The following is a 60,948-nucleotide window of genomic DNA, read 5'->3' as shown; positions in this document are numbered from 1 at the left end:
AAACCCTCTTTGGGAGGTTGGACTGGTGGCTGGAGAGGTGCCAGTTCATCTCCTGGGCACTGCTGAGGTGCTGTTGAGCAAGGCACCGAACCCCCAACTGCTCGGGGCGCTGGTCACTGGCAGCCCCCTCGCTCTAACATCTCTCCATTAGTTGCATGTATATAGGTCCTGTTTGTGCATGTGTGTGTATTTCAGGCCTGTGTGTGTGTGTGTGTGTGTGTGTGTGTGTGTGTGTGTGTGTGTGTGTGTGTGTGTGTGTGTGTGTGTGTGTGTGTGTGTGTGTGTGTGTGTGTGTGTGTAACATGAATAATAACAGAGTGAAAAAATGTAATTTCCCCATTGCGGGATTAATAAAAGTAATTATTCTTCTCTTCTCTTCTTCTTCTTTATCTTCTTCTTCTCTTCTCCTTCTTCTCCTTCTTCTTCTTCTTCTCTTCTTCTTCTTCTTCTTTTATTGCTTTTGGTGAGGAAACTGAACATTACATCAAAACCATATTTGACTCAAAAAAGAAGAAAGCTGCTAAAACCATTCAGATAAACTCTGTTTGATCTATTTATGTGAAACTCTCCCTGGATCTGCTCTTCATTAGTCTAGATATAGACTTTGTATTAATGACTGTTTGTTATTGTTCTTTATCAGAAGAATTCAATAAAGTTAAAAAAAACACTCAACGCCCTCAATCGCCGCCATTTTGTCTACGTAGCAGAAGAGGTGGGACTTAATTCAATCTGGAAAATGGCGGAACAACAGCTCAATGGAGCGGAAACAACTAGATTCACTTTAAATTAAAGATTAAGATGAATAAGAATAAAGGATTAGACGATAACTTCTTCTTCTATGTTCATTGGCCGACCGCAAACCAACTTTAGGTGCATGTAGCGCCCCCTGCTGTGTCGGACGGAGCCTGCAGCATCAGTAATTATTTAGTTTCCATCGTAATTACATAAATACGGAGCCCCTGAAGCGAGAGAGACACAACTCTGGTGCCCACACTTTTAAAACGTCATGTCTGATGGTTGTTTTTTTTTGTTTTTGTAAAACTTGTATTGGGCAAATGTGTCCCAAACCGTGCACTTCCACCCTCGATAAAAGCCAGTTTGAAGGTGGAAGTGCACAAAGTGCGTTCACGCCGGAAGTGTACTGCATTTATCCGGCCGCGCACTCAAAAGCAGCCAAACCGTTGAAGGTGGACCGATGGACACTCAGCGCCCTCAATCGCCACCATTTTGTCTACGTAGCAGAAGAGGTGGGACTTAATTAAACATGGAAACTGGCGGAAACAACAGGTCAATGGAGCAGCAACAACTAAATTCACTTTGTAAATGCAAAAAGAGGATCACAAGGATAAAAGGATTAAAGGATTAAAGGATTGGAGAATAACTTCTTCTTCTATGTTCATTGGCCGACCACAAACCAACTTTAGGTGCATGTAGCGCCCCCTGCTGTGTCGGACGGAGCATGCAGCATCAGAAATAATTTAGTTTCCATCGTAATAACATAAATACCTGAAGCGAGAGAGACACAACTCTGGTGCCCACACTTTAAAAACATTGTGTCTGATGATTTTTCTATTGTTGTTTTTTTTAAACTTGTAATGGGTGAATGGGGGATGTTTTAAATCTATATATAAATCAACTTTGATCTGCCTATATAGGTGTTTTAACCAATAATAGTCTGCTGAAATCATTAAATTCAGAGTTTTTACAACTTCAACTTGTAGTAGCCTAAACAAAAAACTCAATATAGGCTAATAAATATATGAATAAAAGTATTTCAGTATAATAATTCTAGTTATATTCAAGATAACAGGAAAGTAAAGATTATATTGCTTTTTTCTTAGATGGTATTTTGGCATTCATTCATTCATCTTCAACCGCTTGTCCCTGTTGGGGTCGCGGGGGACTGGAGCCGATCCCAGCTGACATCGGGCGTGAGGCGGGGTCCACCCTGAACAGGACGCCAGTCTATCACAGGACACATAGAGACGAACAGAGACAGACAACCATTCACACCTACGGGTGATTTAGAGTCATCAATGAACCGAACACCTGCACGTCTTTGGACTGTGGGAGGAAACCGGAGAACCCGGAGAAAACCCACGCAGACACGGGGACAACATGCAAACTCCACACAGAAAGGCCAGGCCGGGATTCAAACCAGGAACCTTCTCGCTGTGAGGCGACAGTGCTGACCACCACTGAAATTAAAAAAAATCTCACTAAAGAACATAAACATTATTTTTGCTTGATTCCAACTGTTAATACAGTATAAACTTGTCATTTAAATGAACATATAACATATGCAGGCTACGTATGTGGACATCATTTAATCAGTTCACTAACTACTGAACCGTATGAGACAGACTCGTGCTCGGCGCTCGGGCATGGTCGGGAACACGAAGATGTCTACATCCTGTAAGTCCCCCCGCGTTCACGAGAACCAACGGCAGCGTCCTAAAGGCTAAAGGGAGCCTGCGCCACTGAGCAGCTGTTCATAAGAGTTAATATTATAAATCTTAGATGCATAAGAGGATGATGATTAGTTTTTCACACAAGTTTATTGTTGCTGCTCATGGAGGAATTGTTGGGTCTCTGTAAATCATAATTAAGTCATAGAGTGTGGTTATCTACTCTGTAAAGTGCCTTGAGATTTGGCACTGTAAATAAAATTGAATTGAATTGAATGGTTAGCACTGTCTCCTCACAGCGAGAAGGTTCCAGGTTTGAATCCCGGCTGGGGCCCTTCTGTGTGGAGCTTGCACGTTCTCCCCGTGTCTGCGTGGGTTTTCTCCGGGTTCTCCGGTTTCCTCCCACAGTCCAAAGACGTGCAGGTGTTCGGTTCATTGATGACTCTAAATCACCCGTAGGTGTGAATGGTTGTCTGTCTCTGTTCGTCTCTATGTGTCCTGTGATAGACTGGCGTCCTGTCCAGGGTGGACCCCGCCTCACACCCGATGTCAGCTGGGATCGCCTCCAGCCCCCCCGCGACCCTGACCTCGGGATAAGCGGCTGAAGATGAAAGAATTAATGAATTAAAAGACATTTCTATTACTTTCGGGACGTCAGGAGCTTCGTACGTAAAACAAACAGTAAAAAAAAGAGGATAAAAACAACAGAAATGGTTAAAATGTCCTTTAATAGAAACCCACAGACAAAAGAAGATACAAATGGAAACTGAATCATATCTAAATCCCCTCATTCATACACACGAGTAACAGGTGTTTAAAAAAAAAGATGATTTTTACTGCATAAAAGCAAAAGCGTGTGCTGTGAATATTGACGTAAGGCACTGCTGGCTGCTGTAGATGACTGTTTTCTGTCTGCACTCAGGCATTAAGTGATGAATCTGACACAATAGAAGATATTTACCCTTAAATAAATATACATATGACAGAATAAGTACAGGATGTTCATTTTAAGATGGTAGTTTTCGCTTCAACTGGTAAAAACATCAACTCTGCTTGAGCTGAAACAATTAACCAATTAATGGATTTGTTGGTTGATAAAAGATTTATAATCATAATTTTTAACAGACTGGTTGTTTAAGTCATAATGTTTCAATAATCACAGCAAATGTTTGCAGAGTCTGAGACTGAATATCTTTTAGTTTTGGACTGTTTTGTGCTCTGGGATGTGTTATAAACCAAATAATCAGTTGATTAATGTATAAATTGATCAACTCATCACTAATAAAAATGTTAGTTGCGTGCAGCAGTGGTATTGTGTTTCATATACAGTAAACAATAGTGCAGAATTCTGTGTCTCTCACCTTTGTTTTTGTTATTTTTAATAATAATAATAGTTTAAAATGTGGTTCTAATGGTGAAAACCAAATCAAAAATGTTAATATATTAGAAGAAAATGCAGATTTACTTTATTTTAAAACAATCTCAATGTTTGAGTTTGTTCAGGTACAAACTGCAGCAGACTTCTTTTGACGTAATCTCTCATAACTATTTATTATTTTCACTAACAGCAGACTGGAGGTGAAATACGGTTTAGTGTTCAATGAACTAAAACTGAACTTATTCGGCGTTTTACATGTTTGACCCACAAACTCTGGAAGCTTTAACATGCATGAAAGCTCCGCTAAACTTTAGTTACAAGACAAACATTAAAGCTGCAACGATTAATCGATCAACAAAAATCTATTTTAACTATTTTATAATCACTTACTCGTTAATCATCATGAGAAACGGCAGAAAAAGCCTTAAAAATATGGAGATTTCGAGCTTTGCTCCGTTTTATTTCATAATAATCTGAATATTTGAGGCATGAACGAAACAAAACATCACCTCGGACTTTGATATTTTATAGACCAAATGATTAATCTAGGAAATAATCTGATCTAAACATAGATTATTCAAATGTTTATTGCTTTTAAAGCCTGATAATTGAATTATTTGTCTTGCAAAAACATTGGTTTTTATCTATTTTATGAGCCGTTTGTCGGACTGAGGATCAAAGAGACGACACGTGGATTATTGGCTCGTCCTGTAATATGCAATAATGCTACTTTTACCTTATTTGCATTGGGATTTATACATCAAACCGGAATAATTTATGAATTACTGTCAAACTCACCCTCTTTGTGTTGGAAAAACGTAAATAAAAACGTACATCATGAAGTAGCAGAAGAAAAGTATTCTGAGAAAATGTATTTTATAGCTGAAATCAACATGATTTCAATTTGCATCATTATTCTCGTGTTTCTTAATCTTTTAAAACCAAAACACAGAAGACAATTTCCTGTTATTATCACACGTTACATTAGTGGTCGATTCATGTGGAAATAACATCCATTGGTGATTTTACACCAACGCAAATCAGGCTCCTCCACCGTTCATTCAGCGTTATATTATTTTTTTTACAACATTTTCAATGAGAGGAATTATAGAAAAAATACAATGTTTCTCTCTTTGTGAAGTATAAAACGTTTTCATCATCATCAAAGATTTACAAAGATATCAGGCGGTGCGGTTACATGACCATTAATCATATCGATAGAAAAATAAAGCACCGTAGATTCAAAAAAACCCAAAATATACAAACACATACACGGGGAATGATACAAACAATGAAGCAAGGATTTTAAAAAGGTTGTTTTGTGCGTGACAGCATAGTGTGTGTGTGTGTGTTAACTACGGAAACATGTCGATCATCCTCACCGTACATTTTTTAAATACAAACGTTTTTTTCACAAATGACCATAAACATATCCAACACATATTTGGCATTTCTGTGAATCAACTTCTCTCACATGTCGATTCATCTGTGACGAGCTAAAGTCAGATGATTATACCGGCTGGAGTTTGACCTTCAACATACTATGAAGGGTAACTGGTAAGTATCTGGTTTATGGCAATAAATATTGTACATCCATACTACTTTTAAAAGGAACACAATGTTTAAGGTTATGTCCTCAAAGCAATTTCAGTCAAAAACAACTGGACTTGGTTATTTGTCTAGGACCAGGACCAGGATCAGGACCAGGCTGGGACTGGTCCAACTAACGGGTGTGGAGATTCAGGTATTTAACCTCTCACAAGGCCGATGATGTCACTGGAGCCCAATGTCCAAATCTTGGACAGAGAGGACAGATGGTTTGAAAGGAGTAAAAGAAGCCGTCTATGTAAAAGTAGAGAAACCATCGCTAAACAGAGGAGGAGGTTTGAGACACCACTTATCTCCAATTTACAATGCTGCCCTTTCATCCCTTCATCCCTTCATCCAACCTCAAAGAACAACTGGTCACCAATGGCCTCCTGTGACTCCAACGACTGTCGTTTAGACTCAATAGAGCACTAACAAAGTCCAAACCAACTTCCCACCAACGACTGTCACTCTAACGACGGTCGTTGGCACTTGGAGCACAAAGGGTTCCAGTGACATCATCGGCCTTGTGAGAGGTTAAATAACTGGATCTCACACCAGCTAGTTCAGTCCCAGCCTGGTCCTGGTCCTGGTCCTGGTCCTGGTCAGTTGTGTACATGAACTGATGAAGCCTCTTGGATTAGAGGTGAAACGTCTTCCTAGACAAACAACCAAGTCCAGTTGCTTTTGACTGAACATGCTTTGAGGATAACGACGACCTGGACGAATGAGAACATTCCCAGGTTTAAGGTTACGTGTTTTAGTCAAAGAATAATAATCGACATTATCGAGTGGTATAAGCCTCTAAAATAAAGTATTTGTGTGAAACTTTCTAGAGCTGCAACAATAAGTCCAATGATCGAGGAGTGTTAGTAAGATATCAGATGCAACCGAACCAGTTCAAGCCGTCGTAGAATCAATGTGGCGTAGCTCTAGAAACATCACGACACATAAAGTGATGGTGGAGTTAACGGCCTTCCAGAACAACCTCCAGGTGGTAACCGCGCACATTTCAAGCGTTATATTTGACGAGGAGGACCCAAAGAAAAGGCGCCATCTCGTCCTTCAGTGTCACCTTCTAACTCTAACTGATCCGTGTTCCTGTCGCCATTTCGAACGCTGCTTTTCAGGACGTTCAGATCTACAGTAGATAAGATATCAGACGCAGTTCAAGCCCAGTCGTAGAGTCAACGTGGCGCCCATTTCACGCCGTAAAACAACTTAGCAGCGTGTTTCAGTCCAGAGACTGTAAAACACCGAGTCCCACGACCCGAATCCTCCAGCTGCTCCAGATTAGCATCTGGGGTCTGTGTCATAGATAGCAGGCTGTACTGCAAGGCCTGGTGCACGTGCAGCTATTTAATTAGCATAACAAAGCTAACGTTAATACAGTGTTTTCCTAAACCATCTTTTTGTACAGTCGACCTAAGAGCAAACCATGTTGTCACTAATGGAAACACCACCACATGAATAACCGCAGTCCAGGTCGAGATGACGGAGTTAGCATGCTAATGATGCTAATCCTGACAACTAGCCTCTGAGGAGAAGTGACGGTCAGAGGCTAACTGTCACTTGAGAGTCCACGCCCCTAATTATTCATGAACTTTAACCTCCAATAAAATAAAAACTAGCCTTTTACAAAAATATTCACCCTCTTAACGGTTGTCATGGAGATATGACTTAAACATACAGACGAGAGGTTTTTTTGTAAACAAGTCCTAATTAGGTTTAATTATGCTGTGAAAATCGGCCTGTTTAACATGGGGGTCAATGAGAAACTGCTCTATTGTGCAAACTACTCCTACTGGACACTCGGAGAACTGCAGTTTTTGGCACGTCCGTATTGGATCAACCAGGAAGTCGCTGTGGCGGGGGCGTGTATAAAACATACACAGCGGGAGAAAACTCGGGTGTGAGTCGATAAATAAAATGTAAACGTATCTGTTCCGTGAGATGAGCATGACGGCCATCAAAGCGCTTCTTATCTCGCTCTATGTGGAGCAGTGCCGTATGTTGACAGGTTCAAGAGCGGGGCACTTTTAGTTGGCGAGACCCCCTGCATTGGCCCAGGTTTGGGGAGGGGTTATACTTTACCTCCGTAAGTACTCTAGGCTACAGCGCGGCTAACACAAGTACTACGCAAAGACACCTGCAGCACCACCACAGCTCTCTGCTAAAATCTGACCCCCTGTAAAGAAAATACTGACAATTAAGTGTTAAAATCTTGCTGCGTCTTGTTCTCGTGGACTTAATATCGTGTATCGCCTCTTCACACTCCTTATTCTGAATGTATGGTATATTTCTTTAGTATTGTACTGTCATGACAGCGATGGTGCTGCCTGTTTAACCTTTTGATTCATCTTCAAAAGTGCACAATAAGAATGTGAGACTGAATTTGAAACAGCACATTGTAATTTCTGCATCTCAACTGATTTACGGTGTGTGCTCCTAAAATGTTCAGTTGGGGGTCAAAGTGCTCCTAGTGACAAAAGTGAGTCTGGAGCCCTGATTGTATTCTTCTATTCAGGAATGATTTTTTTTTAATGCTGCTGCTATTAATGTTTCCAATATCGCAGACGAGAGAAGGCCCGATTTATTTTCATGTTAAGTAGCCTGTGTAATATTTTAATATTTTCTATTCAGAATACGTTTGATGTGCTGCCAAAATGTTATTTCCTGCGCCCAAGTGAGTGATTAAGGAATATGATTCGCATTTTGTCTTTATATCATAAGGAAGATAGCATTATTTGTTTGTCTCTGTTCGTCCTGTGATAGACTGGCGTCCTGTCCAGGGTCGACCCCGCCTCACGCCTGATGTCAGCTGGGATCGGCTCCAGCCCCCCGCGACCCCAACAGGGACAAGCGTTTGAAGATGAATGAATGAATGAATGAATGAAAGACCTTTTCAAAGATGTAAACATAAACAGTCTTAATGTGTCCAAGTTTGATTCCTGTTGCAGTGTATGTGAACGACATCAGCTGACAGGAAGTTAACAAGGGCCAAGGCTGTTGCCTAGCAATGGGCTTCCATTAAAATGGTCTATACAGTTATATTTTACCTATTCAGAGGGAAATTCAGCTTCTCAGAAGAATTAACGCTTATCAATTAACCGATCACCAATTGATAAGATGAAACAACTATCGATTAATGAATTACTCGATGATTTGCGACCCTAGTCGATAATTAAAGTAATTGTTAGTTGCAGCTCTAGAAACATCACGACACATAAAGTGATGGTGGAGTTAACGGCCTTCCAGAACAACCTCCAGGTGGTAACCGCGCACATTTCAAGCTTTATATTTGACGGGGAGGATCCAAATAAAAGGCGCCCTCTCGTCCTTCAGTGTCACTTTCTAACTCTAACTGATCCGTGTTCCTGTCGCCATTTCTAACGCTGCTTTTCAGGACGTTCAGATCTACAGTAGATACGATATCAGACGCAGTTCAAGCCCAGTCGTAGAGTCAACGTGGCGCCCATTTCACGCCGTGAAACAACTTAGCAGCGTGTTTTAATTTCCCTACTTTGTGATTTCTGGAGAACTCGGGGCTTTTTGTTCGCAGCAGTTACTGTTTTGTTGCAACTTTCCGGTGTGCTACGAATCCAGATCACAAACCTCTGCGTCCGTCTGTGAGGTCACCTGTCTATCCACCCATCTGTCCATTAATCTGTCCGTGGTCAAATCCCCTTCGCCCTGCCTCTGAGTCTTGGCGAGGTCGCTAGCGATAGCCAGCGCTCCCCCTTTCAGGAACCTCACAAAGTTCTCGCCAACTAACGGCCCCATGGCGTACATGCCCGGCCCGTCTGCCGCGACCACCTTGTTCGTGAAAGGGTCAACTTCAACCGGGTTCCTCCGACACGTGATTTTCTCGTCTGGGTTGACGCCAAGTGGACGGCCGTTGTCGGCCAAAAAGGAGAGGTTGGGGTTGGCTCCGATCAGAACCAGCGCCTTGGAGATTTGCACCACCGTTCGCTGGCCGGAGTCTGACTCCAGAACGCACTTCCGGTCGGGCCGGAACGCCACCACCTTGTAGCGTGGGAAGCTCAGGTAACCCGGGTAGGAGGAGGGGGATGAGGAGGTGGTGGTAGAGGAGGAGGGAGGGAGGGAGGAAGGAGTGGAGTGGTTACGGAGGTTCTGGGCCTGGTCCTGTGGGGGAGGATTCGGCTGGTACTGCTGCTGAGTCATCATCTGGTGAACCTGGAGGTCAAAGATAGCATCAATGTAACTTAACGGTTGAACACTGACGGCATTAAAAAGTCATGTTGCTACAAATAAAGTATTATAAATAAGTCAAATAATTAATGGGTCAAACAGCAGGAAATTAATCTGCAATAATTTGTATAATAAACAAATCGTTTCAGTCATTTAATGAAGCATCACGCTCTTCTTTCCTTAAATACTTGTGAAAATATATTTATTTTTGTGAGGAAATGTCAACGTTTTAGATACTAACAGGTAAATGAGGTCAACAGATATCAACATTCAACTTCCCCAGTGGCTAAATGACGTTAAAACACATATTTTTGTATTACAGGTTTTCTAAAATTGTATGTTTAAATACGCAAATGAGGCATTAGCTTGTTAAATTTTCATACGTTTCCAGAACAGAAGTGTAAACACTGGGTAAAGTCAGGTTAAAAATTATTTTTTCAGTTTGTTGACATCAGAGTCAAAAGGTTTTTACAGAGGGAATAAAATGTTGTATGAATCAGGCTATGAATTATATTTGAACAAAACCTTCTGTGAGAACATTCAGAATATAGAAACTAATTAAACCGGAGAGTTTGGTGTCTGTAAGTTCTGCTGAAGTGGAGATTTGTGGCTCAGAGTGAGAAAAAAACTTAAATATAAAACCATTTCATACATTTTGACACTTTAGGTGAATGGAGTAATAAAACAAAACAACTAACAGATATCAACATGAAACGTCCCCAGTTGAGACGTGTTATTGAGTGAGTTAAGACAGTTATTTTTTGGTTAACAAGTTGTCTCAAATGTTATGTTTAAATATGCAAATTAGGCATTTTATAATGCTATTTTTGGTGAATTTAAGAGAAATCTCCAGACACAAACAGACAAAGTGTAAGAAATAAACACCTAAATGTGCATTTTGGTTGTTTTCTCTCCAATAGTCAGAAAAAAGACATGTTAAGGAAGGAAAATAGTGCAAAAATCTCAATTATCGTGGCGGCCGTCGGCTGAGTTGTTAGAGCGGTCGCCCCATGCAAAGAGGCTGAAGGTCCTAGAGAACGAGGCCGCGGGTTCAACTCCGACCTGCGGTCCTTTGCTGCATGTTTCCCCCTCACTTTCACCCCATTTCCTGTCTGTCCTACAATAAAGGCTTGAAAAACTGCCAAAAAAATAATCAAAGCGTCAAACATCTCTGGGATTCAAACTCTCGTCACCTTGTGGTACTCTGGGTAGAGCAGTTTGGGCAGCTGGTTGAAGATGAGGCCGGGGTCGTTGACCGAGCGCCTGAAGGCGTGGTAGACAGGCGTGTTGAGATGGTGGGCAGCCAGTACCGCATCGGCCGCCGTGAGCCCAGCCCCCACTACCAGCACCGGGTCCGATGATTGGTCGAGCTCGCCGCGAGAGATGGCCGCTTCCAGCTCCCAGAAGGAGTGGCAGACGTAGGGCAGTGACTCGCCCTCCACGCCGAGCCTCGCCGGGATGTCGTGGGTCCCCGTCGCCAATACCACGTTGTGGGCCAACATGGAGAAAGGCTCGTCTTCTGAAACGGCAGAACCATCTAGCAGCAGCAGGAGGAAGAGGAAAGAGGAGATGAAGGTTAAGAGAAGATTTCTTTCATTAGGTTTTAAACAACATTTACGGTTTGTGTTCACTGTACCTCCCAGCTCTTCCCCCTCTCTGCGCTGCATTCCCGTCACTCTCCAGCAGGGCGGCGACCCCTCCTGGTTGCCAGGCTGTCTGGTTACCGAGGAGACGGTGGTTCCACAGGCAAAGCTCTGCTCCAGGGACATCTGGGAAACGTAGTGTTGGTAGTAGGAGGCTATCTCTGCTGGTGTGGCACGGTCGTTTCGAACATTTCTGAAATAAACAAAAGGTTTCTCAGCTGTCTTTTGTAGTATTAGGTGTCCTTAATAACATACTAAAAGTTTACCAAAGTTTGACCACTGGAAAGGTGTAATTTTCAAGATGGCGTCTAAGACGGGTGGGAAGCCCTCAAAATATCCTAACATCTGATTATTTTAGGATCAGAATCAATATCAGAAATACTTTGATGATTAATATTTGACCCAGCAAAGTAATCTTGGTTGCAAACCCCATGTTTTCTAGGTCTAACCCCATGTTATCTAGGTCTAACCCCATGTTTTCTAGGTCAAACCCCATGTTTTCTAGGTCTAACCCCATGTTATCTAGGTCTAACCCCATGTTTTCTAGGTCTAACCCCATGTTATCTAGGTCTAACCCCATGTTTTCTAGGTCTAACCCCATGTTTTCTAGGTCTAACCCCATGTTTTCTAGGTCTAACCCCATGTTTTCTAGGTCTAACCCCATGTTATCTAGGTCTAACCCCATGTTTTCTAGGTCTAACACCACGTTATCTAGGTCTAACCCCATGTTTTCTAGGTCTAACCCCATGTTATCTAGGTCTAACCCCATGTTTTCTAGGTCTAACCCCATGTTTTCTAGGTCTAACCCCATGTTATCTAGGTCATACCCCATGTTTCTAGGTCTAACCCCACGTTATCTAGGTCTACCCCATGTTTTCTAGGTCTAACCCCATGTTTTCTAGGTCTACCCCATGTTTTCTAGGTCCAACCCCAAGTTTTCTAGGTCTAACCCCATGTTTTCTAGGTCTAACCCCACGTTTTCTAGGTTTAACCCCATGTTATCTAGGTCTAACACCACGTTTTCTAGGTTTAACCCCATGTTTTCTAGGTCTAACACCACGTTTTCTAGGTCTAACACCACGTTATCTAGGTCTAACCCCATGTTTTCTAGGTTTAACCCCATGTTATCTAGGTCTAACCCCATGTTTTCTAGGTTTAACCCCATGTCATGTTTTCTAGGTCTAATCCCATGTTTTCTAGGTCTAACCCCATGTTATCTAGGTCTAACCCCATGTTTTCTAGGTCTAACCCCATCGTTTCTAGGTCTAACCCCATGTTTTCTAGGTCTAACTCCATGTTTTCTAGGTCCAACCCCATGTTATCTAGGTCTAACCCCATGGTATCTAGGTCTAACCCCATGTTTTCTAGGTCTAACCCCATGTTATCTAGGTCTAACCCCATGTTATCTAGGTCTAACCCCATGTTTTCTAGGTCTAACCCCATGTTATCTAGGTCTAACCCCATCGTTTCTAGGTCTAACCCCATGTTTTCTAGGTCTAACCCCATGTTATCTAGGTCTAACCCCATGTTTTCTAGGTCTAACCCCATGTTTTCTAGGTCTAACCCCGTGTTTTCTAGGTCTAACCCCATGTTATCCAAGTCTAACCCCATGTTTTCTAGATCAAACCCCACGTTTTCTAGGTTTAACCCCATCTTTTCTAGGTCTAACCCCATGTTTTCTAGGTCATACCCCATGTTTTCTAGGTCTAACCCCATGTTATCCAAGTCTAACCCCATGTTTTCTAGATCAAACCCCACGTTTTCTAGGTTTAACCCCATCTTTTCTAGGTCTAACCCCATGTTTTCTAGGTCTAACCCCATGTTATCCAAGTCCAACCCCATGTTTTCTAGTTCTAACCCCATGTTTTCTAGGTCTAACCCCATGTTTTCTAGGTCTAACCCCATGTTTCTAGGTCTAACCCCATGTTATCCAAGTCCAACCCCATGTTTTCTAGATCAAACCCCACGTTTTCTAGGTTTAACCCCATCTTTTCTAGGTCTAACCCCATGTTTTCTAGGTCATACCCCATGTTTTCTAGGTCTAACCCCATGTTATCCAAGTCTAACCCCATGTTTTCTAGATCAAACCCCACGTTTTCTAGGTTTAACCCCATCTTTTCTAGGTCTAACCCCATGTTTTCTAGGTCTAACCCCATGTTATCCAAGTCCAACCCCATGTTTTCTAGGTCTAACCCCATGTTTTCTAGGTCTAACCCCATGTTTTCTAGGTCTAACCCCATGTTTCTAGGTCTAACCCCATGTTATCCAAGTCCAACCCCATGTTTTCTAGATCAAACCCCACGTTTTCTAGGTTTAACCCCATCTTTTCTAGGTCTAACCCCATGTTTTCTAGGTCATACCCCATGTTTTCTAGGTCTAACCCCATGTTATCCAAGTCCAACCCCATGTTTTCTAGATCAAACCCCACGTTTTCTAGGTTTAACCCCATCTTTTCTAGGTCTAACCCCATGTTTTCTAGGTCTTACCCCATGTTATCCAAGTCCAACCCCATGTTTTCTAGGTCTAACCCCATGTTTTCTAGGTCTAACCCCATGTTTTCTAGGTCTAACCCCATGTTATCCAAGTCCAACCCCATGTTTTCTAGGTCTAACCCCATGTTATCTAGGTCTACCCCGTGTTTTCTAGGTCTAACCCCATGTTATCTAGGTCTACCCCGTGTTTTCTAGGTCTAACCCCATGTTATCCAAGTCCAACCCCATGTTTTCTAGGTCTAACCCCATGTTATCTAGGTCTACCCCGTGTTTTCTAGGTCTAACCCCATGTTATCTAGGTCTACCCCGTGTTTTCTAGGTCTAACCCCATGTTATCTAGGTCTAACCCCAATTAAATTCACAATTTTCAGCAATTAAGAAGATGGCGGAAGAGAATCCTAACATTTGATATTGCTTTCCGTATTGAAATGTTGTTGGCAGTACAGCGTGTAGTCCTACCATTTTGCTTAAACAAATTTCATCCTTGACTACTTGAACCCGGACCCCACCCCTGCAATGGCAGTGTTGTTTGGCGGAAAGGGTAGCGATTCTGTCGCCTCTTTGTGCTACAAACGTCTCAGAAAGAAAATTGTTACGGACAAATATATATATATTTTTAAATACGAACAGATGTCTTTGAATACTCTACAACAAAGGACAGTTTTTTTAATATATCACCCATTTACAGAGGTTGCCAAATCCATTTACTGGAATTTGAGGAGTGGTTTCTTAATCAAAACCACATTTATACAACATTATTATTAGTAAAATAAGAAGTCCTTATCATATCATTTGTTATGCTAAACCACATTTCTATGTAAATCACATGGCGTTCAGCTGGGGCCATTTGACAAAACAAACTCAGGAGAGAGTAACGCGTGAACACACACTGTTTGCTCCGTGGCTCGAGTTTCTTTAGTATTTCACTATTATGTTTTGCGGTTTAAACAAAGACAGAAGTTTAGATAATGCCCTATTGTTTTCAGCCAACCTTAGCTCAGCTGTACATCACAAACTCAGTGGTAACACATCTGATATTATAACAAAGACACTGTTGGCTGGGAGTAGAATAATAAAACGGACACCAAGAAGTGTATTATGACTTAAAGTTCAACATGTGTTGTGTTTTATCACCCCCTGTTGTGTATTTATCACACAATAAGAGATGGTTATGTGAGTCACATGAACTGTTTACCTGCGTTTCTCTCTCATCCAGTCCTTCAGTTTGAGTCCAGGAAGCTCCATCCAGTTCGCCAGACTCAGAGTTAGCATGGAGCCCTCCATGGCCTGATGATAACACACACACGCACACGCGCGCACACACACACACACACACACACACACACACACACACACACACACACACACACACACACACACACACACACACACACACACACACACACACACACACACACACACACACACACACACACACACACACACACACACACACACACACACACACACACACACACACACACACACACACACACACACACACACACACACACACACACACACACACACACACACACACACACACACACACACACACACACAATTAAAATCACTCAGCTGTATTATTTTAATATTTTCTAGAAAAAAGTAAAGTCTCAGTTGACTGAATTACGCTCTCCTGCTCATTTAAATGATGATGTCATGTCCACACTGCGGCATCAGTGTGTGCAAATAAGCAGCTGACCGCGGAAACAATGTTTATTTGCACACATTAGCATAACGTCTGCTAAGGAAATAAGTCTCTAAACATCACGGACAAAGACAAACACCCTGTTGTGTCCTGAGTTTAAGCATCTTAGGAGGCCCAACATGTCAAGTGGACCATATTATTATATTATTACATGTTATGTGAGGTAAAGTACACCCTTTATGATTAATACCATCATTTTAAACAATCAAGCAAAAACGTAGAATGTAATTCCGGCGCAAAATCCTTCCATGGTCTTTTTCAGCACTAACATACGTCCGTTTTTTAGTGTAACAACTATTCACAGAGAAATCCAGAAGAGTCGCTAACAGTCCGGACGTGGCAAACACTGATTAGCTCGGGGCAGCACGGTGAAGGCATTAAAACGTCTTTTTTAACCACTAATTCTGCTCAAAATAACAGCAAACCTCTGCAGCAGCATGAGAAGAGTCCCTACACACAGAAAACAAAGCAGCAACAACGTAGTTAGTGAACCCAGAGTTTATAAAGAGTGTTTTAAAGACTTACCTACTGGCCCCTGTACCAGCTCCTCTCATAGTAAAGTCCATTCAAGTGGATTACCAAAGTCAATCCCAAAGGAAGGAGCCCATTGGTGCTTTGTTTTGTGTGTAGGGACTCTTCTCATGCTGCTGCAGAGGTTTACTGTTATTTTCAGCAGCATTAGTGGTTAAAAAAGACCTTTGAATGCCTTCACTGTACTGCTCCGAGCTAATCACTGTTAGCCACGTCCGGCTGTTAGCGACTCTCCTAGATTTCTCCATTAATAGTTTTTACACAAGAAAAACTGTCTTGATGGTTTATTTGAAGTATGTAAGTGCTGAAAAAGACCATGGGATGATTTTACGCCGGAATTACACAATTACATAATATAAATAACAATAACATAGTATTTCAGCTACGTACATGCCAGGCTCCTCCGGGCGGACCCTTCCCCAGCACCAGGTGAGAGATGGCGCGCTCCGGCTCGTATCGCCATTCCAACGGAGACGTGTGGTCCAATCCAAAGTCACTGTCGGGGAGCAGCAGCGAATCAAAGAGCACCGCCACAGGATTGGATGATCGCCCCTCCAAGCCCTCGCACAGGTACTCCAGATCCTGGACAGAGAAGGCAAGTGTGAGGAACATGCACGATCCTTATATTGAAGGTAACGCAGGTTTAATTTTAAATAACATTTTTAATTTTTAATAAAAACAACCTTATTCACACGTGCGTGTTTGTGTGTTACCTGCTCCAGCAGCGACAGGTGAGGCTGCTCTCCTAGCTTGCTGTGCAGCAGAGGGTTGGGGTGCGATGCCTCAGGTGACAGGTAGGGGGTGTAACCTGACAACAGGTAGGACAGACAGATCCCCGATGGGCCATTACCTGGAAAACAGAGGCAATGGGTTGAGTTTCAGCGGGATATTCAGGTTTCCAGTTGCACTTGTAACCAACACAATGCTCTGGTAGCTGTGTTATTGTGTGAGGCGCGTGTTTGTCTTCTACAGGTCATAACCGTGGAAACTGAGGAGTTTGTTTATTATCTGCAGGAGGACATTATTTATTTGTTTCTGCCTTAAAAATATACATTAATATGAATCCAACACATTAATAGCAAAGATAAAATGGTCTTTTTGGGACTCAAATCCATTTCATGTTGACAATATTGATGATTGAGGAAAGGCAGTTGTCCTCAGATACAGCTCCTCACACATGTTTAACATTAAAACCTGGTGTATAAATACATGAATATGTCATTATTATTATTATGTGAATAGCCTAGTATTGTCTGTAGGTGTATGTATGTCTTCATGTTAGTGTATAAACAGTTACATATGCAGCCATTTTAATATAAATAGCTGCACTTTAAATATATTTAGAAGTAGATTCCTGCTCTGTCTCTTTTTCAGGTGAGGGGTGGGGGGGGGGGTCATTGACCTGAAAAACGTTTAAGACCCTCGGTCTAAAGGAAACAAAGGGACTGTCTTTGATAAAGGAATTTATAGCTGACTAATGCTCATAATTTTAATTTACCGTATTTTCCGCACTATAAGTTGCACGTAAAACCTTCAGATGTCTCAAAAGCCGACAGTGCGCCTTATAATCCGGTGCTCCTTATATATGGACCAATATTGAGCCACAACAGGTCTCCAACTACGGTGAGCAGCCGCCGACTCTATTTTCCCCCGTAGAAGAAGTAACGCGCGGTGCACGTTGAGATATACGACTGCGTGAAGCGTGCCGTTTCATTTCCATGTGTGTGTTTGTGTAAAGAGCCCAAAATGGCTCCTGTTAAGAGACACGCTTACGACGCAGAGTTTCAACTCAAGGCCATTAGTCACGCAGTAGAACACGGGAATAGAGCAGCAGCCAGAGAGTTTAACATGAACCAATCAATGGTGCCGAAGTGGAGGAAGCAACAAGACGACCTCCCCTGACTGTTTTGTGGACGTTCCCTTTAGCGCAGCTCCATCTAATGGATGCAGAACGTAACCCCAGCCTCGACTGTAGCGTCTTTTCTATGCGCCTTATAATGTGGTGCTCCTTATATATGAAAAAAGTTTCAAAATAAGACGTTCAGTGAAGGTGCGCCTTATGATGTGGTGCACCTTATATATGAAAAAAGTTTCAAAATAAGACGTTCAGTGAAGGTGCGCCTTATAATGTGGTGCGCCTTATAGTGCGGAAAATACAGTAATCAACAGATCCGTAAAACTTAAATTTTCCACATAGGATAATCCAAAAACACCAATTTAAATCTTGTGTTTATCAGAGACGTGTTCAAAGGGTTCATGGAAATAAGTCACTCAGCATGAAAAAAGCAAACTGTGCAGTTTATTGCACACTGACTAATCATGGCATTGAACTCAGTGGGACTGCAGCATGACTCAGCAAGATTGAACACCACATATAAACCAGTTCAATGACACACACACACACACACAAACACACAGCAGTAAATCCGCCTGCTCATAATGACTAATGGAAATCACACTTTCACTTTTTAAGTAAGCACTTGAATGTTTCACAACAAAACAAATCCTGAGCTCAACTGCACTCAAAGAAGATGCAAATACATTTGAGGATTTTGTAATTTTGTAAGATATACAAAATAATAGAAACTTAAAGCACGATATTTATCCATCGGACTCTACGACGCTTCACAGCAACGCTCAGGAAACACACTCACATCATTCAAGGGACTTATTACTGAAATCCTACCACTGTAATTAAAAATGCACCTTTCTCTCTTCATCTCGCACCTTAAAATCCACTTAGTATATTTGTAATATAGTGTTTTAAATCTGCCATACTGTACTTTTATTGTAGTTTATGTTTAGTATTTCTGATTGTTTTGTACCGCTACGATGACCTAATTTCCCCTTGGGGATAAATAAAGTTATCTATCTATCTATCTATCTATCTATTTACCTACCTACCTACCTACCTACTTACCTACTTACTTACCTACCTACCTACCTATCTATCTGTCTATCTATCTATCTATCCATCTATGTATCTGTTATAGCAGGTTACTATAGTCACCCTAAGATGTGTCTTTAATGTAAAAAACAAAAACGAAACCACCAATCTTCCGGTGAGCTGCTTACTTCATGTGCAACACTTCCTCACCCACTTCCTGCTGCAGCTGATGACAACACTTTCTATCAGCGATTGCAGTGTGAACATGCGCCCCACGACCACTGTGGGGAAATAATGCTCCTTCTAGCTGGACAAAAACACTCCTTTGTCTTTTTACAACAATAATATGACATTTATCCGTAAGATAATAAACACATGTTTGTGCGTTTACTTACCGATGATGACCACGGGCAAAATCTCTCCAGAGATACTTTCTTTATCGTGAGGATCCATTTTTACTGTGGAGAGAAAACACAGAATTATTGTTATTATCATCATTATCCAAGAAGAATAAGGGTGTATTAGTCAAGTATTGCCAAGTCTAGTCACGATGGTTAGTCAGTACATTTCCACTGACCTCTCACACACACACACACACACACACGCACGCACGCACACACACACACTTCCCCTGTCTTACCTCATAGTTTAACATAGCAACATGACCTCCAGTAAACAAAGAAACTCAGATATGGCGGCTCACTTAAAAGTAGTGCGTGCGTGTGTGTGTGTGTGTGTGTGTGTGTGTGTGTGCGCGCGTGTGTGTGTGTGTCTTTGACCCAAGGGAGATGAAAGCGGGAGAAACAACAAGATGCACTGATAGTGACCCAGATATCTTTTTCTTGTTGTTTCTTATTGTTATTTATTTCCTTTCTGTTCCAGAGAAACAAATAAATCTTAATAGTAAAAAAATAAATATATATATTAAAGTCATTCAGCCCTTTGTTACACTATCTTTACAAGGAGCACAAACAAGATTTAACCTTGTTTCACATCTCAAAAAATGCTTTTTAACCTTTTAATGTTATTTAGCGGTCGTACAGTTGATGCAGCACAGCAGATAAACATCGACCACGGCAGTCGGTGAATCTAATTAGCTGATAACCTGATGGCGGTCAGTAACGCAAATATTCAACATTTGAAGAAGAACGCACTGGACGCCGGTGCCTCTTTAACATCCAAGGTTGCCGCCGTTCTGTTTGAAGGCCCATCTGACTCGTACATGTAAAAACGAGGGGACCGTTTGGACAAAAAATATCTAATCCCAATTATGTGCCCTGCGATGCCTCACAGCAAGAGGGTTCCTGGTTCGAATCCCCTTCTGTGTGGAGTTTACATGTTTACATGTTCGCCCTGTGGGTTTTCTCCGGGTTCTCTGTCAAAAGTCCAAAGACATGCAGGTGTTCGGTTCATTGATGACTCTAAATCACCCGTAGGTGTGAATGGTTGTCTGTCTCTGTTTGTCTCTACGTGTCCTGTGATAGACTGGCGTCCTGTCCAGGGTGGACCCCGCCTCACGCCCAATGTCAGCTGGGATCGGCTCCAGCCCCCCCCCCCCCGCGACCCCGACAGGGACAAGTGGTTGAAGATGAAAGAATGAATGAATGAATAATCGCGATTATTTTGACTGATATTGAAATCGTGACACGATTCATAACGTTGGAGGGAATGGCGACATTTATTAAAATGGTTATGCTGCGATATCTTCACAGACTTTTTCTTTAAGGGCCTTTAGACATGGATCGTTTTTTGTGTTCGATAATCTGCATGTCAATATTTTTGTGTGATTGTTTCTCGCCAATAAAGAAACATGTTCGCTTTAACGTATGGGGTTGATTTTTCTGAGATTTCGCATCATAAAATAAACGCACAAGGACTTTAGCACAAACGCAGAAGCTCTGTGCTCCGATTCAAGACTTTCCTCCTTTCAACCGTAGACTAAGTAAATGAAAATTCATTTTACAGTTTATGCTTTCAACCTCAACAAATGCAGCATATACCAGATACACTTCGTCTGTTCTTACTTTTCACAATAAAAGCCCTGGACTGCGTAACTGTCGAGCCAATCTAGCAAGCCGAGCACATCACCGGTATGACTATTCACACGCGAACAAAGTATAGTAAAGCACCACTATACGCTTTGTCTTTGTGGTAGAAGGAGGGGTTACAACATTGACAAGTTTAAAGAGTGGAACATAATTTACAGTCGACCATGAAGTCAAGTGTGATCTCATCCGTGTACACACAGGCGGAGGAAGGGCGGGGTGACGAGCAGCGCTGCGTGGCTGCAGCTTTTAACAATCTACAAAGTCATGCTCACCAACAAAGTAAAACATAAAGTGACATAAAGTGAAATTAATGAAGAAAAATAAGAAGAGGGAGAAAAAAAGAGCCAAAAAACTCAGAGGAAACTAATGAACTGGAACGCGTGAGAGGGAAGTTGGGAGAAAGATAAAGAGGGTTACATAAGCAGCGCAAAGCTTGGCAGCGAGCCCAGACCAGAGTGTGTTTCATAGCCAAAGGCTTTACTGGACACACACACACACACACACACGCACGCACACACACACACACACACACACACAGACACTGTACATGACTACGTGCAGCCCACTAGCCCAGTTTCCTTGTGGAACAGATCTGACAGGATCAAGTCCTTCATTTTTTGGCAAAAAAAGTACGCCTGCTAAGAAAAGGCGTTTTTAAGCTTGTCCCAACACCAGAACACTTGTATTTTTAAAAAACGATTCTCGATACCATGTTCAATCAACCTGACTATCACCAGATGACTTTCGTTCCACCTTGACTTCGCCCTAGCTCCACTCAACCATCTGGGATCGCTCCACTGCAGAGGGATTTCAGGGTCCGCACAAAATGGTCGAGCCAATCAGGACCTCCGGGCGGGGGTTTATAGATGTGAAGTAGCAGAGAAGCGACTGTTGTGATTCAGACAACAATGGCGGCTCACATGCCAGCCTCCTGAGATCACTTTGCTACGGAGCGATCCCAGAAGGACGAGGGAAGCAAGGGGGAACCAACTTCATTTGGCGAGTGTCAGGTTATTGTTTAACACCTGGACAAAAAGAAAAAAGTCCGTCGCACACAAGAGAATAATCAACTTCAGAAAAAGTCACTGAACACAAACCAACAACCCGGTTGATTCTCTTCCCTGTTGTCTCATCTGTGCAGCTTTGGGTTGAAAATCTGATTTTAGATCTGCTTTTTTTACGACATCTCTACTTTCTATAGCATCAAATGTGTATCTTGTGTTGTTTCAAAGCACGGTGCTATTGAAAAGTACTGAAGTATCGATACTTTTGCAAACATTATCATAAAGTTGGGCTGCACAATTATGGCTAAAAAGATAATTATGATTATTTTGATCAATACTGAGGTCAGGACTATTTATTCATTTTAGGGTCTAAAATCTAGGACTTAGAATTTTTCTCATTGGAGGTCGACGTCCGCGCCGGCACGTCCTAGGGATGATTTTTCACTGTTTAAATCAATATCTTTGTGATTACACAGCGTACAAACGTGATCTATATGTTGCTGCAGTTGGCAGATTCGCCTCTTCCGCATTATTTTACTGCAAGCTCATAGGTCACTGACACGGCCAATTAGAAGACAGGAAAGAGCACTCGTGACTGACAGTGTGTGGCTGGTGGACCGTGGTGTCCGTCATCATTTTCTGTAACTAACCAATAGACACTCAGATAATCCCTAAAGACCCACCCACTACCAACAGCAGTGAGTCTGATCCTTTCACTGCATCCTGACACCGGCAGCAGATCACAACAGTGGAAAACACAAGTGCTGTTCTGAAACTGATTTGGCCACGACGAGGATTACGGTGCTTCTGTGCCACAGGGTTGATTCCTGCGACAGAGACGAACAACAGAGATCCATCTGAAGATGAGGAAGTGTTTTTACTTCACAAAAACGATGCGTAATTGTGACCAGATTGGCCAGTGTGCTTCTGTGCGCAATGCCTAAATTGGTCTGTGTATCAAAATTGACTGTCCATTAGTAAAGTATTACTCTGTCATAGTTTTTTAGTTTTGTATTATTGATTAGTGAGCTTCAGTGTCAAACGGATCCAGTAAAGGGCCGCTGTGGCTGCAGGTTTTTTATTCCAACGAAGCAAGAACTTGAAAATGTCCGCGCATGGTCCCTCCTTCTTTTTTCTATGTCCGAACAGGCGCACATAAAATGACCTCAGAACCGCCGTAGGCCTCATGCTCGTACACGTGCACACGCTCGTGCTCGTACATGTGCAAACGTGCTTTACAAAAGCCCACCTCTCCCAAACGGGCCGCAGCTAGGAGCGGTACGGTTGCACTCACACTGGTCAAACAAACTAAGCTTTACCCGTGAAACCTGTTTGGGCACGGTACGGATGGACAGTGTGAGTGCGCCCTAAAAACGACCGTACCCCACGTCCCCACATTGTCTTTTCATCACATTTTACAAAATAAACACGCAACAAATATTCATCCAAACTATTTTTAAATGTAAAAACGTGAATACAAAATCTCTTATAGACTATAAGTTATGTAAACTTGTTTTTTGAGATACTCTAATTTGGAAGTGTGTAAAGATTGTTTGTACAGATCATGTAAACAATGGCCGCCCGCGGGACGTCTGTTTTTAAAGTGTTAACGCACCTGTTTCATTTTTCCAGTTAATTTATAAGGCGAGCTTTTCTGTTGGGGTTCGGTTTCATCGCAAAGTGTTTGTCAGTTGATATTCAAAAGTGTTTTGACCATAACCAGAGAAGCAAAACAGGTTTTTTTTTAATCTTCCCAGATAATTATCGAATCAACGGCCTGCTGGCAGCGATGATGCGTATTTACAGTCACTGAAAGTTTATCCATCAACAGGTGCACACATCACATTACTTATTAACAACACACCTGTGTCACACTGTGACACAGCAGTTTTTCCTGCACGCATACCTGTGAGCAGGTATGCGTTCAAATCAATCAGTCGGCACTTGGTGATGCAATCAAACCGTTACTTGCATAACTTCCTCTAGTGGTGATTTAAATCAGATGCTCATTGATATAATCACACACTCAGCACTTCAAGTTCACAACACCTCAAAAGAAGTATGTAAAGTATGTAAATAAAGACTTTAGCATTTTAAAAAATGCACCCAATGACCTTAAACTGCACCATACTTTCAAATTTTTATCTTCTCTTTTACTGAAAAGCTCAAACTTTGAAGAATGAGCACCAGTTTGGACGACATGGACAGATTTTGCTGAAAAAAGCTGTTATATTCTTATATATAAGTAAGGTTTACACGCATGTATCTGCACTATTACTGCATGAAACAATGCCCGCGTCATCTTGTATTTTATGTTTCTTTGTCAGATGATTGCACACAAGAGATTAAGTAACTAGCACCCCAGAATTTGTTGCTCTTATTGTTTTTTTTACCCAGAATAAAAGTGAACGTCTGTAAAACCCTGCATATAAAGATGGAGCCCTCGTCATCACTGCGGCTCTCACAGGAGTCATATTCCTCTGCAGCAAATATAGCAAAGCCCTGATGTCTGATCCAGCTGCTGCTGTTATTTCAATAAGCAGACATCTCTTTAATCCAAGTTAGCTCTTATTGTACGTCTCGCTCGGAAGCGCTCCATACGGCGCATGCACCGGCCGCCCCATCTGCCATCTGCACCGACCAGACGGCTAATGAGATTTTAATTATCTTCCCGCTGAACGAGAATCTGTGGAGGCAGTCCAGTAATAAAGCTAATAAACTTGTGGGTAGTGAGTCAGACGTTAAATGCGCTTTACAGTCCGTAGGCAGCGGTGGAATGTAACTAAGTACATTTACTCACAAATTAAGTTACCTCCCATTTCATGCTGCTTTATCCTTGTAATCCACTACTTTCAGAGGTTACATTGCATTTACATTCACATTTCAATGTTATTTATAGTGCCAAATCATAACAAAGGTTGTCTCAGGACACTTTACAGAGAAGGTAAAGACCACACTCTATGACTTATTTATGATTTACAGAGACCCAACAATTAATATACACATACATTTAAAGTGATGACTCTAAAATCACCCGTAGGTGTGAATGGTTGTCTGTCTCTGTTTGTCTCTATGTGTCCTGTGATAGACTGGCGTCCTGTCCAGGGTGGACCCCGCCTCACGCCCGATGTCAGCTGGGATCGGCTCCAGCACCCCATGACCCTGACCCCGACATAAGCGGTTGAAGATGAATGAATGAATGATACATTTAAAGTATTTCTGATTCTGAGCACAAGTTCAATGAGCCACTATTTCTCTAGAACACAACATGCTGCATACATGTGCTCTACTGTGGGAATATAGACACTCTGTATAATTATTATAATTATTATTAAACACCTTCCTCACTTTGGAGCGACAACCTATGATATTTCAGATCCTAACAAACCCTGAATCATTCTTTTGTTGGCTGGTTTCCTGTTTGATCACCATCTTTATGTCTGCACACGTGTGACAGATTAGTACAGTACAGTATAAATGAAGCCAACGTCCCCAAATATCCCCGTTAACTCCACAACTGTGAATGTTCCCGCAGCCTTCTGGTGTCATTAGTACAGTGTCATTAGTGACAGCTTTAGTTACTTTGCAGAGTCAGATTATTAATATAAATACACAATCCAAAGACGTGCAGGTGTTCGGTTCATTGATGACTCTAAATCGCCCGTAGGTGTGAATGGTTGTCTGTCTCTGTTCGTCTCTATGTGCCCTGTGATAGACTGGCGTCCTGTCCAGGGTGGACCCCGCCTCACGCCCCATGTCAGCTGGGATCGGCTCCAGCACCCCCACGACCCCGACCCCGGGATAAGCGGTTGAAGATGAATGAATGAATAACTGTGATATATTATTATTATTATTAAAGGTTAAACCTCCCAGTAGTATACAAAGTAATCCAGGTGCAACATTGAAGTGATGAACACATTAAAAATTACAATCTAATAATCTAAAATATATTCTACTAAAATTAGATATTCTGCAAAAATTGTTTGGCACGCAAAGTTTATTTTTATGCTAATATTTTGGTGCTTTTATGCAAGTAAGATTTTGGATGCAGGAGAATATTTGCAAACAAGTTTTTCTACTTTTACCAAAGTAAAAGATCTGAGTACTTCCTCCACAGTGTACAAATAATCCAACTTTATTCATGTTATAAAGTCCTGCATTCATACTTAAGTTAAAGTGTAAAAGTACTTCAATCAAAACACTTAAAGTGCCAAAGTAAAGGTACTTATCTTATAGAATAATATACGATATTACTGGAATATGATGTCTGATGCATTGATGTAAGTAAAGTCTGAGTTGCTTCATACGCTGGTTTTATCTTAATCTACGATAACACATCATAATTAAGTAACTAATGATGTTTAATGTAAAATGTGCAAAAGAAATGTGCATGGAAAATGTTCGTTTGCATCCAAAAAGTAGTAGAGTTGAAGTATAAAGTAGCAGAAAATGCAAATACTCAAGTAAAGTTCCTAGAAACTGAAGTAATGATGCGTTATATTCCACCTTTGTGCAGAGATGGAAGAAGTATTCAGGAGTAATAACACACTTTAGAGACACTCAGTTACATGCAAGTGCATTCAAAAGTCTCCTCAAGTGCAGAACATCAGCAAAGTAATGGACGTCTTTGTGTTTTATTTTATATTTTAGCTAATTTAAACAAATTAAGATAAATATTAGCACCCTAAAACAACTTTATACACAAATTCTCACACACAAGGACAAACAAGACTAACATAATGATTAAATAAATACAAATAAATATTAATAAATAGTTTTTACTTATCTGACCCTGCCCCCTTTTTTAATATTATACAAATATAATTGCATAAAAATATAAATTATATAGGATTTTGAATGCAGCCTGAGCCACCACTGTCTTATCATTGAGACTGATGTAACCAGTGTGTGTGTGTGTGTGTGTGTGTGTGTGTGTGTGTGTGTGTGTGTGTGTGTGTGTGTGTGTGTGTGTGTGTGTGCAGACAGAGACCACCCGCCCACCCCCGGGTGAACTTCATGACTCACATCGTCACGTCAGTGTGATCTAAGGACACGGACCCACGGACGTTGACTCACATTTACGCATAAAGACCTTATTTATGTAACAATAGCACGAGACCGGCTCATGCGTAATACACCTCCACGCACGCACGGACGCACACACGCGCCGCTTTATGTAAACCGACGTGAGATGAAGGTTACTCACATATTTCCTAGGGCTGCTCTCGGCTCTGTGTCCCCCTGAAGAGGAAGAAGGAGATGAAGAAGGAGGAGAAGAGTGTGTCGGTTCTTCTTCTGCTCACTGGCGCATTATCTCGCAGCCCGATCCGGATCTTTATGCGCGTTTCTTCCGCACATGTGCGACGCAAAGCTGCAGCTGCCGCCCGCTGCTGCACATTCACAGATTATATACCGCTACAGACGGCCCGGCCCGCCGGCCAATCAGCAGCCAAACACCCCCCACCCCACCCGGGCACTTTCTCCCTCCCCTCCCCTACGCCGCCGTGACGGCAGCGCGCACAGATCGTCTAATGTGAACAAGATGGAGGCGCGGCGGCGGAGGGATCTGCTGTGTTTAACACTCTAAACACATGGTTGACATCATTTATTTTATTCTTTATATTCATGACTTTTCCTAATTTTATGGGGACAACTGGGAAAAACTAACATGTTGCATTGTTCTGTATATGTATATATATATATATATATATATATATATATATATATATATATATACATATACATATATACTTGTTGTTGGTGTTCCTTGGGGTCAATTTGATGATTTGGATGATTTAATCATTATTATTTTCATCTATTTTAGAATAAAAATATTTAGAAATGTTTCAAATTGTTGTGTTGACCACTCTAAATACATGGTTGACACACACACACACACATACACACACACACACACATACACACACACACACACACGCACACAAATATATATATTTATATAAATATTTTTTTTCGTTTTGCTTAATATTTATGACTTTTCCTAAGTTTATGGGAGCAACTGGAAAAACGTGAACTTTGCGTGTATATATATATATAAATACATTATATATAATATATTTAAAAATTAAATAATTTATTTATTTATATATATATGTATATAAATAAAATATTATATACATATATACGCAAAGTTCACGTTTTTCCAATTTATAAAATAAATTATATATTTATATATATATATATATATATATATAAATAAATTATATCTATATATATAATTTATTTTTATTTATTCTGGGAAAAATTGGCATTTTCCTGTAAACATATTGACAAACATACATTTCTGTCAATTTGATCGTTTTTAATGATTTAAGCGTTGTTATTATTATAATAATTATAATTATTAAAATTATTATTATTATTATTTTGATTTTGTTTCTTTATTATTATTATGTATTTTACAATTAAAATATTAAGAAATGTTTGAAATTGTTTGTTTTTCCTGAGGTCAAATTGACACTTTATGTAACACATGCCACTGTCCTTGATAATGGATAATACTTGAATTGCAAATATCATAAATAACACAAAACAGTACTAATAAATAACATACTTTAAAACACAAACAAATATCCCTCAATCCACTTTAAGGTCAACTGTTAAAATGTTTTGTTTTTTCCGTATATTTCCAAAGTCACGTTATTATTCTGGAAGAAGTTGTTTTGAGTTCTGTGTTTAATCTAAAAGCAGAAATACTTTAATATCAAAGGGGGAAATTATTTTTATACCGATATACAAACAACAAATATTATACAGACTAAACATATTTTAGAAAAAAACAAAAATTTAAATGTACAGAAATTAATATTTACATTAAAATGCCACAAATACACATAGAGTACCTGACATTAGAACTTGAGTAACAACTTTAATTATAATAAAGGTTGAACAGTGGTTCGAGCAGTCGCCCCGTGTAAAGAGGCTGAAGGTCCTTGAGGCAGCAGCCGCAGGTTCGACCCCGACCTGCGGCCCTTTGCTGCATGTTTCCCCATTTCCTGCCCCGTTGCCAGGGTCAAAGTGACCCCAAGAATAAACGGTGTTAGTAAAATCTGAGGGGAACAGAAGAGTTAAAGAGTTAATATCTCCCTTCAGAAAGTCCTGCATTTAAAATCTTGAATATGTAGAATCTTAATTAAAAGCTAAATTAACAATAATAATAATAATAATACACCCACATGGCGTTTTGGGGGGTACAGAATGAAAGTATGGCTATATTTAGTCTGAATTAAAGGTCGAATATGAAGAATGAGCAAAACACCGCCATCTACTGTCTCAAGATCGTAGTAGCAACAACAAAAAATAACTCCAGCACTCAGGTTGCCAGGTTGGTCAGACCTGACCCAGCAGCTACAGGACACCAGAGTCTGTTTGAGTCTGTTTGAACCCGTCCCCTCCGACAAATCACACCATAAAAACAAGTATTAGAGGAGTTTGACTGACAGTTAGCGTTAGCCGCTACAGCTAAGTAAACATGAAAGTTAGCTTACCGATCAAGGAGAAACGTAAACATTTGTGCGTGTGTTTTAATAAACTCTGGGTTCACTAACTACGTTGTTGGTGCTTTGTTTTGTGTGTAGGGACTCTTCTCATGCTGCTGCAGAGGTTTGCTGTTATTTTCAGCAGCATTAGTGGTTAAAAAAGACGTTTTAATGCCTTCACTGTACTGCCCCAAGCTAATCAGTGTTAGCCACGTCCGACTGTTAGCCACTCTCCTGGATTTCTCCGTTAATCGTTCATACACTAAAAAAACTGTCTCTTTGGATTATTTGATTTATGTAATTGCTGAAAAACACCATGGGATGATTTTACACCAGAATTACACTTTAAGCACAAAACGTAAAAGTCATTATGCAGAATATTTTATTATCAGGTTTTGATTATTATATAGATTAATGTAAATATAACTTCACTGTTGCAGCTGATAAAGGCGGGTTAATTGTATTTATTTTATATAAAGAATGTGTAGGCTTATCTATAACAGTATATGTTATTTCATTTGTTGATAATACTGTGTATTAATAAGATGAATCTATAAAGTAACTAGTAAATAAATGTAGTGGATTAAAAAGTACAATGTCTGAAATGTCTGGACTGAAAAGGACTGCATATTTTCACCTGCGTAATATTATATATATATTATTATTATATATATATAATATATACAAAAATAAGGAACATTGTGTCTCAGAAAGATGCATAAAAACTAGTCCATGCATCCACCCTTTGCAATTTCCCAGCTTGGGATCAATAAAGCATTTCTATTCTATTCTAATCTGTGGCGGACGGCGTTCCTCCCCTTCCCGTCCTCGCTCTCTACCCCCCCCCCCCCCCCCCCCAACCCCCGAGCCACGGATGTGTATTTTAGACCAGAACCTGGACTTAAAATGGCGCCCTATTCATTACAATCAGATTCCAAAGATTTTTTCTGGGTTTCCAGGTTTACTAGTGTAATATGCACAGTTGTGTTTCTCCTGTTGGCTTCACATAGGAATTTAAATTGCTTTGCTGTGGTTTGAGAAAAGTTTTACAAATAGAAAAAGTCCGTGGATTAAACATTTACAATATAAAAGAGTCATAATCACCTCTGTTTGCAGTTTGAGGAGCCCTTTACGTGTAGAAACATTCAATTTAACATATAATGTAAGCTACTATAACATTTAACTTTACTTTTGGGGCACACGGTGGAGTGGTGGTTAGCACTGTCGCCTCATAGCGAGAGGGTTCCTGGTTTGAACCCCGGCTGGGGCCCTTCTGTGTGGAGTTGACGTCTTCGTGTTCCCGACCATGCCCGAGCGCCGAGCACGAGTCTGTCTCATACGGCTCAGTAGTTAGTGAACTGATTAAATGCTGTCCACATACGTAGCTTGCATATGTTATATATTCATTTAAATGACAAGTATATACTGTATTAACAGTTGGAATCAAGCAAAAATAATGTTTATGTTCTTTAGTGAGATTTTTTTAAATTTCAGTGGTGGTTAGCATTGTCGCCTCACAGCGAGAAGGTTCCTGGTTTGAATCCCGGCTGGGGCCCTTCTGTGTGGAGTTTGCATGTTGTCCCCGTGTCTGCGTGGGTTTTCTCCGGGTTCTCCGGTTTCCTCCCACAGTCCAAAGACGTGCAGGTGTTCGGTTCATTGATGACTCTAAATCACCCGTAGGTGTGAATGGTTGTCTGTCTCTGTTCGTCTCTATGTGTCCTGTGATAGACTGGCGTCCTGTCCAGGGTGGACCCCGCTTCACGCCCGATGTCAGCTGGGATCGGCTGGGATGAAGATGAATGAATGAAATTAAATCAGTTTGAGGTGCAGCTGTGGATAAGAAACACAGGTCTGCTCCCTCGTGTCGCCCTTTTGTTTTAATTCTTTGTCTTTTCTTTGTTTCCCACCTAAATCCTTTTTTGCTGATTCATGTGATTTGACTGCTGCAACATTTGCCATTTCCCTCTGGGGGTGAATCCATTATGATCACTAAGGAAATGTTTTTTTCTCGCTCAAAGGCAAAGCGACTAATGTCGTTAACCTAGAGAGCTGATGGTCAAAGGTCACAACGAGAGTTACATCACTACTGTGACGGACTGATTAGTGTGCTGATGAGGCAACAGCTCCCTGCAGCTCGTGGGTTTATTGTGATATAACAACAACATGACACAGCGTGAGGGCAGCTGTTGCTTTCATAAAACAGTCTTCAAGTATGTTAATATGAAAGTTATGGACACATTTAAATTTAAATACATTTGTATTTATGACTCCACCTCAATCGTCATTAATTCATCTGAACGCAGCCGGACGTCAGATACATTTTTTTTGGCATTGTACGTTTCTGTGGTTTGCAGAGGAAACATTTTTGGCGGGCTTTTACGTCAACATGCGCTTTTAACTGACTTATAGATGTTTACATGAAGCGTTCAAGTGCTCCGGATGTGAAGTGACATAATATAACAACCCTCGAACGCAGCTTAGGGAGGAGGCCGGTGTGCATGGTTGGGTCAAACACACACACGCGGACTTCCACCGAAGAGACTGCGACTAGTGTCTCATTAAACTTAATTACAAAACGATTATTTTATCTCATCCTTAGTTTTTATGGCTAATGTTAAAAGTTTTAATTTGCCCAGAAGTCTGTCGGCCCTGAAACTGGACGGAGCAGAATCCAAAGTATTGCGGTACCTGTTATCTTTTGTTTCTGTAAAAAGGATCATTCTGATGAACTGGAAAATAAGAAAACCAAACTGTTTTTGTTTAGATCACTGGCTAAAGGGTTTTAAAGATTCAAGATTCAAGGTTCAAGAAGTTTTATTTATCCCGAGGGAAATTATCGTGCAACAGTTTCAACACAAAGGTGGGAAAAGATCAGAGTAACAATAAGCATAAAAACATAAATCAAATCAAAGTAAAGCTAACATCAAATAAATAAAACAATAACTAATGTGACTAATGTGAGTGCAACAGACATTGTGGTTAAACGTAGAGAGAGAGCTCACTTATGTAACATGGCTATCTTAAATGTAAACGGGCAGGTGGTACCAACATGGCCGTAAGTACGCTGCGGCTTGAGTTTTAACAAAAACCAAAACATGTGAGCACATTACACCAGTTCTTAAATCATTACACTGGCTTCCTGTACGTCAGAGAATTGATTTCAAAATCCTCCTGCTCACATATAAATCACTACATGGTCCAGGGCCGAGGTATATCACTGATATGCTCCCACTACATAAGCCTTCTAGATCACTGAGATCCTCTGAGGCCAATCTGTTAAACTCAGATCAAGGGAACGCATCTTTCAGTCATTATGCAACAAACAGCTGGAATAAACTTCCTGAAGATGTGAGACTTTCACCCACTCTGACCACTTTTACAACTAGATTGAACACTTTTATGTTCACCAAATCTTTGCTCTTTTAACGTCCGCACTGTTTTTATTATTGTCTGTGTTTTTATTCTCTTTGTCTTCCTGTAACGCATTTGAATTCATGACATGTTGCTGTGAAGCACTTTGAGTCTGCCGTGTGTATGAAAAGTGCGTTACAAATAAAGTTGCCTTGCCTTGGTTGAGAAACAGTGAGGTGCAACGTAGCTGTGGTTTGCAGGATGTACATTGTGGTGAGTCGACTGGGGTTGTGCATGAACGAGGGGGGAAGGAAACGCACACAGAGTGGGAGCTCTTGGTGTTTTCTCCCCTCTCAGATGGTCAGACTGTCCCTGAGGCAGAGCACTGTAGAGTAGCAGTTGAGTCAATAATGCCTCTTTGGTCCAGACTGAAGTATCTCAACAACCGTTTGATTCAATTCAGTTCAATTAAATTTAATTATAATGCCAAATATTAACAAAAGTTATGTTGAGACACTTTACATATAGCAATATAATAGAATAGAATGACTTTAATGATCCCAGACTGGGAAATTATTATGTAACAGCAGCAGTGGGTCAGCAAATAAACACTTTTTACATAACATACATATAATAAAATATATACATAGTGTATATATACAGTGCACAGTGTGCTATAAACAATAAACAATAATAATATATACAATAAAATATGCAAAATTAAAAATGTATGCAACAAAACAGTAGAGAGAGCAGAGTTCTCTGTCACGCAGAGGTGAGAGAGTTATTATAATATATTATAAACAGTGATTCATGATTTACAGAGACCCAACAATTCCCCCATGAGCAGCAACATGTCACACTATCTTTAATGAAAGCAGTAATAATTATTATAGTTGTTATTAACAGTATTAATCCATCATTCTTGTGCAAACAGTGGCGTTGAAAACCTTCCCTATAACAGACAGGAACGTCAGACAGACCCAGCTCTGTGGAGGACGGACATCTGTCTGCACCGGAGAGAGGAAGAGAAGGAGAGAGAGAGACACACTTCCAGAGATGCAATCAACCACAAAAGTAACAGTATCTATAATAATATCTATAGAAATGTGAATAAAACTTATATTTTATGGCATTTAATGCAGTAGAAAGGTAGAAACAAGCACAGCTAAGGTGATAGAATATTCATTCATCTTCAACCGCTTGTCCCTGTTGGGGTCGCAGGGGGCTGGAACCCATCTCAGCTGACATCGGGAGTGAGGCGGGGTACACCCTGGACAGGACGCCATACTTACGGGCAAGTTTTAGAGTCATCAATTAACACCTGCACGTCTTTGGATTGTGGGAGGAAACCGGAGAACCCGGAGAAAACCCACGCAGACACAGGGACAACATGCAAACTCCACACAGAAGGGCCCAGTCGGGATTCAAACCAGGAACCTTCTCGCTGTGAGGCAACAGTGCTAACCACTACACCATATGACAATGATTAATATGGTGGTAATAACAGCTGTGATACAATAAGATATATTATGATGTTTTTATGGCTACAAAGTTTATAATTTATTGGACTAATGAAAGTAAATAAGACTAATAGTGATAATAGCAGCAGGAAGCGTCATACAGGACCACGGCAGCAGGCACCACCACAATCAACAGAGACCTGAGAGACAATTTTGTGATGGACTGCCATGATTTTTTATCCAGACTTTAATTGTCCCCAGAGGATGAACGTCACTGAATTTGGTGTTTCAATGATTTTTGATCTTGCTCCACCAGCTCGTCAAAGTGCTCAACTATGCAGTGAAATGGGGCGGCAGTAGCTCCGTCCATAGGTGACTTGGCTGGGAACCGGAGGGTTGCTGGTTTGAGTCCCTGTGTGGACCATGAATGGAGCGTGGACTTGTGGCTGGAGAGGTGCCAGTTCATCTCCTGGGCTGTTGAGCAAGGCACCGAACCCCCAATGGCCGGGGCGCCGGTCACTGGCAGCCCCCTCGCTCTGACATCTCTCCTTAATTGCATGTATATAGTGCATGTGTGTGTGTTTCAGGCCTGTGTGTGTAACATGAATAACAACAAATGGTAAATGGACTTGTACTTATATAGCGCCTTTCTAATCTTCTGACTACTCAAGGTGCTTTCACAGTGTTTGTCACATTCACTCATTCACACAAACATTCACACTGATGGCAGTGGACATCTACAGACCATCTAATGTAACCATTCACACACATTTACACACCCATGTGCAGCACAGGGAGCAATTCAGGGTTCAGTGTCTTGCCCAAGGACACTTCGACGTGTGGACCGGGGGCGGTGAGGATCGAACCGCCAAACTCTCAAATGGAGAAAAACCCACTCTACCTCTGAGCCACAGTCGCCCATACATTAGATTGGAAAAAATTAATTTCCCCAATTGGGGGACGAATAAAGGAATTCTTCTTCTTCTTCTTCTTCTTCTTCTTCTTCTTCTTCTTCTTCTTCTTCTTCTTCTTCTTCTTCTTCTTCTTCTTCTAAATCTCTCATCATGATGATCCACTGACTTTGAAGACACCAGCAAGTTGACGTTTGACGGACGATGTTTGGTTATTATTATATTATTGCTGTGAAAGTCGGAGCAGATATTCATGTTCCCCTCAGGATGAACTGTAAAAACTCTGGTGATTAATCAACATTTCATCATCAGCTTTAAAAAAAAAAAAAAAGTCCAACACTTTAACTCATGACCTGCAAAACAAACGCACTTCCCTCGTGTTGTATTTTGTCCTTTTTCTTCCTGATGTGACATTTATTCATTGATTAAGTCTCATGTTCAAACACTGACTGCAGCCTGTCCTCCACTGTCTGCATTGACACAACTCGTGCTTCTCATGGCTCTGGTTTCTGGCTCTTTCCACCATGATGCAACAGGCTGACCGCTCACCGCTTGCTGTTGCTTTTCTCACCACTCGCGTCGTTCATTGGCTGAAGCCTCCACAGCGAGAACGCAGGGAGCCAATCAGTGATGAGAACACATAAGACGTCACAGGCTGCATGGATATGGAAGTCTGATGACACACACTGCAAGGTTGAGTTATCCTCTTTAGAAACCCCCCCTCCTCTACTTAAATTAGGAGCATTATTGTGCTTTTTTCATGGTAATCTTCCAGTAAATGTTTGTATTTATGTTGTTTATAAGTTAAAGTTTTGGTCAGAGAACAGACGGAGCAGAAAAACTTGAAGCATTTCACCAAGTTTACTTTATTGCACTTGGATGAAAATAGCATATTTTGGTTGCCAATATTAAAGGGTACTTTTTCTGCTATATATTTAATTAAAACTGTATTTTACTGTAACTTAGTTCTGTAGGAAATGCTGCTACACTTTTAACACAGTTATCACTTATCGCTCCTTATCACTTATTTATTTTATACTTATTTCATTTCAATCTGCTGCTAAACTGCACGCTGCGTATTGTTGTATATTGTATAAATCTACGTTTAACCACAATGTCTTTTGCACTCTGTCACACTTAGTTATTGTTTGATTTATCTTATGTTAGCTTATTATCACTCTGGGACGGCAGTAGCTCAGTCCATAGGTGACTTGGCTGGGAACTGGAGGGTCAATGATACAAGTCCCTGTGTGGACCATGAATGGACCGTGAATGGAGTGTGGACTGGTGGCTGGAGAGGTGCCAGTTCATCTCCTGGGCACTGCCGAGGTGTTGTTGAGCAAGGCACCGAACCCCCAACTGCTCGGGCGTCAGTCACTGGCAGCCCCCTCGCTCTGACATCTCTCCATTAATTGCATGTATATAGGTCCTGTCTGTGCATGTGTGTGTATTTCGGGCCTGTGTGTGTAAAATGAACAAATAGAGTGAAAATTGAATTTCCCCATTGCGGGATGAATAAAGGAATTCTTCTTCTTCTTCTTCTGATCCTTTTCCATCTTTGTATTGAAACTGTTTTACAATAATTTCCCTCAGGATAAATAAAACTTCTTGAATCTTGAATCTTGAATTGTGTAGAGAGTATCCCAATTAGTCTTCTTTAGTATGCTTCAGGAACCTTGAACTCCCTCAGCAGATCTAAACTAACACTGAAATGTTACAATTATTTTATCTTTCTTCACAACGATCACAAACAACTGTTCTTGCACATGCTAAATAGGTGTAATGTTGACTCTGGTCACCATCAACTCACACTACTCAAAGTGACCTATCACTGAAATGCACCTTTCTCTCTCTTGCACATTAAAATCCACAGAGCACATTTTAATATAGTGTTTATCTGCGATACTGTACTTTTATTATATTTTATTGTTGTTCATATTTTGTATTTTATATGTTATCTTTTTTTTAGTATTTCTGATTGTTTTGTACCGCTGCTACAATGACCTCATTTCCCACATTTTCATTTCTATCTATCTATCTATCTATCTATCTATCTGTCTATCTGTCTATCTATCTATCCATCTATCTATCTATCTATCTATCTATCTATCTATCGATCTATCTATCCATCTATCTATCTATCTATCTATCTATCTATCTATCTATCTATCTATCCATCTCAACAATGCTAATAGTCTGATTAGCACTAAGCACAAAGTGTAATCGAGGCTAATGGGAAGGTCACTAGTTTTGCACCAAATCGGTCGTTATCAGTGACTGTCAGCCTCGTAGATGCTAGTTCAGAAGGTGATTATCATCTATTCACACGGTAACGGTTGCTGTTAGCTTGGTCAGGACCTTTCACTTTTTAACGCTCTTGGGGCGCACTCATACTGTCCTTCCGCACCGGGCCAAAACCGTTTTTTCGGCTAAAGCCTAGTGCATTTGACCAGTGTGAGTGCAACCTCTCCGCGCATAACTGCTGCCAGCGGACCGTCCAGGGCCCGTCTGAGAGAGGTGGGCTTTTGTAGAGCGTGTTTGCACATGTACGTGCACGAGCGTGCGCACGTGTACGAGCACAAGGCCTACGACGATTCTGACGTAATTTATGTGCGCCTGTTCGGACATAGAAAATAGAAGGACGGACCATGCGCGGCCATTTAACAACAACAACAATGGCGGTGAAAGGTTCAGGTTGATGTGATGTGGAGGTGGAGTGTTAACTGCAGATTTGGTCGATGAAAAGATTCAAAAACAGTCGACAAGACGCACAAAAACTCTGAGGTCTACGGAAAGATTTGGAAACAAAGAGACGCATCGCTATGACATCAATCAATGTGTGTGACGTGTTACGGCGTGATGACGTATAGGCAGCAAGAAGCATTCGCAAGGCCCAGGTAGTGTGAGTACAAACGGGCCTGGGGCGCGGGGGGAGAGGGAGGGGGGACAAGTACCCTAAAGCCTGGGGCGCGGTGCGGAAGGACAGTGTGAGTGCGCCCTTGGAGTCCCGTTGTGAATTCAAACAAAAGCCGGGCCACTTCAAGCTTTTGTGGGGGGCCCTAAACAAAATGTTGCATGGGGCCCCTATTTTAGGAAAATGGCCTAATATAGCTGTAGGGGCCCAGTGGTTGTGAAATGAATGGGTGTTTATACGTGGGACCATTTTATTGGCGGGTTATAGTGAGATTCTGCAGGGCTGTCGGCTCGATGATAGAAAGGAAAGTGTTTCTTGGTCTCTCGGCTGGCGACCCAGCGCCATCAACACCGATTTGCTTGAAGATAGCCCGAGCTAACGGTGGTGCGGTAGTGGAAAGAAGACCAATGACCTCTCTCCAGCATTCAGGTTTAGCCTCCGCCCGTTGACCAGGAGCAGCAGGTGAAGCTATGCAGGTAGGAGGTGGTAATTAGCGTGCAGAGCAAATTAAGCTGCATTTGAAACGTCGGTACACTGAGAAAACATTGAGCAGCATGTTCTGGTTGGTACTGATGGATTCTTTAGGTTATCTAGTTTCATATGCAACGTGTCTCCACTGGTGCAGCTGCAGCTTTTTACAGACAGAAATGTTGGCTGAGCCCCAGAACTTTTTCTCTTCCAAACTTTTGAAGACAGTTCCTGTGAAATAACTCTTCCTTTGAAGAATGTCCTGTGATCCAAGCGCACAGCTCTGGTATGTATGTCAGTAAGTCAACGCCCGGACAAGCCCTAATTCTGGCAGTTTCATCTCATGACATCCAGAGGACAAAACTTTCCTTTAGCATCATAACAAGAGGAGCTGATGGCGTCTGCCTCCGGGGAACGACTGTCAAACACATTTCACAGCTGAACTCATCTTTATAAGAGCTGTGCAGCCCGCGGCACTTTGCATTGACTGAACCTTTAATCCCGTTTTATCAATCAAGTTCAACCCAACAAACGTGATGGAAGCTAGACATGCAACTAATTCATCTGCAGCGATTTAAAAGAAGTAAAAAGTTGTGTCAAGTTCTTCTAACATAATTTCACGTTACATAAAGATACATACCAGAAAGAGGAAGCATATAGGTCACTGGGCTGAGTAAAGGACAATATAACGGCATCATGTTTCATCCTGTCATCACTCAGCCCAGTTTAGTGTCATCTGCACATCATATGTTCAGCTGTACATTTCTGTTATTATGATATTTCTCCGGAGGCCTCACTGATACAGACTGCTGACTTTTCTCACAGTGGTTTTATTGTTTCATCCTCCACATTCAGATTTGTAGCCACGCTGGCGGATCCTCTGATGACAATGTCGGTCTTTGAAAATGCATTTTTTTGTCCAGGCATTCATTTCATGTCCCCTGATGAAGAATCCTCTTAACTTCGATGATCCTATCGCTCCACCATGAGGTTGACGTCTGTGGTTTTTGATAAGATATCTTCACAACAATTGAAATTTAGTTTAGACATTCAGTTCTCCCTCGGGATGAATTGTAATCATGGTGGTTCATTCATTCATTCATCTTCAACCGCTTATTCCGGGGTCAGGGTCGCGGGGTGCTGGAGCCGATCCCAGCTGACATCGGTCGTGAGGAGGGGTCCACCCTGGACAGGACGCCAGTCTATCACAGGACACATAGAGACGAACAGAGACAGACAACCATTCACACCTACGGGTGATTTAGAGTCATCAATGAACCGAACACCTGCACGTCTTTGGACTGTGGGAGGAAACCGGAGAACCCGGAGAAAACCCACGCAGACACGGGGACAACATGCAAACTCCGCCGGGATGCAAACCTGTGACCTTCTTGCTGTGAGGCGACAGTGCTAACCACTACACCACCGTGATTATTATAATTCAATCATTAAACCATGATCATTTCCTTGACCTAACCTCATAGTTTTGTTGGTGCCAAAAGTGAGAATACCATCAAATTATAATAAAGCACGTACACGCACAGCCCGGCCGTTGTCATTCCCAGGGCATCAGATACTGCCATTTTGTCACAGCCCTCGGGGTTTGGCACTGATGCACCATTTCCTGTGTATTGTGCCAAATGCACCAGGCTTTCAGCTGTAAACTCCGTCCGTGTTGATACTAGACGCCCAGAGCAACTGCTGCTGTATTAAGATTGCCAAACACAACATAAAGTGGCAGGTTAGGGTGATGGATGGGTCAAACCAACCCTGGACTTTCACCCAGGAGAACGCGGTTCCTGTCCAGTTCATGTCCCATGCGTCATTGTAGTTACGTTACAAACACACATTTTTTTAACCCCACCAAACTAACCTAACCGTAGCTTTATTTGAGTTCAGCGCCGTGCGTTTTAAGCGCAGAGATACCCAGGGCCTTGACACGTGACGCCAAAAGGTCTTGACCAAACTGCGCTATGTGGCAAGAGTGCAGTGAGAGTATGTTACAGTCGTTCCCCCGCGGCAATGACGGAAGACCTGCAAACACTGACCAATCAGAGCGGACGGAGCTTTTTCAGACGGGACGCTAAAACGGAGCGTTTCAGACAGTGAAAATGGGTATAATAGGAAAATAGGTATTGTCAGACAAGCATGAGAAAAATAAAGTGGTTTTTTTAACATTAAAGCATGTTTTTAATATATGTTTGAACCTGGAAATGATCTTATTGTAGGACTTGACAACGCAGTTAAACGATCAGTGCTGCAGCAGTTTAGCCTTTGCGGATGAATTGGAAACAGCAACATGCCGTCGTTGTTTCATGGGAATATTTTATCTGAAACAGACACAAATGTGACTTCACATGGAAAGAAAAAGCTTCAGGTTTCAAATAAACTGCTCCAACAGCTTTTTGGCGTGTTGGCAGAGCGGCGTGGGTCTAAAGATGCCTTATGGGAAACCCAGCACCGGCCTGTGAGTCACAGTTTAATCCCGTCCAGGAAGCTTTCCTTTGTCCGTGTGTGGCGACGTCACCGGGATCTGCTTTCAACAGCAGAGATCACAGGCAGAGGATGAACAGACCCGAGCCAGACAAAAGGGCCTGCAGAGGGTTAAAAGTACACAAAGCATTCCTCCTCTGTCCTTTTTTCCAGGAACAGAGAGAACATTTGGACAGAGACATAGAAGTACAGTGTGGAGGTCAGACACTGGACGGGGTTTCAAACTTCACACATCCCAAAGAAAACAGCGACGGACGAGATGTGCCACGTTACACAATTCACACGAGAGTGGCTCTGGAGCTGCTTGTGATAAGCTGTAAGACTCAAGTCAACTCAACCTTTACGTTATTACTTTACACAGAACGCAAAAGCCCTCAGTTTGGATAGAAAGGATCTCTCATCGTGAATAAAGTTTAATTTTACGTTTTTTTATTGACATAATAACAGAGAAGCAGTTGTTGCCTTAGTTCTCAGGCTCCCTCCAACAATGCTCATTCAAAAATAAAGATATATTGCGTCTAAAAGTATAAAATACAACAACATATAATACCGTGGTCTACAGATGTACAGTGACAAAATGTAGGTAGTGTGCCCGGTTTGTAGACACAGATGTGTTTGCACATAAATACAGACATGTATGATGATAAACAGGTAGTAAAATAAACATTATATATAATATATTGTGATGTCTGCAGGTATAAAAACGGGATTTGTAGTTGTTTTACCTCTATTTTTAGTAATTTTGCATCTCTCTGTGGTGCTTTTATGCCTATTTTTAGTCATTTTGCATCCCTCTGTGGTGCTTTTATGTCTATTTTTAGTCATTTTGCATCTCTCTGTGGTGCTTTTATGTCTATTTTTAGTCATTTTGCATCTCTCTGTGGTGCTTTTATGTCTATTTTTAGTCATTTTGCATCTCTCTGTGGTGCTTTTATGTCTATTTTTAGTCATTTTGCATCTCTCTGTGGTGCTTTTATGTCTATTTTTAGTCATTTTGCATCTCTCTGTGGTGCTTTGGTGTCTACTTTTAGTCATTTTGCATCTCTCTGTGGTGCTTTTATGTCTATTTTTAGTCATTTTGCATCTCTCTGTGGTGCTTTGGTGTCTACTTTTAGTCATTTTGCATCTCTCTGTGGTGCTTTTATGTCTATTTTTAGTCATTTTGCATCTCTCTGTGGTGCTTTTATGTCTATTTTTAGTCATTTTGCATCTCTCTGCGGTGCTTTTATGTCTATTTTTAGTCATTTTGCATCACTCTGTGGTGCTTTGATGCCTATTTTTAGTCATTTTGCATCTCTCTGTGGTGCTTTTATGTCTATTTTTAGTCATTTTGCATCTCTCTGTGGTGCTTTTATGTCTATTTTTAGTCATTTTGCATCTATCTGTGGTGCTTTTATGTCTATTTTTAGTCATTTTGCATCTCTCTGTGGTGCTTTTATGTCTATTTTTAGTAATTTTGCATCTCTCTGTGGTGCTTTTAAGTCTATTTTTTAGTCATTTTGCATCTCTCTGTGGTGCTTTTATGTCTATTTTTAGTCATTTTGCATCTCTCTGTGGTGCTTTGGTGTCTACTTTTAGTCATTTTGCATCTCTCTGTGGTGCTTTTATGTTTATTTTTAGTTATTTTGCATCTCTCTTTGGTGCTTTTATGTCTATTTTGAGTCATTTTGCATCTCTCTGTGGTGCTTTTATGTCTATTTTTAGTCATTTTGCATCTCTCTGTGGTGCTTTTATGTCTATTTTTAGTCATTTTGCATCTCTCTGTGGTGCTTTTATGCCTATTTTTAGTCATTTTGCATCTCTCTGTGGTGCTTTTATGTCTATTTTTAGTCATTTTGCATCTCTCTGTGGTGCTTTTATGTCTATTTTTAGTCATTTTGCATCTCTCTGTGGTGCTTTTATGTCTATTTTTAGTCATTTTGCATCTCTCTGTGGTGCTTTTATGTCTATTTTTAGTCATTTTGCATCTCTCTGTGGTGCTTTTATGCCTATTTTTAGTCATTTTGCATCTCTCTGTGGTGCTTTTATGTTTATTTTTAGTCATTTTGCATCTCTCTGTGGTGCTTTTATGTCTATTTTTAGTCATTTTGCATCTCTCTGTGGTGCTTTTATGCCTATTTTTAGTCATTTTGCATCTCTCTGTGGTGCTTTTATGTCTATTTTTAGTCATTTTGCATCTCTCTGTGGTGCTTTTATGCCTATTTTTAGTCATTTTGCATCTCTCTGTGGTGCTTTTATGTCTATTTTTAGTCATTTTGCATCTATCTGTGGTGCTTTTATGTCTATTTTTAGTCATTTTGCATCTCTCTGTGGTGCTTTTATCTCTATTTTTAGTCATTTTGCATCTCTCTGTGGTGCTTCTATGTCTATTTTTAGTCATTTTGCAACTATCTGTGGTGCCTTTATGTCTATTTTTAGTCATTTTGCATCTCTCTGTGGTGCTATTATTTCTATTTTTAGTCATTTTGCATCTATCTGTGGTGCTTTTATGTCTATTTTTAGTCATTTTGCATCTCTCTGTGGTGCTTTTATCTCTATTTTTAGTCATTTTGCATCTCTCTGTGGTGCTTTTATGTCTATTTTTAGTCATTTTGCATCTCTCTGTGGTGCTTTTATCTCTATTTTTAGTCATTTTGCATATATCTGTGGTGCTTTTATGTCTATTTTTAGTCATTTTGCATCTCTCTGTGTCGATTTTTAGTCATTTTGCATCTCTCTGTGGTGCTTTTATGTCTATTTTTAGTCATTTTGCATCTCTCTGTGGTGCTTTTATGCCTATTTTTAGTCATTTTGCATCTCTCTGTGGTGCTTTTATGTCTATTTTTAGTCATTTTGCATCTCTCTGTGGTGCTTTTATGTCTATTTTTAGTCATTTTGCATCTATCTGTGGTGCCTTCATGTCTATTTTTAGTCATTTTGCATCTCTTTGTGGTGTTTTTATGTCTATTTTTAGTCATTTTGCATCTATCTGTGGTGCTTTGATGTCTATTTTTAGTCATTTTGCATCTATCTGTGGTGCCTTCATGTCTATTTTTAGTCATTTTGCATCTCTTTGTGGTGCTTCTATGTCTATTTTTAGTCATTTTGCATCTCTCTGTGGTGCTTCTATGTCTATTTTTAGTCATTTTGCATCTATCTGTGTTGCCTTCATGTCTATTTTTAGTCATTTTGCATCTCTCTGTGGTGCTTTGATGTCTATTTTTAGTCATTTTGCATCTCTCTGTGGTGCTTCTATGTCTATTTTTAGTCATTTTGCATCTATCTGTGGTGCCTTCATGTCTATTTTTAGTCATTTTGCATCTCTCTGTGGTGCTTTTATGTCTATTTTTAGTCATTTTGCATCTCTCTGTGGTGCTTTTATGTCTATTTTTAGTCATTTTGCATCTCTCTGTGGTGCTTTGATGTCTATTTTTAGTCATTTTGCATCTCTCTGTGGTAATTTTATGTCTATTTTTAGTCATTTTGCATCTCTCTGAGGTGCTTTTATGTCTATTTTTAGTCATTTTGCATCTCTCTGTGGTGCTTCTATGTCTATTTTTAGTCATTTTGCATCTCTCTGTGGTGCTTTGATGTCTATTTTTAGTCATTTTGCATCTCTCTGTGGTGCTTTTATTTCTATTTTTAGTCATTTTGCATCTCTCTGTGGTGCTTTTATGTCTATTTTTGGTCATTTTGCATCTCTCTGTGGTGCTTTTATGTCTATTTTTAGTCATTTTGCATCTCTCTGTGGTGCTTTTATGTCTATTTTTAGTCATTTTGCATCTCTCTGTGGTGCTTTTATGTCTATTTTCAGTTATTTTGCATCTCTCTGTGGTGCTTTTATGTCTATTTTTAGTCATTTTGCATCTCTCTGTGGTGCTTTTATGTCTATATTTAGTCATTTTGCATCTCTCTGTGGTGCTTCTATGTCTATTTTTAGTCATTTTGCATCTCTCTCTGGTGCTTTTATGTCTATTTCTAGACATTTTGCATCTCTCTGTGGTGCTTTTATGTCTATTTTTAGTCATTTTGCATCTCTCTGTGGTGCTTTTATGTCTATTTGTAGTCATTTTGCATCTCTCTGTGGTGCTTTTATGTCTATTTTTAGTCATTTTGCATCTCTCTGTGGTGCTTTTATGTCTATTTTTAGTCATTTTGCATCTCTCTGTGGTGCTTTTATGTCTATTTTTAGTCATTTTGCATCTCTCTGTGGTGCTTTGATGTCTATTTTTAGTCATTTTGCATCTCTCTGTGGTGCTTTTATGTCTATTTTTAGTCATTTTGCATCTCTCTGTGGTGCTTTTATGTCTATTTTTAGTCATTTTGCATCTCTCTGTGGTGCTTTTATGTCTATTTTTAGTTATTTTGCATCTCTCTGTGGTGCTTTTATGTCTATTTTTAGTCATTTTGCATCTCTCTGTGGTGCTTTTATGTCTATTTTTAGTCATTTTGCATCTCTCTGTGGTGCTTTTATGTCTATTTTTAGTCATTTTGCATCTCTCTGTGGTGCTTTTATGTGTATTTTTAGTCATTTTGCATCTCTCTGTGGTGCTTTTATGTCTATTTTTAGTTATTTTGCATCTCTCTGTGGTGCTTTTATGTGTATTTTTAGTTATTTTGCATCTCTCTGTGGTGCTTTGATGTCTATATTTAGTCACTTTGCATCTCTCTGTGGTGCTTTTAAGTCTATTTTTAGTTATTTTGCATCTCTCTGTGGTGCTTTTATGTCTATTTTTAGTCATTTTGCATCTCTCTGTGGTGCTTTTATGTTTATTTTTAGTTATTTTGCATCTCTCTGTGGTGCTTTTATGCCTATGTTTAGTCTTTTTGCATCTCTCTGTGGTGCTTTTATGTCTATTTTTAGTCATTTTTTATCTCTCTGTGGTGCTTTTATGTCTATTTTTAGTCACTTTGCCTCTCTCTGTGGTGCTTTTATGTTTATTTTTAGTCATTTTGCATCTCTCTGTGGTGCTTTTATGTCTATTTTTAGTCACTTTGCATCCCTCTGTGGTGCTTTTATGTCTATTTTTAGTCATTTTGCATCTCTCTGTGGTGCTTTTATGTCTATTTTTAGTCACTTTGCATCTCTCTGTGGTGCTTTTATGTCTATTTTTAGTCACTTTGCATCCCTCTGTGGTGCTTTTATGTCTATTTTTAGTCATTTTGCATCTCTCTGTGGTGCTTTTATGTCTATTTTTAGTCACTTTGCATATCTCTGTGGTGCTTTTATGTCTATTTTTAGTCATTTTGCATCTCTCTGTGGTGCTTTGATGCCTATTTTTAGTCATTTTGTATCTCTCTGTGATGCTTTTATGTTCATTTTTAGTCATTTTGCATCTCTCTGTGGTGCTTTTATGTTTATTTTTAGTCATTTTGCATCTCTCTGTGGTGCTTTTATGTTTATTTTTAGTCATTTTGCATTACTCTGTGGTGCTTTGATGCCTATTTTTAGTCATTTTGCATCTCTCTGTGGTGCTTTTATGTCTATTTTTAGTCATTTTGCCTCTCTCTGTGGTGCTTTTATGTCTATTTTTAGTCATTCTGCATCTCTCTGTGGTGCTTTTATGTCTATTTTTAGTCACTTTGCATCCCTCTGTGGTGCTTTTATGTCTATTTTTAGTCATTTTGCATCTCTCTGTGGTGCTTTTATGTCTATTTTTAGTCACTTTGCATCTCTCTGTGGTGCTTTTATGTCTATATTTAGTCATTTTGCATCTCTCTGTGATGCTTTTATGTCTATTTTTAGTCATTTTGCATCTCTCTGTGGTGCTTTTATGTCTATTTTTAGTCATTTTGCATCTCTCTGTGATGCTTTGGTGTCTACTTTTAGTCATTTTGCATCTCAGTGTGGTGCTTTGATGCCTATTTTTAGTCATTTTAAGTCATTTTGTACGTGCTATGCATCTATTCTTAGATGTTTTACCTCATTTTGTGTCATTTTGCAGTGATTTGAGATCATTTCTGGTTGTTTTGTGTGTGTTTATGAGCATTTGGCATCTCTTTGTGATTGTTTTGTTGTTTTCAGCAACATTTGTGAGTCAGGGCAGTTTGGATTTCTTGGTTGTAATTCTAGTTTTTATTATTTCTTAATAAACTGGACCTTAGTTGTGTATTTCTGTCACTTCAGCTGGTTATCATCACAATTTTATTCACAGTCAAATAAGCAGTTGATCAGGTTTTCTTTGTTTAATGGTTGTGTGTGACCAACCTTTCAAACTTTACAATGTACACATTCGCTAAGCATGTGTGCAGCTCTCTGAAGTCTTGTAGTCACACTGAGGTTGCCAGGTTCAGGCCTGCACAGACACCACCGACTTTATCTGGCAACCCACGTTACAGCCAGAGACTCTGAAGTACTGGGCGCTTGCTGTTCTTACATTTCTGCTTGTGTTCGGATTAAACAAACATGATGCAACATGTTCATTAGTGAGCTTCAGAAACGTAAGTATGTGTACTAGGCCTACCGCGTCTAAAGTCTGCTCGCTACTACTTTCTCGTCTGGCTCTCACAGAGAAAGCGAATTATTGTGTTTCCCTTTTTCTGCAGGACCCATCTAACCGAGTTTCTCTGCTCACACTGTGGGAACGGGACGAGAGGAACATGTGTGGGAACCCCGGACTTTCCCTGGCCTGCTTCACTCCTTCCTATACGAGCCGCAGAGCTTGTTGACAATTGGATTAAGATATTATGTAAATAAGATTATGTAATACTTTGTGTTTGTGCAGAGAGGCGGACTGATTGGCTGTGATGTAACAGACTCAGACACAGGCTTGTACTGCCTTGCTCAGCAGAACTCAAACACCGGCTGCAGAATTTAAGATGACAAAGACATCCAGTGTATTTTTAACATGTTGCTCATTTCTTTCTGTCTTTAAGAAGATTTTTCTATAGTTTTCATTTGAATGGTTTATGCAACATTATTTATTTTACCTTTTTCTTCTTCTTCTTTTATCTTGTGCTTTTACAACCTGGTCCAAAAGATCAGTTTAGGTCTCATTAAATGATTTCAGTATTCATGACAACTTAGACTTAGACTTAGACTTCTCTTTATTGATCCTTTGGGATGACTGCCGCGAGGAAACTGAATTTCCAGCCTGGTCTCACTAAAAGGCATGTGACTGACACGCTATTTCTCTTAAGCCATCTCGCGTATAATTACAACGCATGTCCTGTTTTTTGCGTGTCATTTCATGCCATTTAGTCTCAATTGACTTGTATAGTGCAGAGATGGCGTTGTCATTTCACGCCCAAATGTCATTGAGGGAAAACCCACGTGTTCGTATTTCTCCACTACTTTCCGGAGAAATACGAAGTGGTGGAGCTTTCTGTCAGAGGGTTGTTTTTAAATCAATATTTCATGTGAAGGATGGCTGAAATAACGGGCGTGAAATGCCCTAACCCTAACCCTAACCCTGACCCTAACCCCTAACCCTAACCCCTAACTCTAACCCTAACCCTAACCCCTAATCCTGACCCTAACCCCTAACTGTAACCCTAACCCTTACCCTAACCCTAACCCCTAACCCCTAACCCCTAACCCTAACCCCTAACCCTAACCCTAACCCTAACCCTAACCCTAACCCTAACCCCTAACCCTGACCCTGGGGAACTACGTGCGTTAAATGACACGCGAAAAGCTTAATATGCGTAGACATGCACGCGAAAAGTCATGAAAAGTGGCGTGCTATTTATACGCCCTCCCATGAGACCACGTTGGAATTTCCAGCAGCTTACAAAAACACAAGGGAGGTATAAAAAATACAGTATAAGAAAACCCATAAACTCTTAGCTTAATAAACACAGAAAGTATAAAAAAACAATAAGCAGTAAACAATAAACTCTTAGTTAAACATATATAAAGCAGATGTAAGAATACAGGTAATATAAAATTAACAGAAAGTTAAATCAGAGAAGTTAAATGTAGAATAAATGTAAAATATAAAATATGTATGACTGTATGTGACAAAAATGAGCAGTAAGATGATTAAATTATTGCACTTAAGTGGTGGATAAAGTTATTGCACAAAGAAAAAAAGATAAGTGGTGACTGTCACGCTGTTTTTATTCCTGACACACAAAAGATTAATATCAATGGCTTCTTAGTTAAATATGTTTAATGTGTGTTATTAATAATGCAGTTAAAAAAGTTTACAAACCTTAATTCTTAAGAGTCACATACTGAGATGTACTCAAACTAGTTAAATTAGCTCATTTCCATCTGCTTTGTCCTGAGTCTTGAACAAACAGCACGTCATTAAAAAAAGACTTAGACTTGGACTTCTCTTTATTGATCCTTTGGGATGAACTCCTGCAAGGAAATTAAGTTTCCAGCAGCTTACAGAAACACAAGGGTATAAAAAATACAGTATAGGATAACCAGTAAACTCTCTAAATAAGTACAGAAAGTATAAAAAACAATTAACAATAAGCAATAAACTCTTGGTCAAATATATATAAAGCAGATGTAAGAATACAGGTCAAATAAAATTAACAGAAAGTTAAATCAGATAAGTTAAATAGATAAAATATGTATGACTGTATATGACAGAAATGAGCAGTAAGATTAAACTAATGCACTTAAGTGGTGGATAAAGTTATTGCACAAAGAAAAAAAGAAGTGTCCAGGTCTGTAAGAGTAGATTAATAATTGCACAGTAAGTGTCTCCCACTCCTTCTGTCCTCTTTATTTCCTCCTCCCCCTGAGTGAGTGAGGAGTTGTAGAGGATGACGGCCTGAGGGACAAAGGACTTCTTGAGTCTGTTGGTCCTACACTTGGGCAGGAGCAGCCTTCCACTGAACAGGCTCCTCTGGGTGCTGATGACGGTGTGCAGGGGGTGGCTGGCATTGTCCATAATGTCCAGCAGTGTGTCCAGTGTCCTCTCTGCCACCGTCACCAGTGAGTCCAGTTTAATGCCGACCACAGAGCCAGCCCGCCTGATCAGTTTATCCAGTCTGGAGGTGTCCTTCTTGGCTATACTGGACCCCCCAGCACACCACAGTGTAGAAGAGGACACTGGTGACCACAGACTGGTGAAACATCCACAGTAGTTTGCTGCAGACGTTGAAGGACCACAGTCTCCTCAGGAAGCACAACCTGCTTTGTGTCTTCCTGTGCAGGTGGCTGGTGTGAGTTGTCCAGTCCAGTTCATTGTCCAGCCACAGCCCGAGGTATCTGTATGAGTCCAACGCCTCCACCTCAGCTCCCTCTAGCAGGACTGGGTCGCTGTCTTGGTCTAAACAGTACAGGAGGTGAAGTTTGATATAACTCACCTGTTATTATAATTATAACAATGCTTAAAGTTTTGCATAATTGAGAGCGTGGCAGTTTTGAGTGACAGGTGGGTGCAGTCACAGAACCTTTATTTGACCTGCTTCAGCTCCATCAACGCTCCATTTTTCATGATTAGCCAGGAGTTAGACATCATCAGGTTCATCAACACCTCTTCAGAAACCTATGGGTGACGTCCATATTTAAAACAGTCTATGTCGCTACTAGAATAAAGTTTAAACTAAGGCAAGTTACGCTACAAATAATATGTACAAAGCCATATGACTGACATTCTCGATATGCTTTGTTGAATCACAATGTTTGCTTGTAAATGTTCTGCAGCTTCATTCCAGTGTGTGGCCCGATGTGGTTGTTAACTGCAGGTTTGTTTTTAACATCTCCGAAACAAGTTCTACTTGTGTTTAGAAATATGCATTGTGTGTGTGTGTGTGTGTTATGTAATAATGACTGAACAACTTCTCTTTAACAAGAACGACAAATGCCAGAAATCTTTGCTGGCGTGTGTGTGTGTGTGTGTGTGTGTGTGTGTGTGTGTGTGTGTGTGTGTGTGTGTGTGTGTGTGTGTGTGTGTGTGTGTGTGTGTGTGTGTGGTGTGTCATTTAATCCAAAGAGAGTCCAAACCTCAGAATCCCAAACCATGTCTCTGATTGGTTTAAAAAGGTTTAATGAAGTGAAATGAGTTGGAAAGTCTGATTATTATCGGACATTCTGCTCTATTGTGGATTTTGTCAATCTGTAATTTTACTTTTTATTGTTTTGGTCTTTTTTTGTCTTGTATTTGTTTATTAAAAGCAGGAGACGTAGTATAAGACGGAAAACTACCCCTTAAGTGTAATTCCGGTGTACTTGCATTCCATGGTCTTTTTCAGCATGAATATACATCAAATAAGCCATTAATTTTTTTTACGTTGATCATTTTTTAACAGAGATATCCCGGCCTGACATCAACAGCTGGACATGACGAACACTGATAAGCTCGGGGCGGAGCGCTGAACGCATCCAAAACGTCTTTTTTAACCACTAATGCTGCTCAAAATAACCCTAAACCTCTGCAGCAGCATGAGAAGAGTCCATACACAGAAAACAAAGCACCAACAACGTAGTTAGTGAACAAGGAGTTTATTAAAAAAGGATTGTTTTAAAATGCTACGAGCTTTAGCAGTCGACTGAGAGGCATTGAAGGGCAGCCCAAACAAGTCGATTACCAAATGCACTGGAGTTCAGTTCAATACTTTCCTCCTTGAACTGAATTCCAGGGCATTCTGTAATCTTTTTTAATAAACTCTGGGTTCGCTAACTACGTTGCTGGTGCTTCATTTTATGTCTAGGGACCCCTATTCCTATTCTATCCTATCCTAAAGGCTATTTTGAGCAGTAATAGTGGTTAAAAAAACATTTTTGATGAGTTTAGAGCACCGCCCAAAGCTAATCAGTAATAGCTGTTGGCCAGGATTTCTCTGTTAATAGGTCTCATCTCATCTCATCTCATCTCATCTTCAGCCTCTTATCCGGGGTCGGGTCATGGGGGCAGCAGCTTTAGCAGGGGACCCCAAACTTCCCTTTCCCGGGCCACATTAACCAGCTCTAACTGGGGGATCCTGAGGCGTTCCCAGGCCAGTGTGGAGATCTAATCTCTCCACCTGGTCCTGGGTCTTCCCCGAGGCCTCCTCCCAGCTGGACGTGCCTGGAACACCTCCCTAGGGAGGCGCCCAGGGTTCATCCTTACTAGATGATCCTGAACCACCTCAACTGGCTCCTTTCAACGCAAAGGAGCAGCGGCTCTACTCCGAGTTCCTCACGGATGCTGAACTTCTCCCCCTCTCTCTAAGGGAGACTCCAGACCCCCTCCTGAGGAAACACATTTCAGATGCTTGTACCCGGTCAATGGGTGCTCACAGAAAGGATAGTTTATTTGAAGCATATTCAGGCCGAAAAAGACCATGCATGTATGTATGCAGGAATTACACTTGGCAGGTCAGGGTGGTGGATGGGTCCCAAAACACGTTTTTCCCCCAGGCAAGTGAGGTTGATTTCCCATTGACGTTCATACCCCGGACGTATTAAGCCAAACCAAGACCTCCTTTTATTTTAACCAAGGCATTTTGATGCCTATCACTAAAAGCAACCGGCCTGTTGCCGTCTCACAGTCGACTTCCAATTGTCGTTTTGTAAGATATCAAACAAATTTTTGTGCAGGACCTTTCGTACAATATCATTTGAACCTGTACATGAGAGTACGTTGTGTAGTAACAGACAGACTGTTCCTGGAGTACTAAGAAAACTGGTTCCAGCGTTTAAAAGTGTCTTTTTATATTAATTTCTGTTAATTTCTACTAATTCACGAAAACGTAAGTCACACTGAGTATAAAAATATGTTGATCATGTCAGATTTGACTGAAGTATGACTATCAGAAAGTGAGTGTTCAATGATTTTAACCCTCCTGTTCCCTTCAAATGTGACCAACAGCGTTTATCCTTGGGGTCAATTTCACCCCAGCAATTTAAACATCCAGAAAATCCTAATCAAAGATGTTACTAAAGTTTAAATGTCAAGTATTCTGTGTGTATTTGTTGACTACATAAATAGCATTTTAAATTACGGTGGTGTAGTGGTTAGCACTGTCGCCGCACAGCAAGAAGGTTCCAGGTTTGCATCCCGGCTGGGGCCCTTCTGTGTGGAGTTTGCATGTTGTCCCCGTGTCTGCGTGGGTTTTCTCCGGGTTCTCCGGTTTCCTCCCACAGTCCAAAGACGTGCAGGTGTTCGGTTCATTGATGACTCTAAATCACCCGTAGGTGTGAATGGTTGTCTGTCTCTGTTCGTCTCTATGTGCCCTGTGATAGACTGGCGTCCTGTCCAGGGTGTACCCCGCCTCACACCCAATGTCAGCTGGGATCGGCTCCAGCACTCCTCGTGACCCCGACCCCGGTATAAGCGGTTGAAGATGAATGAATAATACGTACCTACAGAATAATGGGCTGAAATATAGGGAAACATACGAATTGATCTAACATTGGATCGAGGGATGTTTACTTGTAAGTAAGTATATTATTTGTAGGTATTATTTTGTGTAATTTATAGTATTTGGAATAAAAATATGTCCATTATCAAGGAGAGTAGCTCATGTTAGGGTCAATTTGACCTCAGGAAAAACAAACAATTGCAAACATTTCTAAATATTTGAATTGTAAAATAGATTAAATCCTTAAAATGATCAAATTAACCCAAAGGAACAACGCTGTGACAAGTTTGTGTACAGGACAAGGAAAACATATAATCATGTCAATTCATGGTTTTCCCAGTTGTCCTCATAAAATTAGGAAATATATAAAGAAAAAAGAATTGACGTCAAGCGAGTGTTTAGAGAATTCAAACTATGAACGGGGTCAAATTGACCCAGAGCAGAACGGGAGGGTTAAAGCAACTTAATAGCCTCCATGAGCGGTCGTTCAAACTGTGAGTCATGATGAAATCAGTGAGGTTGTGCAGCCATTTGCAACAGGTTTATCAAGCACAGCATGTAATCAATGGTCTGATATCAGATGTAAAGTTCAATTCATTCAATCATTCATCATCATCTTATCCCGAGGTCGGGGTCGCGGGGGGCTGGAGCCGATCTCAGCTGACATGGGGCGTGAGGCGGGGTCCACCCTGGACAGGACGCCAGTCTATCACAGGGCACATAGAGACAAACAGAGACAGACAACCATTCACACCTACGGGTGATTTAGAGTCATCAATGAACCGAACACCTGCACGTCTTTGGACTGTGGGAGGAAACCGGAGAACCCGGAGAAAACCCACGCAGACACGGGGAGAACATGCAAACTCCACACAGAAGGGCCCAGGACGGGATGCGAACCTCAAACCTTCTTGCTGTGAGGCAACAGTGTTAACCACCACCCACTGTGTAGCCAAGTTCAATTCAATTCATAACAAAAGTTATCTCAGGACACGTTACAGAGTAGGTAAAGACCACACTCTATGACTTATTTATGATTTACAGAGACCCAACAATTCCCCCGTAGAGTGCCGTGGCGTTGAAAACCACCAGTTAAAGGATTGGAAGCAGATTCTTAATGTCTGACTAGCTTTCCCCCAGAAAACACTCACGATGCAAAAGTCCAAAACAACACTTTTGCTCCACAGAAATTTTTCAGGTCACTCGGTTTGAACCTCAGCCAGTTTGAGTTTGTTGGCTGCGACTCGGAGCAAGCTTCAACAGCTCAGAGTCTTGACAAGAAGCCTGGTCTTACCTTGGAAGAGATAACATGAAGGAATGTTAAAGCTATCCAAGGTCGTGTCTGTTTGTGACAGCTCACTGGTGTCTGTGTCAGTGCAGAGCTGGAGTCAGGGTCTGGTTAGCTTAGCTTAGGGCGTGATCACACTGTCCTCCCGGACCACGACCCGGACTTTAGGGTACTTGTCCCCCCTCCCTCTCCCCCCGCGCCCCAGGCCCGTTTGTACTCACACTGCCTGGGCCACGGCCAATGCTTCTTGCTGTCCATACGCCATCACGCCGTAACACGTCACACGCATTGATCACGTGTGTGTGGCTTTGTTTTTGAATATTTTCATCCGACCAAATCTGCAGTAAACACAACGTGAACCTTTCACCACCATTGTTGTTGTTGTTGTTACTGCCGTAGGGCTCGTGCTCGTACACGTGCGCACGTTCGTGCTCGTACATGTGCAAACGGCTCCGCTACAGCCCACCTCTTTCAAGCGGGCCGTGGCGGCCCAGCTGGCCCAGCTGGCCCCAGTTGAGCGCGGAGCGGGTGCGCTCACACTACTTAAAGGTACTAGACTTTAGCTGAAAAACCGGTTATGGCCGCGGCCAAAAGGACAGTGTGATCACGCTCTTAGCATAAAGACTGGAAGCAGGGGGAAACAGCTAGCCTGGTCCTGTCTGTTATATAAGTCCATGGTTCGGTTGGTGACTAGGGGTTTGTTTCACATATCGCAAACAAGTTTAATTTTTTTGTCTCTAGAAATATGCATTGCGTGTGTTCTTTGATCATGGCTGACAAATGCCACACATTTTTACTAGTGTGTGTGTGTGTGTGTGTGTGTGTGTGTGTGTGTGTGTGTCATTTAATCCAAAGAAGGACAGGCTGTTTCTAGGCTGGGTCCAAATCTGTCAATCACAAACCACGTCTCTGATTAGTTCAAACAGGTTCAATGAAGTAGAATTAAACGGAAATTCAGTCTGATTGACGGACATTTCAATGGTATGAGTAAGAAAAATGACTCATCTGTGTGTTCGATGTATCCTGATGAGTCTTTTTCTCTAATGTGGTTTTGTCTTGTCAGTCTGTAATGTTATTTGACAGTATGTGGAAGAGACAGACAACTTCACCTTTACAGTTACATGGTTGAACGTTAGACCACGACAGTCCTGATTGTTTTGAGATTCAAGGTCAAGAACAATTTCTTACCCAAATGAAAAGAATAACAGGTCTTTGTTTTCCCAAAGACGTGTTATCTGACATGAGTGAAACAGTCATGGCTATCGTGAAGGAGCACCAAACGGTGAAACACATTATATTGCACATGGGGTCAAACGTTGTTGTGAAACAGCAGTCTGAAGTACTGACTTTATTGATCTGCTAAACACAGTCAGCTGTCTGAACACTGAAGTGTCCGTCAGTGGGCCTCTGCCGCCCGTTGGAAAAGGAGTTTTTTCTCAAGACTTCTAAGTCTTAACACATGGCTTTCAGCTGCATCTGCCGTCCACTCAGTTCTTTTTATTGACAATTTCATTATGTGCGTGTGTGTGTGTGTGTGTGTGTGTGTGTGTGTCGATTCACTCACTGCCCATCAGGTTGTGGCATGTTGATATATACTGGGCAGCCAAATGTGCCCCGTCTCCTTCTCCGAGGAGTTTGTTTCTCTCTCTCAGTGGTGATTGCTCTAAGTCTGCAAGGGAAGCTCAACTTCCCCTAAAATGTCACCTAAAAGAAGTGGTGGAATACGTACTGCTGTGTGTACATTTCATTGACTAAATGCGCGTTAGAAAGCTCTTTAGTTCAGAATCAGCTACTTATCACAGGTAACCGGAGCAACTTCCTTCTCATTCATCCACACAGCTCTTTATAGAGTCGGGCGCTCAGCTTCTACTGACTTCAATGGGGAAGCGTAGAGCGGGTTGTTCCACTGCAGCCAAACTAGACGCTCATTGGATAAATGCTGGGCTTTGTCCCGCCCATCGGACGTTCAGCGTCTCTGGGGGTCTATGGGACAGTGGGCTGGCCCGGACGCTCGGCTTCTGCATGATGATTGGATGAGCTGTCTGAGGCGGAATCCTTTTTTGATTGACAGCTAAATGAGCGAATCAGCGATCTTGAAGAATAAACATCCAGCGGAGCATTTTCCAAGTTTTTCATTCCTTTGTTCTGAACTGATCCGCAGACTTTGTCTTTGTTAAAAACGACCAGCGTTGTGTTTGGAGACTCTGTTCTGTCACTCTGCGGTTTCTTTCCCCAACGAGCAGCAGCAGCTGTGGAGCTTCTCCCCCGTCACTCACACTCACACTCACAGACGGTCACACTTCACAGTCGCCTGGCGCAGCAGCTCCAGCTGGGCTAAGGCCGTTTAAGCAGCCTAGCTCTGCTGCCATTGAGAGGACACTGGTCAAGTCCCTGGAAAAGATGCCTAGTTGGTACGACAAGGTCACAGATCATTTTCTTGAAAAGGAACTACGGGTAGAATTAACATATAAATAAACAAACACATTTATGATGTAGGCCGGAAAAATGAGCTTCCCCTCCTTGGAAGACCAGCCACTGATATATGTATATCTATATACATATATATATATATATGTATATATATATATATACATATATATATATATGTATATTTATATGTCTATAAAGGCTAACAGCACAGAATAAATCCCCATGGTAACTTAGGTGCCTGTTCTTTCATGCAACTGGATCATGGATAAAGTAAACCAAAAAAAAAAAAAGATTACTCCTAACTTGGATCAGGAGCCGCGTTACGGCAATACACATCCACGCTATCTTTACATGGCCTAAACACTCAAACCAAAACAACGGTAAACCAAAACAACATTAAACCAAATGAGCAGTTCATTTTCATGCGAGGTGCTAATGAACGGTAAAACCCTGGGCACAGCTTGCGAAACTAAAGACACCCTCTAAGACAGCAGGAGAAACAGGGGCCAAGTCCAAAGCTTTTCTTAACAGGGAATACCCTGCCACCCGGGAAGCCCCAAACGCGGAGCAATCTGCTCCCCAAAACCCACAACCATGCCAGTTGTGCTGAAGTAGCGAAGCGAGGCAGGACGCCCACATCACGCCAAACAATTCACCACACCAACCCGGATGTCAGCTATAGGAAGAGAGAGGTGCATGATCCTAAACTGGCCGTATTTTTACACCAGCCAGTGCCGCCCATCAATCATTTCAGGTAATGCTAACAGCGCCATGCAGAATGCAGGCGGAGTAACCTATTCGGCTACACATACTTTGAAGATTTGCATTAGAGCAAGAGAACTTCCTCAAATGTGCATAAAGATTTATATGCATGCTTGAGGTTGTTTTTTCCCCTTTTCCAAATAGAGTTGATGCGCTAAATGTGATATGGAAACGCCTTTGCAAAATACGTTTTGACTCACAGAACTGATCAGCTGTTTCTGTTCCCGGCGTCTTCCAGGATATTTTCATAATGTCTCCTGTGTGCGTTCAAGAAAAATGGAAATACTAGCTGACATGACAGAACAGTTAAAACTTCATCTCTCATCTCATCTTCAACCTCTTATCCGGGGTCGGGTCGCGGGGGCAGCAGCTTTAGCAGGGGACCCCAAACTTCCCTTTCCCGGGCCACATTAACCAGCTCTAACTGGGGGATCCTGAGGCGTTCCCAGGCCAGTGTGGAGATCTAATCTCTCCACCTGGTCCTGGGTCTTCCCCGAGGCCTCCTCCCAGCTGGACGTGCCTGGAACACCTCCCTAGGGAGGCGCCCAGGGTTCATCCTTACCAGATGATCCTGAACCACCTCAACTGGCTCCTTTCAACGCAAAGGAGCAGCGGCTCTACTCCGAGTTCCTCACTGACAATTAAAACCTGACTAATTGACATAAATTCCTGAGCTTTCTGTGTTTTTCTTTTGTAGATGAACAAGGTAACATGTTTTGTTTCTATTTAGCAACGTCTAGTTCTTCTGCTCTGTTAACTGGAGGATTACAACCATGATTAGCTTATAGCGCCAACTTCTGACAAATTTGAATTTCTTTTTTTTTTAACATTTAAAAACTTTGCTTAAAATTAGCTTGACTGTTGAATGGAAATACAGTTACTGTAGATGTAGAAAACTGGGGATATTTCCAGTTCAGAAGTCAATATATCACTTAAATCCAATGCTGTTATCTATAAAATAAAAAAGGGGGACAGTTCCGGTTTCCTGCATTTGACCATTGAAACGGTCGCACTGTAGTGAACTATGGTGCAGGCCGACTGATAAAGCTGGGTACTACTAGGTAACTTTGTAAATTGTGTCAAAAATCACAGTTTATAAGCTTTCCTTTATATAAATACAACATAGCGAGCAGCCTCTTCTGTTGGCCAATAAAATGTAAGCAGTTTGTAACAAAATTGTGTCCTTGAATGGAAGAATACTGGGCCAAAGCCTCGTAATGACTAACTTAAACTATCAGAGGAAAAACAACAAAGGGATTGTAAAAAGTGAAAAGTGTACTTTAGACTCTGAAATGTTAATGAGAGTTGGAGCGGCAGAGGATAAAGGATGGAAATTTACAGCAGAGATAAGAGGAAGTTGGTGGGAAATGTGGGTCAGAGATGAGATGAGATGAAATAATGACAGAAGAAAATCAATCAACCACAGAAATAGACTTTTATTCAATGCAGGCAGTTCTTTACATTCAGCAGAAAGACATTTACAGTATAACGATAATAATTATAATTACTTATTGATATGTTTTCACCTTTGAACGCTACTAATCTTTAACTTATCTTTTGGCCAGTAATGGCATTTAACGTCTTTGAACTATAAACCGCTGAGAGGTTGATCAACCTGTACAACGCCAACTTTTTCCATTCTCCTTTTTAATTTAAGGTGTGTTGAGACTTAGGTTGTCAAAAGTATTGATACTTTAAAACTTTAAAACCATATGTTTCAAAATTATATAATATCGACATTTGGTAGTATCGAAAATATATCGGAGCTACAGACCAAATCACCGTCACAATAACAACAAATCACGACAGCTGGCAGTTTACATCGCGGAGATTTGTGAATTGGCAAACTTTTTCATTTCCGTTGTCATTTTCATTTTCATATTTAGTAAAAAAATCCTCCTTCCACAATGAGACATCCCTAACCTCAAAGAGACTAAAGGAACGTCAACATGATCGAAAACGACCTTTTTTTCTCCGTCGTTCTTAAAAAGTTTTTAAATCTTCCCACTTTTTGACCCAGTTACAAAAAATACCATATTCAGGCTCTGATAATGCCGACTGCTCGTGTATGGTCAGCCAAAAACCATACTAAAGTTGTGCGGTTACAAGAAAAGGCGTCTTCTTGTGGATGGGCCCTCTAACTAGCGCGTTCAGGTGCTTCACATAATCACCCTCTAAAGTCACACATCTCCAGGTTTATCTTCAGAGAGTTGCCCTCAGATGCTGTAAATACTGGAGAAATATGATAAACTTGGAAATGTTTCACAAACCCTGAGTTTACAGGTTGTAATGTTTCACTTCAACACATGATGGACAACTGACAAATAATGCAGCAGGTTAATGATAAACATGGTGGAATCCAAAACAAAAGATGGTTACAGTTACAGAAGTTACAGTGCAGTTTACTGAAAAGCAGCGGCAAATAGTAAAGTCTTCAGTCTTGATTTAAAAGAAGAAAGAGTTGCAACAGACCTGCAGTTTGTTCCAGATGTGTGGAGCATAAAAACTGAACGCCGCCCATTCATGTTTAGTCCTGACTCTGGGGACACAGAGCAGACCTGTCCCATGTTTAGTCCTGACTCTGAGGACACAGAGCAGACCTGTCCCATGTTTAGTCCTGACTCTGGGGACACAGAGCAGACCAGTCCCATGTTTAGTCCTGATTCTGGGGACACTGAGCAGACCTGTCCCATGTTTAGTCCTGACTCTGGGGACACAGAGCAGACCTGTCCCATGTTTAGTCCTGACTCTGGGGACACAGAGCAGACCTGTCCCATGTTTAGTCCTGACTCTGGGGACACGGAGCAGACCTGTCCCATGTTTAGTCCTGACTCTGGGGACACAGAGCAGACCTGTCCCATGTTTAGTCCTGACTCTGGGGACACAGAGCAGACCTGTCCCATGTTTAGTCCTGACTCTGGGGACACAGAGCAGACCTGTCCCATGTTTAGTCCTGACTCTGGGGACACAGAGCAGACCTGTCCCATGTTTAGACCTGACTCTGGGGACACAGAGCAGACCTGTCCCATGTTTAGTCCTGACTCTGGGGACACAGAGCAGACCTGCCCCATGTTTAGTCCTGACTCTGGGGACACAGAGCAGACCTTTCCCATGTGTAGTCCTGACTCTAGGGACACAGAGCAGACCTGTCCCATATTTAGTCCTGACTCTGGGGACACAGAGCAGACCTGTCCCATGTTTAGTCCTGACTCTGGGGACACAGAGTAGACCTGTCCCATG

The 60,948-nt window shown here is 41.2% G+C and overlaps 1 protein-coding gene across 1 annotated transcript; it reads right to left on the bottom strand.

Annotated features, from left to right (window-relative positions):
• Nucleotides 1–4,706: 4,706 nt before the first annotated feature.
• On the bottom strand, nt 4,707–27,270 carry osgn1 (oxidative stress induced growth inhibitor 1). Its single transcript, XM_083939051.1, has 8 exons — nt 27,108–27,270; nt 19,245–19,307; nt 16,676–16,812; nt 16,353–16,544; nt 14,916–15,007; nt 11,222–11,421; nt 10,779–11,122; nt 4,707–9,570 (listed from the first exon to the last, which is right to left on the bottom strand). The coding sequence occupies exons 2-8, from the start codon at nt 19,300–19,302 to the stop codon at nt 8,968–8,970; spliced, it is 1,626 nt and encodes a 541-aa protein (XP_083795177.1). The 5' UTR covers nt 19,303–19,307; nt 27,108–27,270; the 3' UTR covers nt 4,707–8,967.
• Between the last annotated feature and the right edge of the window lie 33,678 nt (nt 27,271–60,948).

Source organism: Echiichthys vipera, assembly GCF_963691815.1.
Source record: "Echiichthys vipera genome assembly, chromosome: X".
NCBI classification, from domain to species: Eukaryota; Metazoa; Chordata; class Actinopteri; order Perciformes; family Trachinidae; genus Echiichthys; species Echiichthys vipera.
The sequence above is the reverse complement of the archived record's forward strand: the minus strand, read 5'-3'. Positions and strand labels throughout refer to the sequence as shown.

Bases quoted from the DNA above. Each gene is read 5' to 3' on its own strand.
- osgn1 (XM_083939051.1), bottom strand. From the start codon at position 19,302: ATGGATCCTCACGATAAAGAAAGTATCTCTGGAGAGATTTTGCCCGTG. The intron at 16,545-16,675 runs GTAACACACAAA...TTCTCTGTCCAG, and splicing joins ACCTGTCGCTGCTGGAGCAG to GATCTGGAGTACCTGTGCGA. The intron at 15,008-16,352 runs GTACGTAGCTGA...TGTTATCATCAG, and splicing joins CGCCCGGAGGAGCCTGGCAT to GCCATGGAGGGCTCCATGCT.